This window comes from Rhinoderma darwinii, chromosome 1 (genome assembly GCF_050947455.1).
Source record: "Rhinoderma darwinii isolate aRhiDar2 chromosome 1, aRhiDar2.hap1, whole genome shotgun sequence".
Lineage (NCBI taxonomy): Eukaryota > Metazoa > Chordata > Amphibia > Anura > Rhinodermatidae > Rhinoderma > Rhinoderma darwinii.
Genome location: NC_134687.1, coordinates 244,247,549 through 244,319,637, shown reverse-complemented (window position 1 = coordinate 244,319,637; position 72,089 = coordinate 244,247,549). Strand labels below are relative to the sequence as shown.

Genomic DNA, 72,089 nt, shown 5'->3' with positions numbered 1-72,089 from the left:
TGTCTGTTTCCCTACCCCCATCATTACTTAATCACAAGCCGATATACCTAGTCTACCCTGGTCCCTGACACTACTATGGACCCCCTTAAGACCCTGGCCCAGCAAATGCAGGGTCTCTCCCTACAGGTCCAGGCCCTGGCTCAGAGGGTCAACCAGCCTGATGCTGCCATGGTAGTACCCCTCACCTCACCTCTTGAACCCCACCTCAAGTTGCCTGACCGGTTCTCAGGGGACCCGAGGACTTTTTTCTCCTTTCGGGAGAGTTGTAAGCTCTACTTTCGTTTAAAGCCCCACTCCTCAGGTTCTGAGAGCCAGCGGGTGGGTATAATTATGTCCCGGCTCCAGGAAGGGCCCCAAGAATGGGCCTTCTTCCTGGCTCCTGACGCCCCTGAACTTTCCTCCGTTGACCATTTCTTTTCTGCTCTCGGACTCATTTATGACGAGACTGACAGGACTGCCTTTGCCGAGAGTCAGCTGGTGACCTTACGTCAGGGTAAGAGACCTGTGGAGGAGTATTGCTCTGACTTTAGGAAGTGGTGCGTAGCTTCTCGGTGGAATGACCCTGCCTTAAGGTGCCAGTTTAGGTTGGGTCTGTCGAACGCCCTGAAAGACATGCTAGTTAGCTATCCCTGTTCTGACTCCTTAGACCAGGTTATGGCTTTAGTGGTACGACTTGACCGACGTCTCAGGGAACGACAACTTGAACGGTTTTGTGTTTTCCCCTCTGACTCCCCCATGATGCCTCCCGAGGTCCCTTTGCTTCACTCTTCCACGGAAGACTCGGAGGTAGCTATGCAACTCGGGGCCTCCGTGTCCCCCCGACAACGTAGAGAGTTCCGCAGGAAGAATGGTCTCTGCTTCTATTGTGGGGATGACAAACATCAAGTGAACACCTGTCCTAGGCGTAAGAATAAGCAGCCGGAAAACTTCCGCGCCTAAGTGATCACCGGGGAGGTCACTTGGGCGCACAGTTATTTCCCGTAAATATGAAGCGTAATAAAATCTTGCTTCCCTTTCAGGTCTCTTTTGGTGGTAGGTCTGCTACCGGCAGCGCCTTCGTGGATTCAGGGTCTTCTGCTAATATCATGTCTGTGGAATTTGCTATGTCTCTAGACATGCCTTTAATTGATTTGCCTAAACCTGTCCCGGTAGTGGGTATCGACTCCACTCCTCTTGCTAATGGTTATTTTACACAGCATACCCCTGTTTTTGAACTCCTTGTTGGCTCCATGCATTTGGAGCAGTGCTCTGTACTGTTGATGCAGGGATTATCGTCCGATTTGGTTTTAGGCCTTCCCTGGTTGCAGTTGCATAATCCCACGTTTGACTGGAATACTGGGGAGCTTACCAAATGGGGTAATGAATGCTTGACGTCATGTTTTTCTGTTAATTCTATTTCTCCCCCTGAGGAGGTGAACACGCTACCTGAGTTTGTTCGGGACTTCGCTGATGTTTTCTCTAAGGAGGCCTCCGAAGTGTTACCTCCTAATAGAGAATACGATTGCGCTATCGAATTGGTACCAGGAGCTAAGCTCCCTAAGGGTAGGATATTTAATCTTTCTTGTCCCGAACGTGAAGCCATGAGACAGTATACCCAGGAATGCCTGGCCAAGGGTTACATTCGCCCCTCTACTTCTCCGGTAGGTGCTGGCTTCTTCTTCGTAGGGAAGAAGGATGGTGGTCTTAGTCCATGCATTGACTACCGTAACTTGAATAAGGTCACTGTAAGGAACCAGTATCCCCTTCCTTTGATTCCTGATCTCTTTAATCAGGTTCAGGGGGCCCAATGGTTCTCTAAGTTTGATCTACGGGGGGCGTATAACCTTATCCGCATCAAAGAGGGGGATGAGTGGAAGACTGCGTTTAACACGCCCGAAGGTCACTTCGAATACCTCGTCATGCCCTTTGGGTTGTGTAATGCTCCTGCGGTCTTCCAGAATTTCATAAATGAGATTTTAAGAGATTACCTGGGGGTATTTCTTGTAGTGTACCTTGATGACATACTGGTGTTTTCCAAGGACTGGTCCTCCCACATTGAGCATGTCAGGAAGGTGCTCCAGGTCCTTCGGGAAAACAAACTGTTTGCTAAAACCGAAAAATGTGTGTTTGGGGTACAGGAGATACCATTTTTGGGTCAAATCCTCACTCCTCATGAATTCCGCATGGACCCCGCCAAGGTCCAGGCTGTGGCGGAATGGGTCCAACCTGCCTCCCTGAAGGCGTTACAGTGTTTCTTGGGGTTCGCTAATTATTACAGGAGATTTATTGCTAACTTCTCGGTCATCGCTAAGCCTCTTATGGACCTTACTCGCAAAGGTGCTGATCTCCTCCACTGGCCTCCTGAGGCTGTCCAGGCTTTTGAGGTCCTTAAGAAGTGTTTTATCTCGGCCCCGGTGCTGGTTCAGCCCAACCAAATGGAGCCATTTATCATGGAAGTTGATGCATCTGAGCTGGGAGTGGGGGCTGTCTTGTCCCAGGGTACCAGGACCCTCACCCATCTCCGCCCCTGTGCCTACTTCTCCAGGAAGTTTTCGCCCACTGAGAGTAACTATGATATTGGCAAACACGAACTCTTAGCCATTAAATGGGCATTTGAAGAGTGGCGCCACTTCCTGGAGGGGGCTAGGCACCAGGTAACGGTCCTTACCGACCACAAGGATCTGGTTTTCCTAGAATCTGCCCGGAGGCTAAACCCGAGACAAGATCGATGGGCGCTATTTTTTACCAGATTCAACTTTTTGGTTACCTATAGGGCTGGGTCTAAAAATATTAAGGCTGATGCACTGTCGCGTAGCTTCATGGCCAGCCCTCCTTTGGAGGAAGATCCTGCTTGTATTTTGCCTCCTGGTATAATAATTTCTTCTATTGATTCTGATTTAGTCTCTGAAATTGCGGCTGATCAAGGTTCAGCTCCCGGGAACCTTCCTGAGAACAAGTTGTTTGTTCCCCTGCAATTCCGGCTAAGGGTACTTAGTGCGGAGTCATGACTTTCCCTATCTGGTCATCCAGGCGTCCTGGGTACCAAACACCTCATTGCCAGAAACTATTGGTGGCCTGGGTTGCCTAAAGACGTTAAGGCCTACGTCGCTGCTTTTGAGGTTTGTGCTAGGTCCAGGACTCCCAGGTCCCGACCAGCGGGCTTACTACGTTCTTTGCCCATTCCCCAGAGACCTTGGACCCATATCTCCATGGATTTTATCACTGGTTTGCCTCCATCTCAAGGCAAGTCGGTGGTGTGGGTTGTAGTAGACCGCTTCAGTAAGATGTGCCACTTTGTGCCCCTCAAGAAACTACCCAATGCCAAGACGTTAGCTACCTTGTTCATCAAACACATCCTGCGTCTCCATGGGGTCCCTGTCAATATTGTTTCGGACAGAGGGGTACAATTTGTTTCATTGTTTTGGAGAGCCTTCTGTAAAAAGTTGGAGATTGATCTGTCCTTCTCCTCTGCCTTCCATCCTGAAACTAATGGCCAAACGGAGGGGACTAATCAATCTCTAGAACAATATTGAAGGTGTTTTATCTCTGACTGTCAATATGATTGGGTCTCATTCATTCCCCTCGCCGAATTTTCCCTTAATAACCGGGTCAGTAATTCGTCAGGGGTCTCCCCCTTTTTCTGTAATTTTGGGTTTAATCCACGGTTCTCCTCCACTTCACCTGGTAGTTCCAACAATCCCGAGGTAGAGGTCGTTCATCGGGAACTGTGCACAGACTGGGCCCAGGTTCAGAAGGACCTAGAGGTGTCCCAGAGCGTACAAAAAACTCAGGCTGATAGAAGACGTTCTGCTAATCCCTTGTTTATGGTCGGGGATCTGGTGTGGTTATCGTCTAGGAACTTGCGCCTTAAGGTCCCGTCCAAGAAGTTTGCTCCCCGGTTTATTGGGCCGTATAAGGTCATTGAAGTCCTCAATCCTGTCTCCTTCCGACTGGAGTTGCCCCCATCTTTTCGAATACACGACGTGTTTCATGCCTCCCTCCTTAAACGCTGCTCCCCGTCCTTGGCTCCCTCGAGGAAACCTCCTGTTCCCGTTCTCACCCCTGAGGGGGTGGAATTCGAGGTGGCCAAGATTGTGGACAGCAAGATGGTCCAAGGCTCCCTCCAGTACATGGTCCATTGGAGAGGATACGGGCCTGAGGAGAGGACTTGGGTACCCGCCCGGGATGTTCACGCTGGGGTATTGGTCAGGAGGTTCCACCTTCATTTCCCCAATAAACCAGGTCCACTTAGAAAGGGTCCGGTGGCCCCTGATAAAAGGGGGGGTACTGTAAAGGATCTGCCAGGCACAACTTCTGTGTATACGCCCATAGGTAATCAGTCTGCACCTGAGTCTATGTCTCTGAGACTGACTCCATCTTCCACCACTCAGGATGGCAGGCATAGGAGTGGGAGAGCCTATCGCAGCCTTGCCAGACGGAGCTAGCTCCTGCCCTCTGTCTATTTATACCTGCCTTTCCTGTTCCTCCTTTGCTTGTGATTCTTCTCGTGTGGTTTCCTGGCCCAGCTACAGCTTCTAACTATTTGATCCTGCTCCATACTGACCCTGGCTTACTGACTACTCTCCTGCCCTGCGTTTGGTACCTCGTTCTCTCCTGGTTTGACTCGGCTCGTTCACCACTGTTGTTGCTCACGGTGTTGCCGTGGGCAACTGCCCCTTTTCCCTTAGCTTTGTGTACCCTTGTCTGTTTGTCTCATGCACTTACTGAGCGTAGGGACCGCCGCCCAGTTGTACCCCGTCGCCTAGGGCGGGTCGTTGCAAGTAGGCAGGGACAGAGTGGTGGGTAGATTAGGGCTCACTTGTCCGTTTCCCTACTCCCATCATTACTCTAAGAAAACTAATCTCATTACAAAGGATCCACATTGTGGTATTATTATTATTATTATTATTATTTATTTATTTATTTTAAAGCATTATTAATTTCAGGGCGCTGTACATAGTACATCTGATCAGCTATTTTGATGAAGGAGACTCCAGGCAAAATTGATACTCTGTGTTATCCCTAGTACAGGGCCTTAGGGGGTGGTGCATGACACAGGGATTCTCCGTTTGGTCATTGAACCTGTATCAGGTTTTATTCAGGGTATTGAAACGATCGAACATTTAGCATTAAAAGTGAGTTAATATACAGACTTAAAGCTCTTTTAATATTACGTTCAGGAGATCTGGTCTCCCATATGTCTTTTTAGATCAAAAGGAGGAACATGGCTCAAAGGAGTAACAGTCCCCAAAATTTTGCTCAGAGCATGCTTCATCTCTCCATTGTGCCGTGATCTGATCCTTCCTTTGATCCAAAAAGAAGTATGGGAAAGAAAGTTATGCATCTGGGTACCAACAATCTGCATGCATCATATGTCCTAGGGAGAGCTATACTGGGGGAGTCACTTGTTAAGAAGGATCTGGGTGTACTTGTAGATCATAAACTAAATAACAGCATGCAATGTCAATAGGCTGCTTCAGAGGCCAGCAAGATATTGTCGTGTATTAAAAGAGGTATGGACTCGCGGGACAGGGATATAATATTACCACTTTACAAAGCATTAGTGAGGCCTCATCTAGAATATGCAGTCCAGTTCTGGGCTCCAGTTCATAGAAAGGATGCCCTGGAGTTGGAAAAAATACAAAGAAGAGCAACAAAGCTAATAAGGGGCATGGAGAATCTAAGTTATGAGGAAAGATTAAAATAATTAAACCTATTTAGCCTTGAAAAAAGATGACTAAGGGGGGGACACGATTAACTTATATAAATATATGAATGGCACATACAAAAAATATGGTGAAATCCTGTTCCATGTAAAACCCCCTCAAAAAACAATGGGGCACTCCCTCCGTCTGGAGAAAAAAAGGTTCAACCTGCAGAGGCGACAAGAACTGTGAATCTATGGAATAGTCTACCGCAGGAACTGATCACAGCAGGGACAATAGATGGCTTTAAAAAAGGCTTAGATAATTTCCTAGAACAAAAAAATATTAGCTCCTATGTGTAGAAATTGTTCCCTTCCCTTTCCCATCCCTTGGTTGAACTTGATGGACATGTGTCTTTTTTCAACAGTACTAACTATGTAAAATGATATAAAGGGGCCTTAAAGGGATTTTCCTACAATAAAATAGGACATTTCTAAATGTTAAATCATGTAAAACATACCAATTCTTCAATTTAAAGGGAAATGGGGAGTATGTATTGCAAATAAAAATGCTAGAGATTGCGGTAGGAGGTGGGCTATCGGCAAGTTCATGCTTAACTTCAGGGACCGACAGTCGGGGGTCACATTCTGAAACCTCTGTCGTGGGCACCAAGAGAGCTTGTCCAGCCCATGATTATTGTAATCATAATACACATTCAGATAAATCAGATTTTAGGGTGTTTTCCTACAAGAAGTTGCCATGTTACATAATGTGACCAGCTGTGTGTGTCTGTGAATCATATAGACAAACAGCAATGCAAAGAACTCCCTCCAGTTTTTCAATTCTATCCGTAAAAGGAATTTTCTCAAAGATATTCTATATTGTGTAATACCTTTTGTAATAGGTCGGCCACTACAGCAGTATCGTGAAGACAAGGGAAGGTCCTTTATAATATTCAGCACTAAAACCAGTACTGTCAGGTTCTGAGGAAATTCTCAGCTCTGAAATGCTTATTGATATGCTTGTCAGTTATGTATAGACTAGAAGGAGACCAGATATAAAGCAGAATGCAAGTATCGACCTCACAAAACCTTTTACTTGTCTTGGTTTCTATGCTCTTGGCAAATAACACACAACAGGCCAATAAATTTTAAGGAGAAGCATGAAAGACGACAAGAACAAGACACAAATGGTGATTACCTGGGGCTCTAGCAATGTTCCTTTCAAGTCTTTGTAGCTAATGAACGGGGAAATTAGGGACCTGGGCTCTGTTACTTATAAACCAGCCGATCCAAAATAGCAGCAAATAAATATTGCTGTATAATTAGCCATAATTAGCTAGGGTAGATAATGTGTTTCTGGTAATATCCCTGGGGTCTAGGGCAGAGAAGGAATTAATGTCTACATCCCCAGTGGTCTAGGATAGTGAAGGGGTTAATGTTGGCATCCCAGGTGAATACTCAAGCAGCGGGTAACAGAAAAAATGGGAGTGGCCTTCTCAAGGGGTGTGGCTTATTCAAAATATATTTAATATATTTAGACCCCATATATTATTATCAGTCCCCTGAACGAATCCCTAACATATATTCAGACTTTAGACCTGACCTCTAAATATATTCAGACGCCAGACCACCCTAATAAATTTAGAACTTAGACCCCCTTATATTAATTTCAAACACCAAACCAGACTTGTGTGCGCCGCCGTACATGACGTCCTGTCGCTGGATGGCAACAGGACTCAGTGCATCGGCACTCGGGGAATAGTATACAGGCCAATTCTTTCCTTTTTTACTGCACATGTACCGTAATTTTAGCCTCATTCCTTCAGTGATATAACGTTTTCACCTGCTTCCCAGGATGGCTAAAAATATGGCAAGGGCGTAGGGTGACTCCCTGTAAAACCAGGAAAGTTGACATGTGTGCAGATTGCTCCCTATGCCCCCCTATCTCATACTACCTTTCTGGCCGGTCATATGATCTCTAATATTGGTGTAAGTCGTAACGCAAATCTTTGCTAGCTTATAGCTGGTGTAGATTCGACTTTTTGGTGGACGGACAGCCTGAGATATGCCTAATTTATTGAAACGCCTGCGCCACTTAATAAATTGGCCGCATCTTAGGGCCTGTTCACATCTTGGAAGCTTTGTTAGGGGCCTCTGTCACAGATCCGACCAAATATACCAGAATTCTGCGCTATTGTCTCTGGTAAGACCACAGACACTGTGACGGAAACCTGATGGAACTTATTAAAGTCAATGGGTTCATCGTACGTAGATGGTGTCCGTCATACAATGGAACCGGCGCTTCCAGTAATTTCTGGGACCGTTTTCTGCAGGGGTCAATCCGGCCAAATATACTCAAGAAAATGGAAGCACCATTTCATGTTAATATTCGGCTGATTTTTCGGTGTGTTTTGGGTCGGTTACGCTGTGGATTTTTCCAACCCGTGTGAATAAGGCTAATTGCATCAGCATTTTTGTTAAAGTTTAGCGACCACACCTCAGTCAAGAAAAAACACCTCAAGACCTTAGGCTACAATCCTTGTTTCATGTGACTATACATTTGAAGAACGAATGTCAAATATTTTAGGGTCAAGTTTGTTCTATCGGTAATTAAAAACTAGGTGGTGAAAACTTTTTTTATTTATAGCAAAAACTCACGCATTTAAAAATTCGGCAATTAACAATTAACGTTTGTATGTGTGCACATTTATCTGTGTTTTGCACACATGCTGTCAAAATATGTTTGAAAGTCTTCACTTGTCTCCAACACCGCAACCAAAAGTATTTTATGAAATTTACCCAATTTGTAGAAGTTTTAAATATAAGTAAAAATGTATTTCTGAGGCCGGATTCACACGAGCGTGTGTGTTTTGCGCACGCAAAAAATGCGGCGTTTTGCGTGCGCAAAAGGCACTTAACAGCTCCGTGTGTCAGCCCCGTATGGTGCTTTTCGCGCAGCCGCCATCATTATGACACTCCGTTTGGATGTTTGTAAACAGAAAAGCACGTCATGCTTTTCTGTTTTCATTCATCCTTTTCACAGCTGTTGCTTCCGTGTGGTGCGCGTGATTTTCACTCACCCATTGACTTCAATGGGTGCGTGATGCGCGAAATACGACTAAAGAACGGACATGTCGTGACTTTTTCGCTGCGGACTCACGCTGCGTAAAAATCACGCAATTGTCTGCACTGCCCCATAGACGCGCGTTGCACGGACGTATATAACGTTCGTCTGAATAAGCCCTTAAGGTCTAACTCACATTATAAAATGAAGATGCGAGGTTGAGTGCAGTTAAACCCAATCTCCCACTTCTCCCTAAAAAATATGACCTAAAGACCGAGAAGTAAAATTCAAACCAAAGAAGGCTAAATTAATTTTAAAACGGTCCCACCAAGTATATAGAGGAATGCAATTGTATGCCTATACAGCTGCATATGTCTGCCATAAAAACCATTCCAAAATTTTAATACATTTGGGGATGCGGTATCCCGAAGTATCCCAGCAAAATGTACGTTTTGGTGAGATATGTTTGAATATTATACGTATGTGTTTTGGTATACGTTTGAATATTAAAGTCTATGGGCTCATTGGCATATATGTAAATTAATTATCCTGGAATATACAATGCCAGAACACACCAGAAGTGCTGTGAATTTTGCTTAAAGGGGTTATGTGGGGAGCGAAAAGTATTAGCAGTGTACTCACTGCAGTATGTGATTACTCTCACTAATATATTTTCTGTTCCTCCGTCGCGCTGATTATGAGATTTTAATAGATTTGTATAGCGCTAGTTGCACAGTCTTCCTTCATGACGACATGACTCTTCGTCATGTGACCAGCCCCCTTGTATTCTATGTACAAGCAGTAGCAGTAGTTACAAGTAGTTAGCAGTAGTTACTGCTTGTACATAGATTACAGGGTACAGCTATGCTCCGTTACTAAAGTTTAACTGCATTGTCTAATGGGAGTTGGAGGTAGGGTTGCACGATGCATCGAAACTTCGATACTGTTTAGATGCCGTGCACCCTCAAATGGTTCAATACCGTTATTTCATGTATTTCGATACTAAGCTGTGCGGCCGCACAGCTTTGCATTGTAACACATGAATGTAGTTAGAGCGGGGCTGCGGCTGTGTGATACATGTGAAATACAGCCAATGCCCCGCTCCTGCTTCCTGACAAGTGCGCGACTAATGACTTCCGGCACTGAAGAAAGAACATGGCGGGCGCACTGCAAAACACCCCCATGTTCTGTCTTTAGTGCCTGCGCCGCCGGTCGTTAGTGCTGAGCTGGCCAAATCACCTCATGCTGACTGCGCGCGCACACTTATTGTCAGGCGCGGGGGAATGGCTGTATTACACAGCCGCACTCTAACGTCGGAGATTAGAGAAATCTCTCATCTCCGCCGCTATCCTCCTGAATGCTGCGATCAAAGCTGACCGCAGCATTCAAGGGATAAATGAAAAGGGGGATGCCCTTTGGATCGCGTCACAGGGAACCCCTTTGACGCGATCGAGGGACATAGCATATATGGGAAGACAGCCCAGGATCCATTGAAGGACCCCAGATCTGTCTAATCATATTTCCAGTTGTTAGGGCATACTGAGGTATGTCCTAACAACTGCCTGTGTACAATCAGTAAACAGGAATATAGATATATGCCAGTACATTAAAGTTTAAAAAAAAAAAGTAAAAAAAATGTTAAAAAAAAAGTAATGTTAAAAAAAATAACATTTTTTTTTGCAATAAACATTAAAATTTGTCTCAATACATAAAATCTACACATATTTGGTATCGTTGCGACCGTAATATATTTATAGCATCACTTAAGATGTTTACGCTGAAATAAAATAAAAACTGCTTTCTTTTTTTTTAAATAATTATTGCTGGCAAAAGTATCGTTTTGGCATCGAGTATCGCAATACTACACAAAGTATCAGTATCGAAGTCCAAATTCTAGTATCGTGACAACCCTAGTTAGAGGTAGAATAAAATTTACCTCTGATATCATGAGTTGTTTTTTAAAGGGATTATCCAAACTTATGAAGACTATATAAAAGTACCTATATGTGCCTGAATGCTCATCAGATGGTGCCGCCATATTTTAGAAGTAGTTATTTTTCATTTATATTATATTGCTTTTCATAGGATTGTCCCACAAATAGGCCACAAGGTAGACAGGCTTATGTAAATTTGCATAAATGGGGGCGTTCCTGGGGTGTTTTTTGGGCGTTCCCAACAGATTGGGAGCGGGGGTTTAAAAGTGTCCCACGAATGGGAATTCAAATGTTACATGCTCCTCTAGGTGTAAGGTATGCTTCTCTATTACAAGGTGTAGGGTATTGCTGTAATTACTCACTGTCTGCTACCAAGACATAGCTCTGCACTATCTGCTGCCCAGCATGTGAAACACGATCCCCATAAAGACAGGGAGGGAGGGGAAGAACCATCAAGCAGTGGAAATAAGGGGGGATTCACACGAGCGTGTATTCGGTCCGTGCGGGCCGCGTGGTTTTCACGCGGCACGCATGGACCAATACAAGTCTATGGGGCAGTACAGACAGTCCGTGCTTTTTGCGCAGCGTTTGTCTGCTGCGCAAAAAGCGCGACAGGTTCAATAACTCTGCGTATTTCGCGCATCACGCACCCATTGAAGTCAATGGGTGCGTGAAAATCACGCGCACCACACGGAAGCACTTCCGAGGGACGAGCGTGATTCGCGCAACAGCAGTGAAAAGGATGAATGAAAACCGAAAAGCACCACGTGCTTTTCTGTTTCCGAACATCCAAACGGAGTGTCTTTGCGATTAGCGAAGCCGGACAAGCGTACCGAACTTCACCGGGTTCGGCCAAAGTCGTTTTGGCCGATCCCGGCAAAAAAATTATCGGTACGCGACGTCAGGAGATAGTCACTGTCCATGGTGCTGAAAGAGTTAAACTGTTTCAGCACCATGGACAGTGACTTGCGATCCCAAAATACATTAACCTGTAAAAAAAAACGAAGTTCTAACTTACCGATTACTCCTGTCTCCTTCCTGCAGTCCGACCTCCCGGGATGACACTTCAGTTCAAGTGACAGCTCCAGCCAATCACACAGCTCCAGCCAATCACAGGCCAAGCACAGGCTGCAGCCAATCACAGGCTGCAGCGGTCACTTGGACTGCTGCGTCATCCAGGGAGGTGGGGCCCGATGTCAAGAGAGGCGCGTCACCAAGGACGCGTCACCAAGGACGCGTCACCAAGGCAACGGCCGGGAAGTTCTCGGTAAGTAGGAACTTTATCTTTTTTTTTTACAGGTTTTTCGCTGTTGTGTTCGGCATTCACTGTCGAGGGTGCTGAAAGATTTAGCTCTTTCAGCACCTTGGACAGTGACGGGCGTTGACAAGCCTCATCTCTATGATGCCGGCTGCGCGAAAATCACGCAGCCGCGCATCAGACACGCATGACACACGCAGCTGTCAAATGGTTTTTGCGCTCGCAAAACGCTGCGTTGTTTGCGCGCGCAAAAACGCAACGTTCGTGTGAATCTCCCCTAAGAGGTATTTGATAAGTCACATGCCATATTACAGTGAGGGTGAGAGGGTAGAACACCACGTGTTCAATGTACAAGATGTCACACAAGAAAGAGGTACACACCAAGAACATGATCACATGACTGCATGTGAGACTGGTTTATAGAGGCATTTCAGCTATAACAGTACATTAGTAAGTGACTAATCTTACTGAAGTTAAACCATTTTCACACAAATTTTAACCCCATAGTGACCAGCCTATTTTAGGCCTTAATGACAAAGCAATTTTTTTTCGTTTTTCTATAGTCGCATTCAAAGAGCTATAACTTTTTTATTTTTCCGTCAACATAGCTGTATGTACTTGTTTTTTATGGGATTAGTTGTACTTTTTAATGGCACCATTTTGGGGTACATATCATTTTTTGATGAACTTTTATAAAAAAAAAAATTGGGGGAATAGGACAAAAACCCTGAATTTCCGACATTGTTCTATGCGTTTTAAATTCACGCAGTTCACTGTGCAGCGTAAAAACACATTACCTTTACTCTATGGGTCGGTACGATTACGACGATACCATATACGTATAGGTTTTTTATGTTTTACAACTTTTGCACAATAAAAACTCTTTTGAACTAAAATTATTTGTTTCCAAGAGTCGTAAATTTGATTGGTACTGTTTTGGGGTACATGGGACTTATTTTTCACTGAGTGGATACCAATGAGAATTTATTAATTACAACGTAACCTTCAATATAAGATTCGTTTCACTCTACATGGGACTTATTGATTAACTTTTATTATGACTTTTTTAGGGGCAATGAAAAAAAATAGCAATTTCACCATTGTTTCTTGTGGTTTTTTTACGGTGTTCACCTTGCGGTTTAAATTACATATTAACTTTATTGTTTGGGTCATTACGGTCGCGGCGATACCATATATGTGCACTTTTATTTATTTTATACACTTTTACTAAATAAAACCACTCTTTTTATGGGTAAAAAATCGTTTTATTTATTTTTTTACTGTCATTTTTATTAATAATTTTTATTTCACATTACTTACTTATTTTTTTAGTCCTACTAAGGGAATTTACTATGCGATCTTTAGATCACTGCTATAATGCTTTGGTATACTTAGTATACCAAAGCATTGTTGCCTGTCAGTGTAAATCTGACAGGCAATCTATTAGGACATGCCTCTGGCGCGTCCTAATAGGCATATTCCCCGGGCAGACCTGGGGGCTTTTATCAGGCCCCCGGCTGCCATGAAACCCCATCGGAGGCCCGCGATTGCATTTGCGAGCCACCGATGGGTGACAGAGGGAGCTCCCTCCCTTTGTAACCAAGTTAAATGCCGCGGTCACTATTGACCGCGGCATTTAATGGTTTAAATGGCCACGATCTAAGTAAACTTAGATCGCGGCCATTGGAGCAGGAGCCCGGCTGTCTGATGACTCGCCTCAGTCTGCACTGGACACTTGTGCAAGACTAAGACTGGGCCACCGTGAAAAGGCGACGGCCTAGCCTAAGGCCCCTTAGTAACCGCATATTTGTGGTCACTAAGGGATTAAAGATCGAATAACCCCTTTAAAAACAAGCATGTGCAAAGTGAGCTAATGACCCAATTGCCACAATTTTTGGGGGAAAGAAAGAGGACAGGTATCTGTAGATTTAAGGCTATGTTTACACTCTGTCAGAGTCTTAAGACAGAGGTACATGCCGGGAGTATTCCCCGACATATACCCCAACTGGAAGGCTCCGACATATTCCACTCCCCATATGCCACTCCCCATACTCCGACATATGCCACTAACAGAAAAGAGTATTTTTTACAGTCATTATTTACATTATTATTTTTATTATTATTTATTATTATTATTCATATGTGAGGACGTAAGTTGTGGGTATGTTATGGGAAGGAGGCATACTCTGGACTAAGCAGTTTCTACTAATCTTTCAATATTTGAGATACAAAATGTAAATTGACACCATCCTGGGCAGATACACCCAGTCATATATTCTGTATAGCAGTCATTTTTGCATCACTACATGATAAAATACTGACCTGTTCTCAATGCTTGCTTTGATTATCATTAATAAATGTATGGTATATCACTCCTAGGGCACGTTCAGACGTGGCAGAATTGCTGTGAAATTCCAGTGCGGACAGTCCGCAGTGGAAATCCGCAGCAGACAGTTTGTCCATTGGTTTCCACACCTTTTAAGTTATCTTCGTGCAGATGTTGCAGAAAACTCCGCTGCGGACCATAGGCTGCGGTGCGGAATTTTCTGTTCTGTCTGCAGCAGACACTGATTGTTGCTGACTTGATGCGCACTTGTTGCGGAATTTCTCCATAGACTTCAATGGAGTTTCAAAATTACGCAATGAAATCCGCAGATCTAATGTGTGTTGCGTTGCGGATTGCTTTCAGGAACAGGATATTTCATCATTCTGGCTTGACCTATGTGTGTCTATACCCAGACTGGGATGGAATGTTTGAAAGAGAGCAGGGTGTAATCTGCACCTGAATCCGCAACGACAAATCCGTAGCATTTTACTTAACATTTTAGCCAAATCCGCAACGGAATCGGCAACGCGGATTATGTGTGGCATTGATGCGGACTGTGTCTGCAGAATTCCGCCACGTCTGAAGATGCCCTTATAGTTTTAAATAATGGGTTTCTTTCGTATGAAATTAGAAAAGGTAGAAATGAAGTACGTGGAAATGCCATGGGGGATGAAGGATGTATATAGTGGACATTAGCCCTTCGTGGAGTTGGTCAACATCTCTACACCTGTGCCATTTAATGTAATAAGGACCTGATGCTTCTTTACCACCTCCGATTTCTCCTATCCTTTGTAGAAGAGAAAAGTGGCCTGACCTTCTGGCTGACTTTAATTCTATTTAAATCCTGCAGTGACTGTAAAGAGGAAGAGGCCTGCAATGGTTTATGTAGCCATGAGGAATAAGTTGGGACCAACCTAATAAGTCCCCTATTTGGCTTTGGTAGAAACGATTTCTTTAGGTAACAGTAGCGTGCAGTTTAGCCTTAATTGTATACAGTAGTATAATATATACCAATTAACACACACTGTAAGATGCTTCTTTTTATTATAATAATAGATCAGAAATTCTGCAATACAACAGTTAAATCATATTTATCAAATACTATAGTTACACATTTCTTTATTGTAAATCCAACAAAACTTTTTTTAAATCACTTGGAATATGCTGAAATCATCATTGGTAAAAAAACAAAAAACAGCGCAGACAAAAAGTGGAGAAGTTGCTCATCGCTACCAGTCAGATTCCATTTAAAGAAGTGAACTGATTGGTTGCTATGTGCAACTACACAATATTTTGTCTGTACCAGCTCTTATACATAATATGCCTGGTATTTCAGGATGTGCTTAAGTCTGCTACCCATTACTTTTTCATGTAAACTTTTAGCATTAATAAATAAGGCATTTATCCCACTTCTAACCTACGTCTTATTTGGCATATAACATACAATACATAACATTATATTAATAAATACTTTTATAGTAATAAATAGTTGGGACACTAGTTGTGCAATTAATTCTAGAAACCACTGAAAAATAATCACCGAAGTCTGAACGGCCAGCGAACCTCTTAGATGCTTTACAGTGTAACATGTCGTGCTCTTTCAGGTCCTGAGCACACTGCAATAAAAGTGCTTGTTTCACCACCATATCCCATAAGAAAATAGTATTGGTGAGAGTAATGCATATATTATTATTACATTGGAATAAGGTGGAATAAGTGCAATACTCAGTATAATTTTCTCATATTCAGGTGCGGAAAATAGGTTCCATAAATGCTTTGTTGTACATCATAAGATTGTTTTCGTCTTCTCAAGCAAAGTAGAAGCTGTGAAAAGGGAAAGAAGATTTGTTTATTTTAATATTCATTTTCATATCAAATTTTCATATCAGACATTACTACTCCTGGTTATATGATGCACTTTTGTGGAATCAAGGATTGATTTACTAGCTGTATTGGGTTATGAAATAGCTCAGAGTCACTTCTTTTATACTATTACAACTTTCACAATAATTAGACATGTTGCTATAACAAGTATATACTACTTCAGCAAGAAATATTGCTTGTTGTTCCGGTTCTAAAACCTTTGGGTGGAGCAATAGAGACCAGTGGAATGCTACAGTGCTAGAAATCAAAGGTTGCAGGACTGTAACAATTTGACACTATGTCAATCATTTTTAAGGTGGAGTGGAAAACAATAACAAAGACAGAATAAAATCATCAAATTATTCTTGTAGTGGTATATTATGTCAAAACTCTTCCTCATAGTCTATATCATATAGACTCTGTTCATTTTACATATATATTAGCTAAATCGCATTAAGGTTTCTTCTAAGTATTTTACTATGCAAATAGTTATAAGACACTTAAAAAAAAAAAGAATCGAAATATGCAGTAAATACAAAACATCATGTGAGACAAATTTGATATTAGTGGTGCCTGTGGTGAAAAGGATACCATCTACATGAACGATAGCAGGGACACAGCAACAGACATTATAGTTAAAGAGGCTCTATAGTTTGTGATAAATAATGTTGAAGAAATGGCATGTCTAGTGTTCTGAACACAGTCCTTCAGCACTTTTGGGGACCACATCTGTATAAGAGGAATTATTAGTTTATATATATTGTCCATACGGCTGCTATATGGACAGTATCATTGGATGCATGTGAACCCTTATCCATGAGACGTATGTAAACAAACTGACCTAACAAAACCCAACTAACCCTATTCCCTTTCCCAAGCAGTAAAAGCCCCTGAGATAAGTTCTTATGAAGAAATGTTATTACATTTTATACTACAAATTATTAAGCCTCTGAGACACATAAAAGGGGTTAATGTACAAAGCCATATTATGGAGGTACCCTCCTCTAGAAGTAGTGCGGTACAGAGCAACATACAGCGGCATGTGAAGTACTTATGGCTACGTAGTAGGAATTCTGTGAGCCACCATACAGGCTCCGTGCACACAAAATGAATACAAGTAAAATTTATAAAAGCACAGTCATCAAGAAATGTAAAAATCGAAATAAAATATAACCAATCTCCAGGTTGTCAGTCACAAATCTAGACATACTAGGATAGAATGAAAAAGACATGGCGCCACATAGTGCAAATAAAAGCGAGGTAGAACAAGAGAGCAAACTGGATGGTAAAAGGATGCTCACCTTGAATTGTAGACACTGGTAGGTGTCACAAAAACAATGAAGCTGCTGCCAGGTCCATGCACAAAGCAAACAAAGTTTGTTGGCAAATTGAGACTTGATAGAGTAAAAAGAGGACCACCGGCGCTGCTATGATGAACAATGCACAATGTGGAGGCTTAGACAGGCATCAAGGAAAAGTATTTATTTGTCAGAGGCTACGCGTTTCAACACTGAACCGGCGTCTTCATCAGGCCTGATGAAGACGCCGGTTCGGTGTTGAAACGCGTAGCCTCTGACAAATAAATACTTTTCCTTGATGCCTGTCTAAGCCTCCACATTGTTCAAATCTAGACATATGAAAGGACAAAATTGTAAATATTAGAAGTTTATATCTTTCACTTACCAAAAAGATGATCAGGAATATCAATACTAGGGCAAAGAGGACAGCCAAACAAATAAGAATGATTACCCAAAATGGTAAATCAGAGGTTCGGGCTATTTCTGTTTCAGACAAAGAGTTAAAATTAGAAAAATAACACTGGTAAAAGCATTTTATATTTTTACTGTGCTTTATATTGACAGTATTCAGTTGATAAAAAGATTAACAGCACTCTACTGTTGTTTTATCATCCCTGTTTTATTGAGGTGAAGTAACACCTACTGTAAAATAAAGTTATTTGCAGCATATAGACTTCAGTCAAGATTTATCAAGTAAGTTATAATATTAGTAGTCTTGGCTCAAACTGACGTCCTTATTCAATAGGTTTGAACATGACAGATAACCGAAACATTTGCTAAAACATTAGGTATGTGCCTCACTTATCGCCATTAAAGCGGCACCACTGTTGCAAATGCACAGCTGCGTAGGATGCAAATACATTACATAGTATATTGATTGGGCAGTGTGATTTAAGAAACTGTTTGACTGCAATTTCCCTTGACCATTTACCTTCACTCATTCCCTGGTTGAACTTGATGGACATGTGTCTTTTTTTCAACAATAATCGCAATTATATTCATACACTGTACCATTGTATTATTTGGGCACTACATGGTACACTATAAGGTGGTCATCGATATGAGGTACTGCACAGGGCCCCATCCAACCTAAGGCCAGCACTGTTTAAAGTGTTTCTGGAAGACAGCGGCAAGGTAAACAGGGACGGACTGACTGTTAGGGGAATCGGTCACTGCCTGAAGGCTCAGAGCTTTGTGAGTGCCCACACCCAAACTGCACCATTTATCTTTAAGGGTATGTTCACACAACCTATTTTCAGCAGTTTTTCGGCCCGTAAACACCCCGAAAAACAGCTAAAAATACGGGGGCTGAACACCTCCAAACATCTGACCATTGATTTCAATGGGAAAAATGGTGTTCCGTTCCCATGGGGCGTTTTTTACATAAAAAATGCATCGTAAAAAGAAGTGCATGTCACTTCTTGAGCCGTTTTTGGAGCCGTAGAAAAACAGCTCCAAAATCGGCCGTAAAAAACGCTGCAAAAAAACGCAAGTTGCTTATAAAACGGCTGAAAATCAGGAGCTGTTTACCCTTGAAAACAGCTCCGTATTTTCAGCCGTTTTTTGTTAAGCGTGTGAGATTAGCCTAGAGTCTGCTTTCCTAAGGCCCCTTTCACATCACATTTGGGAGATCTGCTCTCCTGTATGTCTTTTTTAATCAAAAGAAAAATGTAATCTTAACACAAGGTATGGGGACTTTCTAGTGCCAAGAGAGGGGGAAAAGAGTCTTATACAATGCTCCGAAAACCCTGCTTCCCATTATAGAGTTAAATGATAAAATTCTGTCCGCTTGCAGCCACCACTATGGAAAGCATACTGCATACAGATTTATACAGCCCCATTAAATTCAATTTAAATTTGGCTCTATGAGTCATAATTTTATTTACTCTCAAAGAGAGGCATACGTTTTATTAGTGTCTTTACCTGTGACGGTAATGTCCCTCAGTGGATAAATTGATCCCAACACTTTTCCTGTTTCTGTCCCACTGTTAAATTCATTATTCACACTCCACGTATTTACAGCTGGGTCATCCTCAAAGTAGCAGTTACATGATGCTATAATAGACCCATTCCTGAAAGTTAAAAACAGAATAGTCATGAGTTGGGCTGATAATACTATAATATTATTATCAGATTAATTATCCTTCTCTCTTTCATAAACAATCGTTAGGAACTTATCGAAGTCTAACTTTTTGGAAAGTAGGCCTTAGTAGCAATGATAGGCAGAGTAAAATCTTAACTGAAATGGGCAGCAAGTAAAACATTGTAGCCGTGTCACTGTAGCCCTCTTTTGCTGTTTCACCAAGATGCAATAGACTATTTACATACAGCCAATGATGTGCTTAAAAGCGCATGTGAATGTCAGAAATCATTGATCAGTTGCACGCAAAAAACATTGTGTATCAGCAGTATTAGTAGTATAATTTGTACTCCTTGTTTTACTACCGATGCACCTGACTCTGCAACATATTTATGAAAATTTTGTAGGACACTTAAAAAATGTGTCAGCTCATGAACTCGAATAAAGTCTCTAGCTTGTTATACATGTATAATACTAATTTGTTGTAAAAGAAAACTTATCTACATATGATTCTTAGGTCGGCATACAGTGATTGCTAAGTCAACCTTCATTGGGACAGTGGATACATGAGCCTAAATTACCAGTAGCTGTGGGGCCTTTTTACACCAGCCAATTATCGGGCAAATGAGCGTTCACAGAATGCTCGTTCCCGATAACTGTCCTGTGTAAACAGGGCAATGATCAGCTAATGAACAAGCAAACGCTGATTTTAAATGCAGAAAATATTATCGTTGTCAGCAGCACATCGCCCTGTGTAAACAGAGAGACGTGTTGCCGACATGGTAGAAATGTATTGGGACGAGCGATCGTAGTAATGATCGCTCATACCCATACATAGCTCTTTGTGAATGGAGCAGACGAGCGCTAATCAACGAGTTGTCTCTTTGATCGGTGCTCGTTTAACAGTACCTTAAGTTATAATTAGAGTCGGTCCGCATGCCATTGATGTGATAGGTGAACGTCGGCTACGAAGGTGCATGGGGGGGCGAACGACGCGCTACCAGACGTGTGTCTAAAACAACCATTCAGAGAACCCTATTCCGTATGGGGCTCCAAAGCAGAAAGATGGTCACTGCTCCTTTGCTAACAAAGGTGCATCGGAAAAAAAGGCTTCAATTTGCATGGCAGTATCGGAATTGGACCACCGATGATTGGCAAAGGGTTGCCTTCTCGATGAGTCACGTTTTCTGCTTCATCGAACGGCTAGACATTGGCGTATCAGGCGAGAAACATCAAGATCAAACACCCGGCAACCATTGCTGGAAGAACACAAGCTGGTGGCGGCAGCGTTATAGTCTGGGGAATTTTTGCATGGCATTCTACTCATCCATGTGGAAGGCACTCTGAACCGATTTCGGTATGAATATATAGTGTTGCCGTTCACGTCCACCCATACATGCTGTTTGTCTTCCCTGGGGCAGATGGAACCTTTTAGCAAGACAACGCGACATGTCACACGGCTAGAAATGTCCGACAGTGGTTGGAAGAGCCTAACCAAGACTTCCAAGTACTTCTCTTGCCTCCCAATTCGCCAGATTGCAACCCAATTGAGTATCTGTGGGACCGGCTCGATCGTTTAGTTCGCTCTATGGATCCTCCCCCACGCACGCTCCAGCAAATGTGGGATGCACTGCAGTCAGCATGGCTCAAGATACCTGAGACAAACTACCATTCAGTCACTCCCAGCCCGTCTAGCTACTGTTCGTGCTGCACATGGCGGTTACTCTGGATATTAGCTGCTCGTCATAATAATGTGACTCAACTGTGTATATGTCACATAGCTCTACTCAACAAAAATACAGCCCAAAAATAAAAGTGGAAAAGAAATATAGTTACCTCATTGATGCAAGCAAGCAATATTTAAACTTTTTGCCCAGTGCACTATTTTTATATAATTCATTCATCTAAAAATAAGAGACAAATATAAAACAAGATGAAACAACTATATATATCCAAGCACACATTTATGTGTTTACATACAAATGCTGGGTTTTGTTACTTACAGCGGCATTTAGAGCATTTACTATTCATGATATTTACTGGATATTTTATACATAGATGCTTTTACTTATGAAATTATTGCATACATTACAATGTAAATTCACAATTCTCATGATTTCCAGATGCTGGAATGTTGTATTAATAGTTTGTCAACAGATATATGAGAATGCAGATTACTATTCTTATGACAGCTTTCTGTACAAATTACATATCTGTTAGTAAGTTTATTACACAAGATTTCATCATTTATTCACATAACTACATGACAATACAGTATACGTTTCAGTTGCAAATGCAGTCAATTTGTTACCTACTGCAAGTTATGTATCCAGTTCCAAATGCAAAGATATAAAAGCAAAATATATTCATGAGAAACCACTATAATAGTATATCTCAATTATGAATTATAATGGGCCATATACAAATGTATAATAAACGTGGTAATATAATCAAAGTGAAGCTTGTGTAATTATATACTGTGTTTTTTTTTTTAGCATTCAGTACAGTATTCATTTTCTGCTCCATAGTGTCTTCACTTAAGTAAAAAAAACATTACATTGCAGATTATAATCACCTTCTGAACTATGTCCTGCTCCAGAATTCTCCTCTGTTCAGGGTCGGCAGGCACATAATTATTAGTGATGGTGAAATTGATGGCATAGCCAAGGTATGCATTGGACGGGATAGCTTCTATGATGGCACTGGTTGTTGTTGTTATTTTTGTTGTTGTTGTTGTTGGTGTTGTTGTTGTTGTTGTTGTTGGTGGTGTTGTCATAATTGTACTACTAACAATTATTACATCTGCATCTGTTCTGTAAACTAAACAGGGAAACAATTTAATTGCATGGCAGAATAAAAACAGTTCATATTCAGTTCATTTATTTGACACATGTAATATAGCAGGTGCTTGAATGCCCATTCAAGTGAACGAGGCTGAGCGTTGATCTGCAACATAGACACACCTACTCTCATATGGACGTGACTGTGGCAGGTAATGCAGTAAAGGGGCCGTAGGGCTCCAGCAAGCTTCACTGACACTTCATTCTGCTTATTAGTGGAGATCAAGGGGTAGGACTCACCAATTATATATTGATGGCCTATCCTAATGACAGATTATCCATGTAATATACCTTAAATACCCCTTTAATACTAAAAGAATAATAAGGAGTACAGTTCTATCAAAACTACTGAGAAAATATTTCTTATCCTGAAACACTGTATGATTGGGTTGAAAAAAAATTAAAAACACTTACTGTTAACATGGATACTTGCACCTTTCAATGTAAAGTTGCCTAGAATTGTCCCATCTTGGGTAATGTTTAAGAAGGCTTGTTTGACATCCTCTTCTGTAAAGACTCTAGCCAAGAGGTCCACATTAAAGGTGCAGACAGATTCTGCAGTAGTGTCTGTGCTGTCTTTAGTTGATCTAGAAAAAGATAGATTTTCTATATTATATCTGTTAAAAAAATATTTAAAAAAAAAATCAGGCCTTTAGTAGGCTTTGATGAAGGGCAACACTGGGAAACATTCACTGGTCCCCCAAATCAATTCCATCGAAAATGTGTACGATTATTTGGAACAGGTGAAACAGAGCACCGGGCCTCACTGGTGGTCCATTTTTATAGGGAAACTAGATAAAACTGATAGGAAATATTCCATTATGGCAAGAGTCTTACATGACAGGTTTAGTGCTGCAAGGGAAGATGTACCAGAGTATGAGGTAGACTATGACAAAAGTGCCCATGGCGCTTATATAGTACGTGAATACCTACCTGAAACCAGTTATTGCACAGCTGTCAAAGTTGTCCTTTACATTTGAGTTATTTCTGAAACCATCATTCAGCTAAAGAAAGTATATACACAGACAAGTCTAGTTAGTGGATATTGCAGTAGTAGCATAAATCTTCATAATCCACATACACAATTCGATCAGATTGAGCTAAGTATATTTATCTATTAGTAAAGTACATGAACAAAATAAGAATAAAAGAATCTGTTTAACTACAAACTGACTCAGCTTCTGTCTCTTTATTAGTATATTCACATTTAGCTTTCAGGCATTTTGTGTGTTTATTATTTGTAGTTCAATCACCTCTTACCAATCTTTATATGTGCTCTTTTAATATAATAATATTATCTGTAACTGAATTGCCTGCAATTTCTATTGTCCAACTTTTGTGGATTAGACATTGTCATATATGACAGTAAGGGTATGTGCCCACGACAACGCCAAATACGTCTGAAATTACGGAGCCGTTTTCAGGAGAACACAGCTCCTTCATTTTGTTTACAAGTGCACGTGTTTTTCGCGGCGTCCATTACGGACGTAATTGGAGCTGTTTTTCAATGGAGTCAATGAAAAACGTCTCCAATTACGTCCCAAGAAGTGTCCTGCACTTCTTTGACGCGGGCGTAATTTTACGCGCCGTTTTTTGACAGCGACGCGTAAAATTACAGCTCGTCTGCACAGAACATCGTAAGACCCATTGCAAGCAATGGGCAGATGTTTGCCAACGTATTGGAGCCGTATTTTCAGGCGTAATTTGAGGCGTAAAATGCCCCATTACGTCTGAAAAGAGGTTGTGTGCACATACCCTAAGGGTATGCTCACACGCTTAACAAAAAACGTCTGAAAATACAGAGTTATTTTCAGAGAAAACAGCCTCTGATTTTCAGGCGTTTTTGAAGCTGAAAATGAAGCTTCTTTTAATTTGGAGCTTCTTTTCAGGCTTCTTTTGAGGCGGTTTTTTTAGGCATTTTTCATAGTGTTCAATGGAAAATCAGCTCCAAAAAATGCCTCAAGAAGTGACATGCTACTTCTTTTTACAGAGCGTCTTTTTCCGCTCTGTTTTTTAAAACAGCAGCGTAAAAAGACGCCCCATCTGAACCAAATGCTGTTTTTCCCATTGATTCCAATGGCAGATGTTTGTAGGCATTCAGCTTCCGTTTCTTCAGGCGTTTTTAGAGGTGTAAACGCCCTGAAATACGCATGAAAACACTGCGTGTGAACATACCCTAAGTCATATTGTTTACATTTCAATGCTGCTTTTCAGGTACTTCACATCAATAAATAGAAAACGAGTGGATGACTCTCATATTTCTTTCATTCCTGTCATATGCAGACGGTAACTGCACATTATGACCTTACTTACCAGTTTGTTAAGAAGAGTCTGTAGTTTAGTGTACTGATCAGAGTATTTGTTTGTTAAGTTGCTACTATACGGAAAGTTGGTTATGGTGAAATTAATGAAGAAACTTTTTGGCCCGAAAGTCTTTAGAGTTGTCAGGGTTGTCGGTGGTTGAGTAGCTAAGGAAAAGCATTGAAACAGTTGTAATTAAGCAATGTGAAAGTTCTGTGACAAGAAAAAAGTACTGTAAAATTGCACTCCATTAGTACAGTTTCTACCTAAACTATTACTGAAGTCCTTCTCATTGCTGTAAAATGTCTAAAAATCCATCGCAAACTGCCCATAAAGTGCTGCAATAAAGCTTATGTCAAGATGGAATAAATTAGTTCTATAAAGACTCAACCCACAATGCCATGGTTCAACTATTTAGAGCAGAACATTTTTTAATATGGTCCAACAATATTGACAAAAGTAATAACTTAAACAAATCAGGACATGTAGATTTGAAACAGGTCCTAATCTGTAAGGGAATGACAATATACTGCAATTTTGCCTCGAGAATAATATTCCAGAATGTGGGAAAAAGTGTAGAGACAAAACTGTAAAAATTATACTATACTGAGAAATGTTTTATTCCGCATCTCTAGCTTCCATGTTACACAGATATGGTCGAAGCAAATAAAACATAAAAGTAACTTACTTGCTACAGTGAAGACCTTGTTGTAACCTAAATAAATACAGAGAAGTTGCCTTAGTTTTACGTTTAATGTGCCCATTTGCTCTCCTCAATGTATATCTTATTTTCACACAGATAAAACATTGTATTTTATATCCTTTTTATAATTGCAGTGTGAACAATTACTGCCATTCTTCTACCCGTCTTTAGATTATGTGCTTATTTCTTTTCTGTAGAGTAATAGCAATAAAATACACTCCACCATGTTGTTCTGCAGAACCTTCTTCTGCATGATCTGAGGCCTCAACTGTTCATGACTTTCTGTATTAGTGACCACCGTGCTTATATATGCGATAGGCACAATATCTGTGGTCACCGGTAGTGACAGTTTGATAATGTTCTTTACAAATATTCTGGTAGCTCCTAACAGAAATGCTCAGTTATTTTATGTAGTGTGTTATTTCCTTGTAGAAAATAGCAGAGGATATCTAAAAGAAAGCCTTTCAAGTAAGTTAATATTTGGGGCAATATCATGTTATATATTATATACAAACTGGATGCACGATGCTGAAAATAATCTTAAAATGGGTTTTGCCCAGGACTTTCAATAAATATTTTTGGACAATACAGCCCTCCTTAAAATTCTTCTGATTTATTCTGATATTAGTTTACTTTAAAAGATACATGGAATTTGGCATTAATCTTACCATTGACATATAGGCTGTTCTTGTCCAACGTATACATTCCCAGTTTGGTAATATTTTCAGTCATGCTCATAACCTCATTGTAAAAATTCACTCTATCAAACTGAGCTCCAGTTATGTCTTTCTTGATTCTGCAGATGGAGTTTACTTTTGTGTTGTTTACATCAGAAAGCCTGAAAATAAAATGTAGCAATTGTATTTACGGTAACATCACACAAATTGTTTAAAGGGGTATTCTAAATTCAGACATTTATAGCATATCTACAGGATATGCCATAAATGTCTGATAGATGTGGGTCCCAGATCTGGAACCCACACCTACATTGAGGACGGGGGTCACCAGACCCCCATTTCTCCTGGTAAGGCGGCCTTTAGCCACTACATCCAGACAGAGAATGAATGGAGAGGTGGTCGTGCATGTGCACGGCTCTCTGCATTTACTTCTTTGGAAGGTACGGAAACTAACGATCAACAGCCATTTATAGAATCAAATAAAATGATCTGTATTTAGCATTTATTTGAGTATTATCACTTAATCTGAAATTAACATCTCAAAACATGGTAGACAAAATGCAAATATCTTCTCTGTCACCACCTGTCTCTCACTCAGGTCTCCCATTAAATACATAGATTATTATAGATCGCCACACAACAAGAGGCATACCTGATTTTGTTTGCAAAGTAAAAGTAAAATATGGAAAAAGCCAAACTTTACAAAAGTGGCCAAAATTTATAAAACAATATTAAGAGTGAATATACTAAATTTCTTGTTCACAGAAGTAATGTATGAACAAAACTCAAAAAATACAAATAGGAAAGAGCGAAGTGTGTTTGTGATTGTAAAACTAAATGTAAATGAACTATGTGTATACACCTAAAGGCCCTATTACATGGGTCAATGATTGGACAAACCGGCTTTCATATAAACGCTCGTTCTCAATCATTTCTCTGTGTAAACAGGGCAACTATCAGCTGATGAATGAGAAAACACTCGTTCATCGGCTGATCTGCTCATTTATGCAGCATAAAATATTTTTGTTTTCAGCAGCACATCTCTCTAAACAGGGAGACATGCTGCCGACATGATGAAAATGTATTGGGATGAGCGATGAGAGTGAAGAGCGCTCGTCTCCATGCATTACTGATCATAGCTCCTTGTAAAAGAAGCAAACGAGCGCCGATCAACGAGCTGTCTCGTTGATCGGCGCTCATTTTCACGGCCCATATCGGGCTGTGTAATAGGACCTTAAGCCTCCCATACTCACGCAAAGCCATCGATGCTACAGCCGATTAATTTGCTGCTGACTGTACTGTTCTTCATTAAATTTGTTATCTAAGAAAAGAGATAAGAGATAATACTCAGGGAAATTGTTCCATATATTTTACAGTAAACTATAAAGGACACACTTATATTGTTCTAATGTTTTGTAATTTTATAGGGAATTTCTTTTCATTAAATAGGTTTAAGTATGTAGAAGAGAAACAGTGTGTTTTCTCCTTTCAGAGGGTGGTGGAATATTTCTAAGTTATGCCATCACTTTCTGATCAGTGGGGTCTGACTGAGAATGAATTGGCCGCAGCTCTTGATTATTGCGGTGGCCCCTTCTCAGTTTTTATCGGCAGAGTACTGAAACAAAGCTCCATTCAAGTGGCCTCTTTATTCTCATTCTTGTATTGTCTGCATATATAGTAGCATGTGTGTTTTATAGTAACTGCCATAAATGAGATCTAATCATCGAAGAAATACCATAGACTATTAAGGTGCTTGATACTGGCCGTTAAATCTGGTGCAAATCGAAGATATAGCTCGTCGATCGGCGCTTGTTTGCTTCATTCACAAGGAGCAATGATCGTTATTGTATAGGGATGAGCGATGGTTAGCAGATTATGTCAGCAGAACATCTCCCTGTTTACACAGGGACAAGTGCTGCTGTCTCACTACCCTTTATTTGGCCACATAATAGATCCAATCATTGGATGAACGAGCATTTGCTCGTTCATCGGCTGATTGTTAGTAAGTCATTAGCCTTTAGATGATACATAGATTTATGTACAAATTTCTGTGCCCAGGAAACCCCTTTAATCTAATATAATATATCCTATAGCCCAGCAAAACTAATAATTCAACAACAAGCAAGCTTGATAATGAAGAATCTTAAAAATGCAAAAGGCTTAACAGAGATTCTTTCCGATAATCTGGAATGTTTGATAATCCATGGCCTGTTGGGTTGCTTTGATTTAGGGTTAAAGGAATGCTAATGCAACGATTATATATTATAACCATTATAGAAAGCAAAATTAATTCTAGAAAGTAATTGGTTGCCATCGGCAACACGATATATAGTTCTCATCTACATTCAGAAATATTATCCAGTTCTGTTGCCTTCTAAAATAAGAACATTGAGCACCGCTTACCAACTGAAGGACATTTACAGTTGTAACATTATACTTTGCTGTGTTTTGTATTCCAAGGTCAAACGTATAAATCAGGTTTGTTATTGTAAAGTTGAGAGTGAAGTCTTCATAAGCAGTACTTTCAACTGGAGTTTTGGTGATCATCTCTATAGGAGGCTCAACAGCTGATAAAATGAATAAAAATAAGTAAGAAAAGATGAAAATAATCTAGCAAGTATATGTATCATGTGTATATTATGTATGTTGATTTGTATTGTGGCAATCATTTTATAATCAAGACACCAACAAGAGATACAAAACAAAGTTCTGCATAACTGACTTGGCATAAAATAATAATCATTAAAGGCTGGTCTGCTTTGGACAATCTCTTCTTGTTAGAATGATAAATTGATCAAGAGACTGTCCAGTTGCTGGGACCCGTAGCGATCAGCTGAAATCTGTGGCAGAACACGGCAATAAGTGTTGAATTCCTCTGCAGCGCCACCACAGGCAAAATTATGTATTCCACCCTTTATAATGGGCTTTCCATGTAACGCATAGATGTACCAAACCCAAATTAGAAATGCTAGAAATTGTCTTTGTAAATCAGACAACCCCTTTAAATTCTGACTTCATGTAATTCTAAATTTTTAGCTAGGAATTTCTTCTAGTTGTGAAGAACACACACAAAAATAAATACATTACTCACTTGGTGCTTCATTATATCCTGAAAAAAAAGAGAAACAGTAAATTAGTAAATGCAAGCAGTACTGTATGTTAGTAGTTTTCTTGCTTTAATGAATTGTAAAGACAGGCGCTACTTTTTTATGCACCAATAGATGGATACTACAGGAAAAAAAAACGAATTGGTAATAATTGGAATTCTACGCTTATTATTTTTATTTTGTCTTCCCATCTTATTCACAATGCAGACCTGTCACCTAGCCAAACAACTGCATCTCTGTTAGATTGCAGGCGCCTCACAGATTCTCATTCTTTTTATTTTTTTGCCTTTCAATTTTTTGCCTTTGACTGTCAAGTGGCGGTTCCCCCTTATCAAGTGACAGGTGTTACCCGCCAACTTGACAGTCAAAGGCCTTATTTTCATATCGAGCACCAAAACCCACAGCACCGATATCTCAGCAACGGTGGGGGCTAGAGGAAAAAATTAAAAAGCGGCAGAATCTTTGAGGCGACTGCAATCTAACTGAGATGTCAGCTGAAGTTTTTTTCGCTAGATGACATGTTCTCTTTAAGATTTTCTGTTGTCCTATTTAAATATCAATTAATATAATATGCATCAATGAATTGTGCAATATTGTTGGCTGGAAGGATGGAAGAGGTTCACCTTCCAGCAGGACATTGAGCCTAAATACTTTCACAAGGCACTGTATATCAATTAACAGAGATCCACTGCAGTATTTAGGGAATCCCACATTCTGTATGATACCTTTACCATCCATGACTGGCCACATTTTATGTATGGAAATTCCTTTTAACATTATAATGTTATATAATTGTTGCCAAAGCAGTAAAATATTACACACAAATCCAAGGCTCTTATCTTACCATTAACATAAAGACTGCCTGGTTCTATGGAATAGATTCCAAGTTTGGTGGCACTATTCATTTTGCTGGCCAGCTCTTTAAAAAAGGCCACTCGGTCAAAACTATTAGATCCTGAGTCGTTCATATAGGTGCAAACAGCATTTACTTTAGTGTGAGTATCTGATGACCTAAAAAAAAAGAAAAGTAATGCATGGGTAAGTAACCCTATTTACTCCTATATTAGACATTTCTTGGAAAAATAATCCTAATATTTAATGATAGAATGAATACAATATTACCCAGTAAGAGAATGAGCATTTACACTTAAACCATATTTATACAGGTCTGCAATAAGCGGGCATGTCTTTCTTTTATTGCCCTCCTAAGTAGATTGTTCATGGTCACAAACTGTGGGACTCATGGTACACAAGAGCAGGATGAGAAATTCTGACATGTGAAGCTATATGAACTCCACTTTGCTTCACTGCCCTGTGACAAAAGATGATTAACAACTCAGTAGTTTACATTCTTTCTTAGAAACAGACTCACCTTGGTGTTGAGATCATGCAGTATACATTTCAATGTTTGATATTAGGGACACTTTAGAAAGGTTTTGGAAATAACATTACCGCTTTAGCCATGTACTTAGATTTAGACCCACTGACAATCAATGTAATCACTTAATCACTATCTCTTACCCAAATGAAACAATTTGGCATCCAGTGTAAGAAGTCCCAAGACTGGTGTTTTTCATAAGGTTGTTCAGCTATGGAAGGGGGCGTTAAAACAACAGAAATCACAAAATACAAAAGACAAAACAAAACAAAGAAAAAAACGTCATCTATATCACATTAATATTAGCAATAGAGATGAGCGAATGGATTCTACACGATTACAATTCGGCCAAATCTTCCAAAAGTTTCAAATTCTGGCAAAATGACGGACGTTGACGAGACTATAATATGGATGGCCTGTGTTTAGGATAGGCCAATAATATCAGATCGGTGGGGTCTCAACTCCAGGGATATAAGTTACACTTGTGTCTGGTATTGCAGTGCCTTTCACCAGCGAGCGCTGCGGACCCTTCAGTCAGCTGATTGGCAGGGATTGTCAGGAGCCGGATCCCCACTGATCTGAAATTGATGGCCTTTCTAAGGATAGGCCATTAATATTATAGTCCCCGAAAACCTCTTTAAGTCATAAGTACCTAGGACTTCAGGTTACTTGACTGTTTAGCTATTTATTTATTTTTTATCTACTTCTGCTGTATTGTCTTATGTTTAGGGAAACCTGAAATCAACTTACTATTTCATCAGAGGCTCAGTCTGCTGTCCTGCCCCCTTCCTATGTTTTGCGAGCAGCCTTGTTGTTAAAAGAGGACCTGTCAGCACCCAATCCTCATATGAAGATTGTGTTTTGGGGTTTTTCATTGACAGGGAGCTGATTCTTTTAGTTCCCTGCCACAGTACAGGGTTGGCCAGATTCTGCCAATGGCAGTGTGATTAGGGGCGTACAGCGTCATGAAACCAGCATGAAAATTAACAGGCTCCTGACACAGGGGCCATTTCATTAGCCCGTATATTTATGTGGCGTGGATGGGAAGAGGTTAAATATTATTTTGCTAAGGATGACTTAGAAGAATGTAAAAGAAATACAAAAAGATTTTTGAAATGGACAGTAAACTCACTTGGCTTGTTACAGTGACTACAGTGCTGTTAAAATCAGAGGAAAATGGGACACCAAGATCTGAAGTATAATTCAAGTTAGTTATTGTGAAGTTCAAGGTGAAATTGTTCATAACTGGAGGAGCTAAATAAATAAAAAGAAAATGAAATGAGTTAATCGATACTAAGAATCCCCTCTATTACGTTTTCCTTATGGCTATCACTATTTTCTCTGCTGTAAATACTTACACGTAGCTGGTACACTCGGCTGCTTTTCATTATATCCTGAGAAACAAGAAAAAAAAGGTCAACATTCGTAAAAAGTGAGATATAACTGAAAAAATTAGATGAAGGTACGGATACTGTTATTACCATTTACATAAAGGCTATTTGGATCCAAAGTGTAGATCCCAAGTGTAGTGACATTGTTTGTCTGGTTCTTCAACTCTTTGTAGAAAGCAATTGTATTGAATGGGATAGGTCCAGAGTAATTGGTGTACATACAGATTGCGTCCACCTTGGTGTCTTTGGAATTTGCCAACCTATAACACAAAGAAAAAAGAACAATGAAAAGATTTAATACTAATACTAATATTTAATTATACAATATACACTACTTTTATGTATGTGTTATTGCTCATATACTGTAAGCTCAGGAGGGCAGGGCTCACCCCACAAATATATCATTTTTAATTGTGTTTGCATTTGTCCAATCTTATGCGATTAAAGAACATTTTGTATAAATGACTAAAGAACTAAGAAATCTATCCTTTTAAATACTGTTTATTTCATTAGGGGGTTAGGAGGGGCTCAATGCTGGACATTAAATTGAGCTGCACTATATATATATTTACCTAATAAATGTGATCCCAGTATGTAATATTCTCTCTATTACTTCAACATGCCCCCATACCACATATACCAAAGGGGTTAATTTAAAGCCCAACAAAAATCCTTGCTAAATTGTTTATGGTTAAATGTAATGTGTTCTAACTTTATAGTATAGTTTGAACGCAGGTATGACAGTCATCATGAGTGTAGTGTTTTCTAATGTGTTTTTCTAGTGTTTCCAACAAGGTGCCCACCGCTGGACAATGCCTGGTTGTACTTATGCCATGTTTCTGTTCATAAAGTCGCAGAAAGTTGGATAAACAGTTTCAATCTGTGAAAAATGTCATTTGTGCTAGGAAAAGTCTCAAAAGACTTTGATAGAAAGGGCATTCAGATTAAAGCAGATCTTTCAAGTTGAACATGATGCCCTATATCTGGACAGCTGGGTATAAAGCAGAAGCTCAGCAGATTAATATATCGTTTTTAGAGAGGAAATTCAGGAAAATGTGGAATATATTTATTTAAAGACTATGGAAACGTTTGATGTTATTTTTTATTTAATGTATGTATTTTGTGATACTAAGCACTTTTCTGATACACTTTTATTAAAAATGTTGATATGTTTCTGTTCTACAGCTCCTATGTATCCACTTTACATAGAAGGTGCAGAACAACGTTGTCAGCCAAATCAGTCAGTGAGCTGGTCTCACGGCTTGGCTAAAAGCAGCTCTTGTCTGCCTGTGACACCACATCTAACCCTAATACTGATAAAATCAACTTAGATTTTATCAGAATTAGGGTATGTTCACACACAAAATAAAAAAACGTCTCAAAATACGGAGCTGTTTTCAAGGGAAGTCGTGTTTTTCGCTGCGTTTTTAACGGCTGTTTTTCTATAGAGTCTATGAAAAACGGCTCCAAAAACGGCTGAAGAAGTGACATGCACTTCTTTTTCGCGGCAGTTTTTTTATGCCGCCGTTTTGAAAAACAACCGTGTAAAAAACGCCCCATCAGAACAGAACGCCATTTTTCCCATTAAAATAATTGGGCAGATGTTTGGAGGTGTTCTGCTTCCGATTTTTCAGTCATTTTTCAGGACATTTACGGCCCGAAAAATGGCTGAAAACACTCCGTGTGAACATACCCTTAGGGTTAGATGAGGTGTCAGAGGCAGACAAGAGCTGCTATCAGCCGATCAGTCAGTCCATCCATCTCACTGACGGATTCGGCTGACAACGTTGGTTTGCAGCTTTTATGTACAGAGGATGCATGAGAGCTGCAGAAAAGTAAAAAAGCTAAATAACACAAGTGCTTAGTATCATAAAATACATAGATTATCTGTTTTGTTGGTAAAGAATAACCACAATAAAATAAAATCAAATTTGAAAGTGAAATAGAATATTTCTTACATGAATCTCTCAACTTTACACACAGGTGAGCTGTCCTTCATGCCAGTTTTATTTATCACAGAATTCAGCTACAAAAGAAAAGGGTCACAAGTTTTAAACAGAAATACACAGCAAAAATTCATCTTAAAAGTCAACAAAATATTTTTGGATTTTTCAGTTAAAGGGTATTTGTGCACAACGTGTTTGTGCTATTGATCTCTATGGATTTGCCAACACATACTGTACATCTATCTGATCAAGTTTGTCGACTGATAGAACATGTTACAAAGAATTAAACTGATAAGTAGCAAATGACAAGTGATGACTCAATGCAGGTACCACTCAGAATACCACAGATAAACGGTGTATCCAACCTAAATTTATTATCACGCTTACCAAGGTAATGATGGAAAGTTGAGTAGAGTTAAAAATTGAGGTATTTGTTGTCCCCATATCTGCAGTGTATGGTATATTAGTTACAGTGAAATTCAAGGTTAAAGTATTGAGAGTATTATCAGACACTGTTGGTTTTGTACCTAGAAGTAAAAGAAAAGAAAGGCTAAGAATCTATAAAGACTATTAAAACAAAGTACAATCAATGGCTGAATTGGAATATATTTAAATGTATTTATATTTGGAAATGCCAAATCTCAAATCTTCAATGTCCCTGGCACTATGCTAGGCTAGTTGCCTTTTTTTTAAAAATTGTTCTATGATACATACAAAGTTTTGTTCTATTTATTGATTCATATAACTTACTCTGAGAGGGAGTTGGACTTGGTAATGTTTGTTCATTGTATCCTAAAGACAAGAAGAAAAAAATGAACTTTTTAGTCTTTGTGATGCGTTATTCTTAGTTCTGTGTGTTTTAATTGTAACGTCTTCGGTCGCTGACCACGAACTCCTCCCATCCTGTCGACGCCCTTCTCTTCAGATATGTCAGCACATGCGGCCGTTCTGTTCCGCAGTGACCACTAGGCTGCGCTCGCGAGCTCAGCCCAGCCTTAAGGAGCCAGAGCGCACACATGTGTGAGATTGAGCTAATTGCTTCCAGATCACCCTGGACTAAAAGAAGGGCTCTGCCCCTCCCTGCATTGCCTGAGCATTGTTGTTATTACCTAAGTTTGTCTTTGCAAATGGTCCCCTAAGTGTCTCCAATTCCCAGTGTTCCCCGTTCCTGCTACCTGTAAACTGTATCCCGTGTTATCCTGGTCCAAGTGCCATATCCAGTTGGAGTCGTGCTGCGCTGAGTACCTCACCTGTTCTGCTTCACCACGCCTGGTGCCTGCCTGCTGCCTAGTCCCATCCGAGCCTGCCTTGCTACTGTCTGAAGCTACCACAGGTACACCTATATTAACTATAGACTTTGACCTGTGTCCTGACCAGCTGCCATACCGTTAAGGCGGTATGGCCCAATGGGTCCACGCAACCTTCGTGACAGTAATAAACTTGGATAGACATTCACTTACATGCTGTCACGGCCGTGGTCGCGGACCTCCGCCGTTCCTTACCTTGTGACGGCCGCGGCCACAGACCGCTGGCATCCTGCCAGTATCTCCCTCCTAGGAGACGCCGGGCACTCGCTGTTGTCCGGCCCTCCTTTCAGTGTTAGGGTGCGCGCGCGTGCACTCCTTGCCTGAGCGTTGTAGTTTTCCCATGTTCATATTGCAAATGGTCCCTTAGTGTTATCCTGCTCCCAGTGTTCCCATGCCCTGCCACTTGTATCCTGTATCCTGTGTTTTGTTCCTGAGCTTGTTTAGTTTTGAGGTCGTGTTGTGCTGCCTGCTGGTATACACCACGTCTGGTGTTATCTGTCATCCCTGGTATCATCCCCCACATCTGGAGCAACCTGCCATGCCTGCTGGGCCACGTCTTGTGTCATCTGCCACTCCTGGTACCATCCGCCATGTCTACATATAGCCCCATCCGTGCCAGAGCCCCTGCCCCCGTCTGGACTATCTCAGGAACCCTTGTGCTACGAACTTGTATGGACTTTGCATAGACTGTGACTTGGCCAGCTGCCTCTCAGCTACGGCGGTGCGGCCTAGTGGTTCCACATACCCTCAGATCGTGACACAGGCATATGAGATGATAGATAGATAGATAGATAGATAGATAGATAGATAGAAATATTGTGTAGATAGTGTAATACCATTGACATAAAGGCTGTTTGAATCCAGTGTGTAGACTCCCAACTTTGTGACATTATAGGTCTCATTTTTCAGTTCCTGGTAGAAATTAACGGAATCAAATGGAGTTTCAGACTTGTTGGTATAGCTGCAGATGGCATCTACTTTGGTGTTATTTTCACTGTTTGTCAAACTGCAGCAGAAGAGAAAAAAAGGTATTTACTATTTATATGTACTTGGATATAAATAATTTGTAAGTTGTAAAACTGATATAAAATTACATTTCTAATATATTAGTTATGCATTTACCTAGTGTATGTGCTTTACTACCTAGTGCAATATAATCCTATATAAATTAAAGAAACTAAAACAATTTGAAATTCCCGTGGTTAGAAATGACCAGGGTGCATGTATACAGGGTGGGCCATTTATATGGATACACCTAAATAAAATGGGAATGTTGGTGATATTAACTTCCTGTTTGTGGCACATTAGTAAATGGGAGGGGGGAAACTTTTCAAGCTGGGTGTTGACCATGGCGGCCATTTTGAAGTTGGCCATTTTGTATCCAACTTTAGTTTTTTCAATGGGAAGAGGGTCATGTGACACATCAAACTTATCGAGAATTTCACAAAAAAAACAATGGTGTGCTTGGTTTTAACGTTACTTTATTCTTTCATGAGTTATTTACAAGTTTCTGACCACTTATAAAATGTGTTAGATTGTCAATGCAACCCTCTTCTCCCACTCTTCACACACTGATAGCAACACCGCAGAAGAAATGCTAGCACAGGCTTCCAGTATCCGTAGTTTCAGTTGCTGCACATCTCGTATCTTCACAGCATAGACAATTGCCTTCAGATGACACCAAAGATAAAAGTCTAAGGGGGTCAGATCGGGAGGCATTTCTTCTGCGGTGTTGCTATCAGTGTGTGAAGAGTGGGAGAAGAGGGTTGCATTGACAATCCAACACAATGGGCAGCACTTTGAACACATTTTATAAGTGGTCAGAAACTTGTAAATAACTCCTGAAAGAATAAAGTAACGTTAAAACCAAGCACACCATTGTTTTTCTTGTGAAATTCTCGATAAGTTTGATGTGTCACATGACCCTCTTCCCATTGAAAAAACGAAAGTTGGATACAAAATGGCCAACTTCAAAATGGCCGCCATGGTCAACACCCAGCTTGAAAAGTTTCCCCCCTCCCATATACTAATGTGCCACAAACAGGAAGTTAATATCACCAACCATTCCCATTTTATTTAGGTTTATCCATATAAATGGCCCACCCTGTATATATATATATATATATATATATATATATATATATATACAGGGTGGGCCATTTATATGGATAAACCTAAATAAAATGGGAATGGTTGGTGATATTAACTATATATATATATATCAGTTGTATCAAGCCACTTCATTTTTGCTTGAGCTGGGCACAATTTAGAGAACAGTTGTGCACCGGTCGGCATTCATGGTATGCAATGTTTCTCTCTTTGCCTCAGAAATACACTGATCTTTATGTGAATCATCCCTAACTGATAGAATATCAAAAGGTCATTCTAACCATTAGTTGCATTATTAAAGAGTATTAACAATATGTAGTATCCCTTACTTTATTATCTGGCATGATGAGAAAGACGTTTTCAAACTCGTGTTCTTCATTACAGCATCCAACTGAAAAGAAAGTAAAATGGCTTGGAATGTGGTACAACTTGAATGACATTCACTAATGAGAAACAGAAATTACACTTTAGAACAGGCATAACTATTGATGTGTGTATATATATATATATATATATATATATATATATATACACACCACTAGAATATACTTTAACAATGACTTCAAATCTTCAGTAATACTCACTTGGTTAGTTATAGAAAGACTTATCATAATAAAGTTGCCAGAGTTGGGGTTCCCAAAGTCTTCTTGATATTTCAGATTGGTCAGGGTGAAATTCACGGTGAGAACAGAGTTTTGTAGAGAGGTAGTACTAGGGTAACGTGTGAATGCCATGGTAGCTGCAATAAGAAATACACAGATTTGTAACATTGTGACTAATATTACCATAGTAGTTCTCAGTGTATCCCCGTTCTATAATCTTTAATCTGTGTTTACTTACTCATTGATATTGTTGGCTCATTATAACCTGAAATAAAGAGTAATATTGGTTATTAGTTTGTTATTTTATTGCCATATATATGTGTGTACATACATATTAAAGTTTTAAAATTAAAGAATGATCACCATCAATATATAGACTCCCACTATCTAATGGGTATTTGGCCAGCCTCTTGATGCCACTTGTAAGGTTACTGAATTCCTTATAAACAACTGTCCTGTCAAATATTTGGCCGTCTGTGTTGTTCATGTATGAGCAAATGCAGTTGATGCTGAAAGAGTTGGGCACATTTCCAATCCTGAAAGCACAGACATATCAAAGACGTTTCAAAGAAATGATCATGTTAAATATTTAGAGTAAAAGATATACAGTTTTTATAGAGAAATATAATACACTGTTTCCAATTTCTTGCATATGAATGGATCAGTAAAACATCCATGCTCTAATCCAGTAATGGTCTCACTTTTTCCATAAAGGTTAGACTTTTTATAGATCCTGAGTAAGTCTAAGGCCCAATGCACACGACCGTAAAAATTGCAATTACGGACCCATTCACTTTTATTGTCCACAGACACCTTCCCATTTATTTATGGAAGGTGTCCAGAAGAGTACAGCAAAAGATAGGACATGTCCTATTTTTTGCTTTTTATGGGCCGTGCGCCCATACTTTGTATGGGAGCACGGGCCGAAAATTCGGGCGGTTGTCCACAGCCGTCAGCGGCTGGCTGTGCCCGCAATCGCGGCCCGTGATTATGTGCACGGCCACGTGCTTGGGGCCTAACAGGGGACTAGGGACAGAAACCTGTGACACACACACGATAATGCTGCAGTTCTTTTGCATGCTCCTTTTTGTTGATGCATAGCAGATGTGATAGCATAGCAGCCACAATAGTTACTTGCTCCGCAACCATATCTTCTTTATACATGAATGTGCTGCCCCCCCCCCTCTGCACTGCTGTGTACTACAGTCTACATTATGGTATGACCCACAGCAGCGAATAGCACTGGTCCAGACCCTCAACTTCCATAATAGTCCCACTCAATGCTAGTTCCATCCAGATGAAGTATGAATCATTGAAGAATAAACCTGGATTTGTATGTAAACAGTACAAGAGTCCCATTATTTATGTGTCCAAGAATAGTGTTCTGATTTTGGTTCTGGTATGCTGGTTTTGTTCACGCCATATTTGTTGTTTGGTTCACATCTCAATATACTATAATTTACTGAACATCCAAATATTTGAATTTAGACCGTACCTGAATGTAAGATTCCTGCAGCCTGCATACGCAGCACCTATACTGGTATTTTGGAACACTGGGTTAACCTGTTAAAGACATTACAATATGTTTTTGTCATGTACCAATATTCAAATGATTTGGCCATATTCTTCATGTACTATTTCACATATCTTACCAGGGATATTAAGATAGCTGACATGATGCGGTAGATTTCAGTAGATGGATTTTCAAACTGTGGGTTGTAACTCACATCCAGCAAAGTCAGGTTAAATGTGAAATCCACTAGTTCTGGAGATCCTGTTGACAGTGCTGCCGCTAAGACAACAATTGTTTTTAGAAATATATTAACATTGGCTACATAGACAAATGTAAAATCTAGTATGTTTGCAATTTAAAAACTGTGAGTAGTTATTAGGATGTTAATGAAGAAATATGGTTCACATTTTACTAACATCAGGGTATAATTTTACAGTAAAAGTGCTAGATAGAGACACATTATAAGAATAACAGAACTGTTGTCATCTGCATGCTGATGGTTTCCAGGTTTGTTCTCTTTTAAGAACAAAATGTACCATGAAATCTGAATTGCCTTAAAATTAGTATACCTGTGGTAAATGTAGTTAAAGTGGCAGCAGCGGCAGACACTGTAGAGGTTGGCACATTGGTAGTGGTTGATGATTGACTTGTCTGGGCCGGTCCAGTACTACTGACTGTTGAACTCAATTCTACTGGTAAAATAAAGCACAACATGTTGCCAATTACCATGTATTGAGAAACCATTGAAATAGATGAGTAAATACAGTTGAGTTGGAAAACTTACCTGTAGTTAGTGCTATTGTTGAGTTAGGTGCATTGGGCTGCTGCACGGGTGCATTAGTAACAGGAACAATAAGCTCCTCAGCTAGGACAAGAAGATATGGATTAAACAAAGAAATCTTGACAATAGAGGAGAGAGTAAATTGTCACAGAATAAAGTCACTGGAGTTAAATACATATGCAGACAGCCGAATATTGAGAGTCCTAACCCTGCATAGCCACTACATTGCCAGGTTACTAGTGGGTGCCATTTTTCTTTCCATGTAAAGCAAGGTTTTGGTCATCTTCCTAGATCATTATTCCCCTCCACCACTGTGTTTGGGAAGTGTCACGCTTCCAAAATGCAGTGGTCATCTTATACATACAGAAAACTCCCCTGTATGAAAACGTACTGGTTATTGCAGATAACATTTCTATACATTAGACACAGGGGTTGCGAGAAGCAAACTCACTTATTAACAAAAAAAAAACTAATGATGAACTCTAAGCCACTGCACTATTATAAAAGGAGTTTGCATTGTAACAAGTAGGACTGAAGGGTGTTTTACACTGGGTGATTATCGGGCAGACGAGCGTTGCCGATAATTGCCCTGTGTAAACAGGGGAACGGTCAGCAGATGAACGAGCAGACGCTCGATCATCTGCTGATCGTATCGTTTTAAAAAAGTAAAATATTATCATTGTCGGCAGCCCATCTCGCGTTGCTGACATGATAATAATGTATAGGGATGAGTGATCAGAGTAACGGCCGCTTGTCCCCATCAATAGCTCTGTGTGACTGGAGCAAACAAGCGCCGATCAACAATGTCAGGCCAGTGTAAAAGGGCCTTTAGATGCTTAGTCCTCATTGTTGAAATCATCAGTAATCGTGGGAAATAATTGAAGCTTTCATAACCTGCTTGGTTACTATGAGGGAAATGTTTGGAACGTGTCACCTCAGAGAAAAAATATCTTTAAGCTCAAAATGTTACTTAGTAATTTAAGAAATGCTGTCAGCCAACTTGCCAAGCCCAGCCTGCTGAGTAAAATGATTAGCCATCATGCACCTGTCTGTTACCGGTTCTATCACTGACTGTCACTCTTGCCATCATGTAATTTAAAAGGTAAAAAATTGCGAAAATGACTATATAGAATAGCGCTATGTGAATAAAATGATTTATCCAAACCTTACCCCAACATTTTTTTTCATTAGCTTGAAATGTTTGGTTCTGCACAGCTTTTCAAGTGTAGCCTTTTGAAGGGGGGTGGGGTATATGGTTTGAAAAATCCCCTCCATTGTGGCAAGTCTCCAATAATTTGCAGCACAGTAGACAGCTTTTGTACAGCAGAAGTCTTGTCAGTGCAGCGAAGAGGAATATACATGTGAGTGGTCTGAATGTCTGCTCTTATATATATATTTTTTTACAGTTGGGGCATTGGGCCGCGCAGCGTGGACTTTGTGGCTGTAGCAGTATGTCTGGCACTATAGAGGGACTGTAGGTCACAATAAATGAGGGTTTTGTGGCTGCCAATGAGAGGTCTGAGGTTCACATAAACTAAGAGCAAATATGTGTCGTTTTTTTGTATCCCTCAGTACATACTACTTAAAACACAATTTTTAAGGCTTGTATAATTTTGCAGTAAGACGAACATATACAGAACATTGCACAGACTTATTACATGCTACAATTTTAGTCATGTGGGTTACTGTAAAAACTGTGACTTACTTGTGGAACTCTTTGTTGTCTGCGTTGTGGTTACATTTACCGGTGTCTGGTTTATTGGACTGTCAGTAGCTGTTTGGACTTGTGGTTCGGTTACTGTAAGAAATTTTTATAACATTACTGGTATGGGTATGTATTGGTTACTGCCTCTTGCAGAAATAAAAAAAGATCTAATTTTACATGTATCAGTAGTAATGACCACAATAACAGAGTTGTGCAGTCCAATGATCTATGGAGATGGCTGGTCGTATGCCGGTACTACGGGATCATACAAATCCATCAATAAGTAATATGCGCTTGTAAACTATATGGCCTAAAGTATGTGGACACTTCTCCTAATTATTGAGTTCAGGTTTTTCAGCCGTTCACAGTCATGCAATCCCCATAGACAAATATTGGTTGTATTATGGGCCGTACTGCAGAGCTCAGTGACTTTAAAAGTGGCACTGTCTCCTTTGCCACAAGTCACTTTGTGAAATTTCTAATCTTCTAGATCTGCCCCAGTCAACTGTAATTGCTATTATTGTGAAGTGGAAGCGTCTATGAGTAACAACAGCCCAGCCGCAAAGTGGCGAAGAGCGGCGACCCCAAGTGCTGAAGTGTGCAGAGCGTAAAAATCGCCTATTCTCTGTTGCATCACTCAATACAGAGTTCCAAGCTGTCGGCTTGAGGTGACATCAGCACCAGAACCGTGAGTCAGAATCTTTGTGAAATGAGTTTCCATGGTCGAGCAGTTGTACACAAGTCTAAGATCACTATGTGCAATACCAAGTGTTGGCAGGAATGCTGTAAAGCACGCCACCACTGGAATGGACAAATTGGCTGAATGGACACAAATTACCATAGATGCTCCAATTTCTTGTATAAAGCCTTCTCAGAAGAGTAGAGGCTGTTATAGCAGCAAAAGTGGGCCTATAACTAATTTTGGTTGCCATAACATTATATGTGCGGCTTTCATTAGTTGTGGTTGGTGCTGTTGTGAACAATTAGATAAGGTTCAAATGCAGGAGTCAATGATATTGTACTTGATGTCACTGCAGTTGCTTTTGTCTTTCCCAGCTGTTGTTTATGGTTGAACTGACTTTGGAATAGTTGTTATCTGTGCAGATGTATGTAATGGAACTTTGGTTTCTTGTAGATTTGTGTCTTTTGGAGGTATAGTTAAATCTGTTGTAAAATATGGTTCAAACAGCTCTAAAAATAGTTCAAGAAGTGACATGCTCCTTCTTTTAACACGGCGTCTTTTTACGAGATCTAAAAAAACCTCCCCGTCTCAACTAAACAACGTTTTTCCCTTTGATTTCAATGGGAAGCTGTTTGCGTTTAACTGACGTATTTAAAGGCATATTTTGAGCCGTTTACACCCCGAAATGCGCCTGAAAACACTGCGTGTGAACATACCCTGACAGTTGTATTGAGTGCAGCTACTGAATAAGTGCCTGTGTTTGAAGATGGCGTTGAACTATTTTGATACATGAAGTTAAATTTTAAAATGTGATTATTTTTTATTTGCATATCATATAGCTTTTATGGCTGTAATATACATATTTGCTGTCAAATTTGTAATATCTTAAAAAATCTTGTAAAATCATAAAAATAAATTTGTGGTTCATATGTTGATGTACTTTCCATTTGGCTGTGGTACAATAGTTGCTTATGTAACAGTTAGAAGAAATGCATTTACATTTCCAAATGATTTCATGAATAATTTATTTCAATCAGACCCAGTAATGCACAAACAATATTTACAAGATTTATCTGCCTCAATCTTTAGAATATAAATGTGACTTACATGTGGAACTTTGTGTAGTCTTTAATGCAGTCGGAATTGTAAACTGGTTTATTCATAAAAAACTAAGGGTATGTGCACACACACTATTTACGTCCGTAATTGACGGACGTATTTCGGCCGCAAGTCCCGGACCGAACACACTGCAGGGAGCCGGGCTCCAAGCATCATACTTATGGACGACGCTAGGAGTCCCTGCCTCGCTGCAGGACAACTCTCCCGTACTGAAAACATGATTACAGTACGGGACAGTTGTCCGGCAGCGAGGCAGGGACTCCTAGCATCGTACATAAGTATGATGCTAGGAGCCCGGCTCCCTGCAGTGTGTTCGGTCCGGGACTTGCGGCCGAAATACGTCCGTCAATTACGGACGTAAATAGTGTGTGTGCACATACCCTTATTGTAAATACAATACTTCAGACCATTAAATAAACCTGTGAGTTGGATATTGGTGCACGGTCTGAAGAAGATAGTAAACCGTTTTGGGCCCACTGCTTAGGGGACGGTCCGTGCAGAATTTCCACAGCGCTTACCCAAAATAAATTGACATGCTGCAGATTGAGAATCCACAACGCAGGTCAATTTCCGCACTTTTTTTCTGCAGATTTTTCCGCAGCACGTGGATTTGATTTGCTCAAATGTCTTCCACTTTGTTGCTACTGTAATACACTGTGAAATTTCCGCACAGAAATTTAAGAAGGAGATTCCACATCATTTTCGTCCCATGTGCAGGGGGTATCAAAGTTTTCAGTTTTAGTGCTACACAATGGATGATATCTGCTGTTTGCAAAATAACAGTCATCAAAAAGTTCTCCCTCAGGTAGTGTCTTTAAACATTCTTTACACAATTCTAATTCAAATGGACAGCAATTGTTTCTCCATGAGAATACATACGATAACTAAGACTTACCTGTGGAGCTCTGTGTGGTCTGTAATGTGGTCATGTTTTCCGGAGCCTGGTTTGCTGGGTTTACGGTAACTTTTTGGATTGGAGGTTCTGATTTTGTAAAAGAAGATCATTAGACAATACTAGAAAAACAAGTCATATTCAGCTATATCATAAAAAATGGATTCAAAACCTGCAATTAAATACAACATATGCTACAAAAATGTCAACTCATAGAGACAGCCTGTTAGTTCTGCCCTCTCCCCTAGTGATTGATGTTTTTTATTACTTTGGTTGACTTAGTTGCGCTGGTTTTGAGGCGGCTTGGAAAAAACATGGAAGAAGTTGTCATACGCTGAGTTGTACTGCTTCCAGTTGTTGCTATAGGTATTGTTATCCTCGTACTTTATTAGGTGTTGAGGAAACAGGTTGTGTTTGTTGCAGTTAGCTCTCTCTGCGTACTTATTGATACAAGAAAAGCTGTCCTCTACCTCGTCTGGGCATGCGAAGCAGGACTCACAGGCTTTCTCTGAGTCCTGGCAGCATTTCTACAGCTTTTTACTTCAAAACACTGAATTAAATCAGAAAACTGTATATTCCCGAGCTCAGCATCTCTCCCTCTATACTATGCTCAGATAGGGTAGCATAGGAGACCTGGCAAACTCCTTTAGGCCAAATGCACACGATGCATATTACATGGAGATTTGGCGTGCATTTTCCGATAGCAAATTCACATCGTAATACAGTACCAGCAAAGTTAATCAGAATGCAGGTATCTCACCTACGTTGCAGAATTTTTCCACAGGTAAATTAGGACCTGCAGTGCGTATTTTAAAATCCTCAGCATGTCAATTTATCTTGCGTTTCAGACTCAGAATTATAGCTGACAAGTTTATGAAAAAGTACCAAATCTGCAGAATAAAACCGCACCTATTTCCACATCCAAATGTAAAAACCACACCTAAAAACACATTTAAAAAGTTTTGCTGCATTTTTATGCGTTTTTCGTGCCATTTTTCATGCCGTTCTTATTTACGTTTTTGTGGCGCCTTTTTTTGTGAAGCCAGATGTTACATTATAGTCTAATGTAAAATATAAAAAGCAATATATACACTGCGTTTTTGTCTGCAGCGTTTATGTGACAATTTTGTGGTCCGTGGCATTTTTTTTACCCAAACGCAGCATGCTCTGGATTTGGCCTTTTTTTTTTTGGCTTTTGTTCTATAGGACTTAGAAAATGCCAGAAAAAAAAGCATGTACAAAATGACACTACAAAAACGTCCGGAAAAAAGCCAGATAAAACGCTGTTGTGTATTTTATTACATCTGCCGTTTTAAGATGTGTTTCTTCATGCATTTAAAAACGCCAGAAAATATCTCTGTGTGAAGGAATAAAGCATCAAGCACAAGCACACTGCCATACACACAATGCAAAACACACAATGCCATACACACACAATGCCATACACACATAATGCCATACACACAATGCCATACACACACATTGCCATACACACACATTGCCATACATACACAATGCCATACACACAATGCCATACACACACATTGCCATACATACACAATGCCATACACACACTGCCATACATACACAATGCCATACACACAATGCAATACACACAATGCCATACACACACAATGTCGCTTACAACACGCGTACTTTTACACACTAGGCATGCTTTTACACAAATTTTTGTTTGTAAGACCGAAAAAAGACATATGTCTATCTAGTTCAGCCTATTATTCTGCAATGTTAATCCAGAGGAAGGCAAATTCCCACTAGGCAAAAGTTAATTTTTCTAATCCTAGGGAAAAATTCCTTCCTGACTACAATATGTCATACAGAATAAATCTCTGCATCAATGACCCATCTACAGTAATCTGTGTGCTTTTAGATACACTTCTATACACACGCTTTTGCACATACAGCCAAACTATTGTAAGCGCATACATACGAAGGCGTGCTTACACACACAAGAAAACTTTTACACACCCATACAGGCACAATGTTATACACCAAAATACTGTGGTTTGTGCAGTCCTCAGCTATTTCTAGTTGGCAGCTTCTGTGTACTGAGACATCCTCCCATTTTTGTCAGGAGCTTACTACAATGAATACCTAAGGATTTATTCACATTTGTAATTTTTGCTAGTGCTATGCATTTTTGTTAAAATTGTTGCAAAAAAAATGCAGTATGTGTATGTACCCTTAAAGGGGTTCTCCGGTCATTCTATATTTATGTTCTTTCCTTAGAATAGGCCATCAATATCAGATGGGTAGGGGTCTGACTCGCAACACCCACGACGATCAGCTGACTGAAGGGGCTGCAGCGTTCATCGCCGCGGACTCTTCATTGTTAACCAGGCACAGCGTCGTACACATCCATAGCGGCTGTGCCTGGGATTGCAGCTCAGTCCCATTAATTTGAATGGGACCTGAACTGCAATCCCAAGTACAGCCACTACAAATCTGTATGGCACTGTGCCTGAAAACTGTGAATAGGCAGCGGCAACAAAAGCCACAGCCCCATCGATCAGCTAATTGGCAGGGGTGCTGACAGTCAGACCCCCAATGATCTGATATTGATGACCTATCCTGAGGATAGGCCATCAATATAGAATGCCGGGAGAACCCTATTAATGACCAGATCCACAGATTGGAAGAACGGCCTATCTTATAAAAATATTGACAGGCCCTCTTCCAATCAGTTCTCCTATTCAGTAAGTAGTACGGACTATACCCGCTGCTCAGAGATGTTGCAACAGTTGCCACCTCCCTCTCTTCTTAAAGAACAATTTGCCTTCTGCAACTGAATGGTCCCCAGAGGATGCCCACACAACTTTATTTTGAGGACAATCTCTTTCTCATTATAATTTGCCCCTGGCGCAGGTTTCTGGCATTGGCCGTGACCTGTGCCTAACTGGCCCATGGGCTGAGTCTTACCAGGAATGTGTACCTTAGACTTTGAGAAGACCTGGTTAGAATTAGTGTTTATAAACAGGCTGATCTTAACATTTAAAGACAGTCAAGGCTATTCCAATTAATAACATTAACTGCATATCTAAAAGTTATCTGATTGATGGTCAGAAAGCTAGGATCCCCACCGATCATAAGAATGTGAGTCCCATGCCTCAATTGATAGATAAAAGATGAGCATCATTTGGCTGTTTCCTTAAGACCCCATATACTATAATAAACAGTGCCATGTACAGGCATGGCAGACTCTCCATACTTCTTCTACCCTTTCTAAAGAATAACAAGGGACACTTGACCCCTAATCTGGTTTGGGTATCAGCGGATTAACCACCACTGGTAAAACTTCTCTGGCATATCCTCTGCATATGCCATAGATGCCATTCCTCAGAATACCCCTTTAGCTTAACATGATTGTTAAAAATATATTGACCACATAATGTTCTTCTACTACTGTATGTACTACAGATTACTACTATGGTTTCTTCTGTTATCACTTTTGCATCAAATCTTGTTAATCTATTCTTTCAAAATAGAAATAAATCAACTTGGTCCAATTCACAGATTTTCATCTGGAATTCATTTCTTTCAGCATATTGGGTTATAAAAAGTGTAGCAATTCATTACATGCTAGAGTTCCACTATTTGCAATACTTGTAATTGAATATTTTTCTACAACATCATCACTTTTACATACCTGTTAATTCTGGGAATGTTTTTACAGTCACTGCTTCAGTTGTTAAGTCAGTAACCATGTCTGCTAAATGTGTCGTTGTTTCTACAGTTTTTCTTGATAAAATGTTTGTGACGTTTACAGATACAGGTGTTGAGGAATTCATTATTTCTGTTGTTTTTGAGCTTGTACTCATTTCTTTTCCTGTTGTGATAGTTTCACCAGTTCTGGTTGTTGAATCAGTAGTAGAAGATTGAGATGTAGCTGTGTCTTGTGATAAAGTGGTTTCTAAAATTGATGTCATTAGATCTCCTGTTGTTAATCGAGAAGTTTCTGAAGTATTTAATAAATCTTCTGTTATTGAACTTTTAGTTGTTCTAACTGCCGTAGAAGAAGGAGATATAGAAATAGTTTGGCTTAATCTTGACATTGTTGATGTTTCCGCTAAAGATGTGGTCGTTTCTCCAGTAGTTGATAAAAGTGTTGTAGTAGTTTCTGTTTCAGCTGTTGGAGTAACTGTTATTTGTTGAATTGTTTCTGTTGGTGTTGTTTCAGTGGTTGTCATTAGTGTTGTTTCTATTGAAGTGGATTGTACACTTTCTGAAGTAGTTGATGGCACTACTGTAGTTGCTAAGCCTGTACTTGTTTCTGCTCCTGCTGTAGTCATTTCTGCAGTCGTGGTTATTAAATCAGTAGTAGGAGATTGTGAGGAAACAGTTGTTTCGATTATTGTTGATGATATAGTTGTGTCTTGTGATAAAGTGGTTTCTGAGCTTGTTGTCAATAATACTTCTGTTGTTGGTGAAGTTTCACCTAAAGTCGTTGATAACGATTCCGTTGTTGAGCTTTCAGTTGTCGTCACTGCAGTAGACGAAAGAGGCAACAAAGTTGTTTGGCCTAATGTTGGGGATGTTGATGTTTCTGCTAAATATGTGGTGGTTTCTCCAGTAGTTGATAAAAGTGTTGTAGTAGTTCCTGTTTCAGCTGTTGGAGTAACTGTTATTTGTTGAATTGTTTCTGTTGGTGTTGTTTTAGTGTTTGTCATTAGTGTTGTTTCTATTGTAGTTGATTGTACACTTTCTGAAGTAGTTGATGGCGCTGCTGAGCTTGTACTTGTTTCTGCTCCTGCTGTAGTCGTTTCTGCACTTGTGGTTATTAAATCAGTAGTAGGAGATTGTGAGGAAACAGTTGTTTGTATTATTGTTGATGATATAGTTGTGTCTTGTGATAAAGTGGTTTCTGAGCTTGTTGTCAATAATACTTCTGTTGTTGGTGAAGTTTCAACTGAAGTCGTTGATAACGATTCCGTTGTTGAGCTTTCAGTTGTCGTCACTGCAGTAGACGAAAGAGGCAACAAAGTTGTTTGGCCTAATGTTGGGGTTGTTGATGTTTCTGCTAAAGATGTTGTGGTTTTTCCAGTAGTTGATAAAAGTGTTGTAGTAATTTCTGTTTCAGCTGTTGGAGTAACTGTTGTTTGTGGAATTATTTCTGTTGGTGTTGTTTCAGTGGTTGTCATTAGTGTTGTTTCTATTGTAGTGGATTGTATACTTTCTGAAGTAGTTGATGGCACTACTGTAGTTGCTAAGCCTGTACTTGTTTCTGCTCCTGCTGTAGTCGTTTCTGCACTTGTGGTTATTAAATCAGTAGAAAGAGATTGTGAGGAAACAGTTGTTTCGATTATTGTTGATGATATTGCTGTGTCTGGTGATAAAGTGGTTTCTGAGGTTGTTGTCAATAATACTTGCGTTGTTGGTGAAGTTTCACCTGAAGTCGTTGATAACTCTTCCGTTGTTGAACTTTCAGTTGTCATTACTATAGTAGTAGAAAGAGATGGCATAGTTGTTTGGCCTAATGTTGGGGTTGTTGGTGTTTCCGTTAAAGATGTGTTGGTTTCTTCAGTAGTTGATACAAGAGTTGAAAAAGTTTCTGTTTCAGCTGTTGGAGTAACTGTTATTTGTTGAGTTGTTTCTATTGGTGTTGTTTCAGTGGTTGTCATTAGTGTTGTTTCTATTGTAGTTGATTGTACACTTTCTGAAGTAGTTGATGGCACTACTGTAGTTGCTGAGCTTGTATGTGTTTCTGCACCTGCTGTAGTCGTTTCTGCAGTTGTGGTTATTAAATCAGTAGTAAGAGAATGTGAGGAAACAGTTGTTTGGATTATTGTTGATGATAAAGTTGTGTCTTGTGATAAAGTGGTTTCTGAGGTTGTTGTCAATAATGCTTCTGTTGTTGGTGAAGTTTCACCTGAAGTCGTTGATAACGCTTCCGTTGTTGAACTTTCAGTTGTCATTATTATAGTAGTAGAAAGATATGGTAAAGTTGTGTAATCTAATGTTGGGGTTGTTGATGTTTCCGCTAAAGATGTGGTGGTTTCTCCAGTAGTTGATAAAAGTGTTGTAGTAGTTTCTGTTTCAGCTGTTGGAGTAACTGTTGTTTGTGGAATTGTTTCTGTTGGTGTTGTTTCAGTGGTTGTCATTAGTGTTGTTTCTATTGTAGTTGATTGTACACTTTCTGAAGTAGTTGATGGCGCTACTGTAGTTGCTAAGCCTGTACTTGTTTCTGCTCCGGCTGTAGTCGTTTCTGCGGTCGTGGTTATTAAATCAGTAGTAGGAGATTGTGAGGAAACAGTTGTTTGGATTATTGTTGATGATATAGCTGTGTCTTGTGATAAAGTGGTTTCTGAGGTTGCTGTCAATAATACTTCTGTTGTTGGTGAAGTTTCACCTAAAGTCGTTGATAACACTTCCGTTGTTGAGCTTTCAGTTGTCGTCACTACAGTAGACGAAAGAGGCAATAAAGTTGTTTGGCCTAATGGTGGGGTTGTTGATGTTTCTGCTAAAGATGTGGTGGTTTCTTCAGTAGTTGATAAAAGTGTTGTAGTAGTTTCTGTTTCAGCTGTTGGAGTAACTGTTGTTTGTTGAATTGTTTCTGTTTGTTTTGGTTCAGTGGTTGTCATTAGTTTTGTTTCTATTGTAGTGGATTGTACACTTTCTGAAGTAGTTGATGGCACTACTGTAGTTGCTGAGCTTGTATGTGTTTCTGCTCCTGCTGTAGTCGTTTCTGCAGTTGTGGTTATTAAATCAGTAGTAGGAGAATGTGAGGAAACAGTTGTTTGGATTATTGTTGATGATAAAGTTGTGTCTTGTGATAAAGTGGTTTCTGAGGTTGTTGTCAATAATGCTTCTGTTGTTGGTGAAGTTTCACCTGAAGTCGTTGATAATGCTTCCATTGTTGAACTTTCAGTTGTCATTATTATAGTAGTAGAAAGAGATGGTAAAGTTGTGTAATCTAATGTTGGGGTTGTTGATGTTTCCGCTAAAGATGTGGTGGTTTCTCCAGTAGTTGATAAAAGTGTTGTAGTAGTTTCTGTTTCAGCTGTTGGAGTAACTGTTGTTTGTGGAATTGTTTCTGTTGGTGTTGTTTCAGTGGTTGTCATTAGTGTTGTTTCTATTGTAGTTGATTGTACACTTTCTGAAGTAGTTGATGGCGCTACTGTAGTTGCTAAGCCTGTACTTGTTTCTGCTCCGGCTGTAGTCGTTTCTGCGGTCGTGGTTATTAAATCAGTAGTAGGAGATTGAGAGGAAACAGTTTGGATTATTGTTTGTGATATAGTTGTGTCTTTTGATAAAGTGGTTTCTGAGGTTGTCTTCAATAATACTTCTGTTGTTGGTGAAGTTTCACCTGAAGTCGTTGATAATGCTTCTGGTGTTGAACTTTCAGTTGTCATTATTATAGTAGTAGAAAGAGATGGTAAAGTTGTTTGGTCTAATATTGGGGTTGTTGATTTTTCCGCTAAAGATGTGGTGGTTCCTTCAGTAGTTGATAAAAGAGTTGAAATAGTTTCTGTTTCAGTTGTTGGAGTAACCGTTTGTTTAATTGTTTCTGATGGTGTTGTTTCAGTGGTTGTCATTAGTGTTGTTTCTATTGTAGCTGATTGTATACTTTCTGAAGTAGTTGATGGCACTACTGTAGTTGCTGAGCTTGTACTTGTTTCCGCTCCTGCTGTAGTAGTTTCTGCAGTTGTGGTTATGAAATCAGTAGTAGGAGATTGTGACGAAACAGTTGTTTGTAATATTGTTGATGATATAGTTGTGTCTTTTGATAAAGTGGTTTCTGAGGTTGTCCTCAATAATACTTCTGTTGTTGGTGAAGTTTCACCTGAAGTCGTTGATAACGCTTCCGGTGTTGAACTTTCAGTTGTCATTATTATAGTAGTAGAAAGAGATGGTAAAGTTGTTTGGCCTAATGTTGGGGTTGTTGATGTTTTGGCTAAAGATGTGGTGATTTCTTCAGTAGAAAATAAAAGAGTTGTAGTAGTTTCTGTTTCAACTGTTGGAGTAACTGTTGTTTGTTGAGTTGTTTCTGTTGGTGTTGTTTCAGTGGTTGTCATTAGTGTTGTTTCTATTGTAGTTGATTGTACACTTTCTGAAGTAGTTGATGGCACTACAGTAGTTGCTGAGCTTGTGCTTGTTTCTGCTCCTTTTGTGGTAGTTTCTGCAGTTGTGGTTATTAAATCAGTTGTAGGAGATTGAGAGGAAACAGTTGTTTGGCTTATTGTTGATGATATAGTTGTGTCTTGTGATAAAGTGGTTCCTGAAGTCGTTGTCAATAATACTTCTGTTGTTGGTGAAGTCTCATCTAAAGTCGTTGATAACGCTTTTATTGTTGAACTTTCAGTTGTCATCACTGTAATAGAGGAAAGAAAGGGCAAAACTGTTGGGCTTAATATCGGATTTGTTGATATTTCTGTTAAAGATGTGGTGGTTTCTTCAGCAGTTAATAAAAGAGTTGAAGTTGTTTCTGTCCCAGATGTTGGAGTAACTCTTGTTTGTTGAATTGTTTCTGATGGTGTTGTTTCAGTGTAGGCTTTTGAAAGAGGGGGAACGGTATACTGATTAAAATAGACCCTCCATTGTGGCAAGTCTCCAATAGTTTGCAGCACAGTAGACAGCTTTTGTACAGCAGAAGTATTTTCAGTGCAGCGAAGAGGAATATACATGTGAGTGGTCTGAATGTCTGCTCTTATATATATATTTTTTTACAGTTGGGGCATTGGGCCTCACAGTGTGGACTTTGTGGCTGTAGCAGTATGTCTGGCACTACAGAGGGACTGTAGGTCACAATAAATGACGGTTTTGTGGCTGCCAATAAGAGGTCTGAGGTTCACATAAACTAAGAGCAAATATGTGTCGCTTTTTTGTATCCCTCAGTACATACTACTTAAAACACAATTTTTAAGGCTTGTATAATTTTGCAGTGAGACGAACATATACAGAACATTGCACAGACTTATTACATGCTACAATTTTAGTCATGTGGGTTACTGTAAAAACTGTGACTTACTTGTGGAACTCTTTGTTGTCTGTGTTGTGGCTACATTTACCGGTGTCTGGTTTATTGGACTGTCAGTAGCTGTTTGGACTTGTGATTCGGTTACTGTAACAAATTTTTATAACATTACTGGTATGGGTATGTATTGGTTACTGCCTCTTGCAGAAATAAAAAAAAAATCTAATTTTACATGTATCAGTAGTAATGACCACAATAACAGAGTTGTTCAGTCCAATGATCTATTCAGCCATCAACAGTCATGCAATCTCCATACACAAATATTGGTTATATTATGGGCCATACTGAAGAGCTCAGTGACTGTAAACGTAGCACTTTCTTAGGATACCACCTTTGCCACAATCTGTTTGTAAAATTTCTGATCTTGGAGATCTGCACCAGTCAACTGTAAGTGCTGTTATTGTGATGTGCGAATGCAAGAAAAAAAAAAAAACTGAAAAAGACCAAAGGAGCGCTCCTAGTTGACAAATATTTTCAACATTTTGTGTTGTGCTAACGGTATAACACAATATTTTAGTAATCTCAACTTGTGTGAATCCTTTATTGTCATCAAACAATAACGCGTTTCAGGGTGCATTCACCCCTTCTTCAGATCTGAAGAAGGGGTGAGTGCACCCTGATTTGCATTATCATTTGATGACAATAAATCCTTCACACAAGTTGAGATTACTGAAATATCATGTTGTACCGTTAGTACAACACAAAACGGTGAGAATATTTGCCAAGTAGGTTACATTAAGCCTTTCTTTATATGCCAGTAATGCACTAGGAACGCTCCTTTGGTCTTTTTCTGTTTTCTTTTTTTGCATTTGGTGACCATACATCTGGAATGGATAATCCAAGTGAGCTGTCTCGGTGTGGAGCATTCTGGCATACATTCTGGCATAGCATTGTCTCAACACAAGTTTGTGTCTGTCTTACACAACTTGAAAAGGAGAGCTTTCATCTATTTGACCCTTGATCTACTTTTATACTAGACGGATGCTCGTCCCATTAAGCGACTCTGTTTGTCTTTTTTCCTTTTATAACAAATTATCGTGAAATTGAAGGATCTATAAGTAACAACATAAAAATCACCTATCCCCAGTTGCATCACTCACTAGAGAGCTCCAAACTGCCTCTGGAATTGACATCAGCACAGGAAATGTGTGTCAGGAACTTTATGAAAGCGCTACTTTTAATTTTTTAGTGCTGTTGTAGACAAAGGGGTAACTCTTGCAGATAAAAATGGTTTAATTGATGTTGCTGAAGTCAATGATGTTGCAGATTTACTTAAAGGAACATAGGTTTCATGCAGATTTGTGTCTCTTGGAGGTGTCATTAAATGTATGTACGATATGGTTAAGTTATCACATTTGATGTTACTATTTTCATTGATCTAGATGGATCTGTATATGATGTTGAATTTGGAGTGGACATTGAAGAAGACTAAGTAGAGCTTATTTCAGATGTCAAAAGATTAGATGTCCTTCTTATATATGTTGTAGTTGGGGTTGTTGTAGACAATGAGCAGATGGACAAGATTGCTGGAATCCATAATGTTGCGCTTGATGTCACTATAGTTTCGGCTGAATCTGGAATACTTGCCAGTGGGGTTGTTGTCTGTTTATATGTACTTATGTTAACTTTGGTTTCTTGTAGATTTGTATCTTTTGGAGGTATAGTTAAATCTGTTGTGGTAAATGGCCTGATTAGAACGATTAAAAGTTAAATTTATTGATAGAGTATTAAAAATTGGCTCATATAGTCCAAATAGACATATGTACAGGCTCAGACAAGCGGTCAGGGATAGGAGACGGTCTATTGAAAACTCTGTTTACAGACCGATATCTCCTCTTATATTATACAGTCCTGAAAACCACTTGCTGAAAAAGATTGTTCCAGCCCAGCAGGCTCAAGTATGTGGTCGAAGGGGTTGGAATTAATTGTTCAGCAAGTGGTTTTAGAGCTGGATTATATTAAAGGAGATATCGGTCTGCAAACAGGACTGTTGATAGACCCTTTCTCTTTGACCACATGCTTGAGCCTGCTGGGCTGGAACAATTGTTCTAATCAAGCAGTAAACCTACCAACTAACTGAACGAAAATATTATATCAATACAATCAGTATTTAACTGTTGTAGTAAATGGTTCAATTATCTTTTCTGATGTTAATATTTCTGCTGATCCATATGAAACTGTAAATGATGTTTCACTTGGAGTGAACATTGAAAAAGACTCAATGAAAATAGTTGTTTGTGGTTGATGCAATGTCGAAGCTGAACCTGTGATTAATGAAAATGGAACCAATGAAGAAGATGAAGCAGAAGTTATTTCGCTTGGTATGAGCTGAGGAATACTGCTTTCAGCTTTTGTTCAACGTATTGTCGATATTGTAGTTGATGTGATAACAGTTGGAGATTAAAAAAAACATCCACTGGTATCAATAATCCTGCTGGGTGTGATAGTGTTTAATTTTACTTATGAATTTGCGCATTCACCAATAGTTGTGCGTGCCTGATGTGATACAGGAACCATTGTAATTTTAGTTGGTATCTGTATAAATGTCCTCAGTGGAACTTTCAGAGTTGTATTCATCGCAGTTCTTTGTAAGGCTGTTGAAGAATATGCTGTTCTGTCTCTTGTGGTGTTTTTAATATTTCTGTTAACCTAGATGGAGCTGGTTATAATTGGAGCAAACAATAAAGAAGATGCAGTGAACCATATTCTAGTTGTTATGACTTTGGGTGTACTGCTTTAATTTTTTTTAGTGGACATGAATAAAAGTCGGCATAAATAAATTGTGAACCCATAGTGGTTACTGGTTCAGATGAAGTCAATAAAGTTGTACTTAATTTTACTTTGGTTATGTTAGAACTCATGCCTTCTGCAATGGGTGCGAATGACTGAAGAAATTGTCCCTTGGATTCTTGCAAAGCGATTACAATTGTTCTTAAAGAGGCTCTGTCACCAGATTTTGCAACCCCTATCTGCTATTGCAGCAGATCGGCGCTGCAATGTAGATAACAGTAACGTTTTTATTTTTAAAAAACGAGCATTTTTGGCCAAGTTATGACCATTTTTGTATTTATGCAAATGAGGCTTGCAAAAGTCCAAGTGGGCGTCCTTACAGTAAAAGTCCAACTGGGTGTATATTGTGTGCGTACATCGGGGCGTTTTTACTACTTTTACTAGCTGGGCGTTCTGACGAGAAGTATCATCCACTTCTCTTCAGACCGCCCAGCTTCTGGCAGTGAGTTAGATCGACTTACCTGCAAACGCTGATGCTGCTGCAGAATCAACTGTAGCCTCTGGTGCCGATGTGGCCGTCACGATGCAGGACCTGTGAGTGACGTCACAGATCTGCACTGTCAGAAGCTGGGCGTTCTGAAGAGAAGAGGATGTTACTTCTCTTCAGAGCGCCCAGCTAGTGAAAGTATTAAAAACGCCCCGATGTACGCACATAATACACGCCCACTTGGACTTTTACTTTTAAACACACCCACTTGGACTTATGCAAGCCTCATTTGCATAACTACAAAAATGGTCATAACTTGGCCAAAAATGCTCGTTTTTTAAAAATAAAAATGTTACTGTAATCTACATTGCAGGCGCCTATCTGCTGCAATAGCAGATAGGGGTTGCAAAATCTGGTGACAGAGCCTCTTTAAGTCTTGTTTGCCAAAGGGATCAAATACTTATTTCTCTGTGCACAATGCAAATAAATATATATAATTTTGACAATGTGATTTTCTTTTTTTTTTTTTTTTTATATATATATAATCTATCTCTCACTGGTAAAATTAACCTAGCCTAAAAATTCTAGACTGTTCATGTCTTTGACAGTGGGCAAACTTACAAAATCAGCAAAGGGATCAAATACTTATTTCCTTCACTGTACTGTAGGTGCATTAAAGTTTACTTTTTGCTGAACTTGTTTAGCTGGCCAATTGTATTGTAGCAGAACCCAATCCATTTGTTATAAACACCTGTGTTTAGTGGTTATGGCAGGCTCTTATGTCCTTAGGGCAGGTTCACACCTGTGGTACAATAGTTGCATATCTAACAGTTAGAAGAAATGCATTTACATTTCCAAATGATTTCATGATCCCAGTCCATATACAAACAATATTTACAAGATTTGTCTGCCTCAATCTATAGTCACCTTTGTACAGAATATAAATGTGACTTACATGTGGAACTTTGTGTAGTCTTTAATGTAGTCGAAATTGTACACTGGTTTATTCATAAAAAAATTATTGTAAATACAATATTTCAGACCATTAATAAATCTGTGAGTTGGATATTGGTACACGATCTGAGGAAGATAGTAAACAGTTTCGGGCCCACTGCTTATGGGACGGTCCGTGCAGAATTTCCACAGCGCTTACGCAAAATAAATTGACATGCTGCAGATTGAGAATATGCAAAGCAGATCAATTTCTGCACTTTTTTTCTGCAGAAATTTCAGCACAGAAATTCGAAACGGAGATTCCACATAATTTCTGTCCCATGTGCAGGGAGTATATAAGTTTTCGGTTTTAGTGCTACACAATGAAGTGAAAAAAGGATGATATCTGCTGTTTGCAAAATAACAGTCATCACAAAGTTCTCCCACATGTAGTGTCTTTAAACATTCTTTACACAATTCTAATTCAAATGGACAGCAGTTGTTTCTCCATGAGAATACATACGATAACTAAGACTTACCTGTGGAGCTTTGTGTGGTCTGTAATGTGGTCATGTTTTCCGGAGCCTGGTTTGCTGGGTTTACGGTAACTTTTTGGATTGGAGGTTCTGATTTTGTAAAAGAAAATCATTAGACACAACTACAAAAACAAGTAATATTTAGCTATATCATAAAAAACGGATTAAAAACCTGTAAGTAAATACAACATATGCTACAAAAAAAATGCTAAGTGTCGTCACCTCACTTGTAACTCGACACCTTCACTCTCTGAAAACCACTCAATCCTATATGAACAGCTCATTGTACATGTAATGAGACAGAAATGTCATATCTAAACGCATGTTTTGCTACAAAGAAGACAACTCTTTGGGGGAACAGATGTGACAACAATTTCTGTACCAAAATATTCTTCTTACCAATCAGACTTCAATCACGCCATTAATGTTTATAGTGTAAAATCCCTTTAAAGCGGATCTGTTAGGTTTCCTATGCTAGCCTATATGATGGCAACATAGAGATAGGAGATGCTGAACTCGGGGATATGTAGTTTTCTATCATTTGATTCAGTGTTTGCTTTAGGGTGGATTCACAAGCAGCAGACTTGAAATTTCTGCGACTGAAAATCATTTCAATTCATCCGCATGCAACTTGCAGAAATCCATACATCTGCTTTAGAAACAAACCCATTCAGATGAAGCATCTGAAGAAATTTCTGCAACAAAAGACTGGTTTCACACACAGTGTTTTGCTGCATTTTTATTTGTTTTCACGTATTTGTGGCACCGTTTTTTGTGAAGCCAGATGTTACATTATAGTCTAACGTAAGATATAAAGTGACCAAGTGACGTTGGTAGCAATGCTGGAGTCCCCAGGCAGAGCATCAGCTGATGCTCTGCTCGGGAACTCCAGCTATAGGAAACCCCTGAAGTCACTGACCAAATGTCGGGAGCAGTGCTGGAGTACCGAGCAAAACGCCAGCTGATGCTCTGCTCGGGGACTCCAGAAATAGGCAATGTGACAGCCCCTTGCGGTCATTCCATTGATAACACGCCGACACGAACAGCACAAGAAGCAAGCCGCCATCAATATTAGAAAAGCTCCAGAACTTCCGGGAACAGTTCACCGGGTTTGAACGGAACCATTTAGTAGAGAATTTTTTATTAAAATATATTAGTAAGTGACTTCTTTTTACATAAAAATATGAATGCAAAGCAATTTTTGGTCCCCGGATAACCCCTTTAATGATGTGTGAAAAAGCCTTAATGACCAGCTACATTTTTCAGTTTTTACCTCTCTGCCTTTTAGCAGCCAAAACGTTTTTATTTTTTCATTGACGTGGCTGTATGAGGCCTTGTTTTATGTGGGAGAAATTGTATTTTTTTTGTGCGGTTTAGGGGTAGAAAAAGTTAACTAAATATAGGAAAAAGTGATCCTCTGCATGTTTTTTTATTTTTAATTCTTATCCCATTCATGTTTCACGCTAAATAACCTGTCAAATAAATTCTTCTGGTTAATACGGTCGTGTAGATACCTAATATGTGTAGGTTTTTTGTTTTTATGTATTGTAGGGGCAATAAAATATATTTTATGCAAAATAATGAGCTTTTTGAGGGACTTTTTTTTATTTATTTATTTTTTTGTCTTTTTTTTTTCACCACTAAAGGAAATCTTTATTTACAACATTATTTTTTGCTTATAATGTATTATCATACTGCTGTATGATACAGGCTTCTGTTAGGGTAGCACATAGTGTGCCCTAACATCAGGCAAATTGAACAGACCTTTCTAGGTCACCAGGGCTGACTGTACGGGGATTCCCTGGACTTCGATCGTGTCACCATGTTTCCAGAGACGTGATCAAAGAGGGAAGTTCCCCTTGATCTTACTGCAATGATCAAAGGGTTAAACAAAGGGTTAAACAGCTGCAGTCTGAATGTAATCCGATCACAGCTGTATTCAGCAGGATGCTCTAAGTTCAGGAGCTGTAAGTTACAGCTCCTGCTTAAAGGATGAGTGTTCACCAGCCTCTTCTACAGCAACACCAAAAGATATCGCTGTAGACAAAGCACCTGCACCACCTATCGTCAAAAGACAGTGAGTGGTCGTTAAGGAGTTAAAAACAGCTAAGGCTAGTCCAATGAATACCATTTATGGCATATCTATAAGTTATCTGATTGATGGTCAGAAAGCTAGGATCCCCACCGATCATAAGAATCTGAGTCCCATGCCTCAATTGATAGATAAAAGATGAGCATCATTTGGCTGTTTCCTTAAGTCCCCCTATACTATAATAAACAGTGCCATGTACAGGCATGGCAGACTCTCCCTACTTCTCCTCCCATTATCCATCAGTTTCTAAAGAATAACAAGGGACACTTGACCCCTATTCTGGTTTGGGTATCAGCGGATTAACCACCACTGGTAAAACTTCTATGGCATATCCTCTGCATATGCCATAAATGCCATTCCTCAGAATACAACTTTAACTTAACATGATTGTTAAAAATATATTGACCACATAATGTTCTTCTACTACTGTATGTACTACAGATTACTACTATGGTTTCTTTTGTTATCACTTTTGCATCAAATCTTGTTAATCTATTCTTTCAAAATAGAAATAAATCAACTTGGTCTAATTCACAGATTTTCATCTGGAATTCATTTCTTTCAGCATATTGGGTTATAAAAAGTGTAGCAATTCATTACATGCTAGAGTTCCACTAGGTGCAATACTTGTAATTGAATATTTTTCTACAACATCATCGCTTTTACATACCTGTTAATTCTGGGAATGTTTTTACAGTCACTGCTTCAGTTGTTAAGTCAGTAACCATGTCTGCTAAATGTGTCGTTGTTTCTACAGTTTTTCTTGATAAAATGTTTGTGACGTTTACAGATACAGGTGTTGAGGAATTCATTATTTCTGTTGTTTTTGAGTTTGTACTCATTTCTTTTCCTGTTGTGATAGTTTCACCAGTTCTGGTTGTTGAATCAGTAGTAGAAGATTGAGATGTAGCTGTGTCTTGTAATAAAGTGGTTTCTAAAATTGATGTAACTAGATCTCCTGTTGTTATTCGAGAAGTTTCTGAAGTACTTAATAAATCTTCTGTTATTGAACTTTTAGTAGTTTTAACTGCAGTAGAAGAAGGAGATATAGAAATAGTTTGGCTTAATCTTGACGTTGTTGATGTTTCTGCTAAAGATGTGGTGGTTTCTTCAGTAGTTGATAAAACAGTTGTAGTAGTTTCTGATTCAGCTGTTGGAGTAACTGTTGTTTGTTGAATTGTTTCTGATGGTGTTGTTTCAGTGGTTGTCATTAGTGTTGTTTCTATTGTTGTTGATTGTACGCTTTCTGAAGTAGTTGATGGCACTACTGTAGTTGCTAAGCCTGTACTTGTTTCTGCACTTGCTGTAGTCGTTTCTGCAGTCGTGGTTAATAAATCAGTAGTAGGAGATTGTGAGGAAACAGTTGTTTGTATTATTGTTGATGATATAGTTGTGTCTTGTGATAAAGTGGTTTCTGAGCTTGTTGTCAATAATACTTCTGTTGTTGGTGAAGTTTCACCTGAAGTCGTTGATAATGCTTCCATTGTTGAACTTTCAGTTGTCATTACTATAGTAGTAGAAAGAGATGGCAAAGTTGTTTGGCCTAATGTTGGGGTTGTTGATGTTTCTGCTAAAGATGTGGTGGTTTCTCCAGTAGTTGATAAAAGTGTTGTAGTAGTTTCTGTTTCAGCTGTTGGAGTAACTGTTATTTGTTGAGTTGTTTCTGTTGGTGTTGTTTCAGTGGTTGTCATTAGTGTTGTTTCTATTGTAGTTGATTGTACACTTTCTGAAGTAGTTGATGGCGCTGCTGAGCTTGTACTTGTTTCTGCTCCTGCTGTAGTCGTTTCTGCAGTTGTTGTTATTAAATCAGTAGTAGGAGATTGTGAGGAAACAGTTGTTTGTATTATTGTTGATGATATAGTTGTGTTTTGTGATAAAGTGGTTTCTGAGCTTGTTGTCAATAATACTTCTGTTGTTGGTGAAGTTTCACCTGAAGTCGTTGATAATGCTTCCGTTGTTGAACTTTCACTTGTCATTAATATAGAAGTAGAAAGAGATGGCAAAGTTGTTTGGCCTAATGTTGGGGTTGTTGATGTTTCTGCTAAAGATGTGGTGGTATCTCCAGTAGTTGATAAAAGTGTTGTAGTTGTTTCTGTTTCAGCTGTTGGAGTAACTGTTATTTGTTGAGTTGTTTCTATTGGTGTTGTTTCAGTGGTTGTCATTAGTGTTGTTTCTATTGTAGTTGATTGTACACTTTCTGAAGTAGTTGATGGCGCTGCTGAGCTTGTACTTGTTTCTGCTCCTGCGGTAGTCGTTTCTGCAGTTGTGGTTATTAAATCAGTAGTAGGAGTTTGTGAAGAAACAGTTGTTTGTAATATTGTTGATGATATAGTTGTGTCTTGTGATAAAGTGGTTTCTGAGGTTGTTGTCAATAATACTTCTGTTGTTGGTGAAGTTTCACCTGAAGTCGTTGATAATGCTTCCGTTGTTGAACTTTCAGTTGTCATTACTATAGTAGTAGAAAGAGATGGCAAAGTTGTTTGGCCTAATGTTGGGGTTGTTGATGTTTCTGCTAAAGATGTGGTCGTTTCTCCAGTAGTTGATAAAAGTGTTGTAGTAGTTTCTGTTTCAGCTGTTGGAGTAACTGTTATTTGTTGAGTTGTTTCTGTTGGTGTTGTTTCAGTGGTTGTCATTAGTGTTGTTTCTATTGTAGTTGATTGTACACTTTCTGAAGTAGTTGATGGCACTACTGTAGTTGCTAAGACTGTACTTGTTTCTGCTCTTGCTGTAGTCATTTCTGCGGTCGTGGTTATTAAATCAGTAGTAGGAGATTGTGAGGAAACAGTTGTTTGTATTATTGTTGATGATATAGTTGTGTCTTGTGATAAAGTGGTTTCTGAGCTTGTTGTCAATAATACTTCTGTTGTTGGTGAAGTTTCACCTGAAGTTGTTGATAATGCTTCCGTTGTTGAACTTTCAGTTGTCATTACTATAGTAGTAGAAAGAGATGGCAAAGTTGTTTGACCTAATGTTGGGGTTGTTGATGTTTCTGCTAAAGATGTGGTGGTTTCTCCAGTAGTTGATAAATGTGTTGTAGTAGTTTCTGTTTCAGCTGTTGGAGTAACTGTTATTTGTTGAGTTGTTTCTGTTGGTGTTGTTTCAGTGGTAGTCATTAGTGTTGTTTCTATTGTAGTTGATTGTATACTTTCTGAAGTAGTTGATGGCGCTGCTGAGCTTGTACTTGTTTCTGCTCCTACTGTAGTCGTTTCTGCAGTTGTGGTTATTAAATCAGCAGTAGGAGATTGTGAGGAAACAGTTGTTTGTATTATTGTTGACGATATAGTTGTGTCTTGTGATAAAGTGGTTTCTGAGCTTGTTGTCAATAATACTTCTGTTGTTGGTGAAGTTTCACCTGAAGTCGTTGATAACGCTTCCATTGTTGAACTTTCAGTTGTCATTACTATAGTAGTAGAAAGAGATGGCAAAGTTGTTTGGCCTAATGTTGGGGTTGTTGATGTTTCTGCTAAAGATGTGGTGGTTTCTCCAGTAGTTGATAAAAGTGTTGTAGTAGTTTCTGTTTCAGCTGTTGGAGTAACTGTTATTTGTTGAGTTGTTTCTGTTGGTGTTGTTTCAGTGGTTGTCATTAGTGTTGTTTCTATTGTAGTTGATCGTACACTTTCTGAAGTAGTTGATGGCGCTGCTGAGCTTGTACTTGTTTCTGCTCCTGCTGTAGTCGTTTCTGCAGTTGTTGTTATTAAATCAGTAGTAGGAGATTGTGAGGAAACAGTTGTTTGTATTATTATTGATGATATAGTTGTGTCTTGTGATAAAGTGGTTTCTGAGCTTGTTGTCAATAATACTTCTGTTGTTGGTGAAGTTTCACCTGAAGTCGTTGATAATGCTTCCGTTGTTGAACTTTCACTTGTCATTAATATAGAAGTAGAAAGAGATGGCAAAGTTGTTTGGCCTAATGTTGGGGTTGTTGATGTTTCTGCTAAAGATGTGGTGGTTTCTCCAGTAGTTGATAAAAGTGTTGTAGTTGTTTCTGTTTCAGCTGTTGGAGTAACTGTTATTTGTTGAGTTGTTTCTATTGGTGTTGTTTCAGTGGTTGTCATTAGTGTTGTTTCTATTGTAGTTGATTGTACACTTTCTGAAGTAGTTGATGGCGCTGCTGAGCTTGTACTTGTTTCTGCTCCTGCTGTAGTCGTTTCTGCAGTTGTGGTTATTAAATCAGTAGTAGGAGTTTGTGAAGAAACAGTTGTTTGTAATATTGTTGATGATATAGTTGTGTCTTGTGATAAAGTGGTTTCTGAGCTTGTTGTCAATAATACTTCTGTTGTTGGTGAAGTTTCACCTGAAGTCGTTGATAATGCTTCCGTTGTTGAACTTTCAGTTGTCATTACTATAGTAGTAGAAAGAGATGGCAAAGTTGTTTGGCCTAATGTTGGGGTTGTTGATGTTTCTGCTAAAGATGTGGTGGTTTCTCTAGTAGTTAATAAAAGTGTTGTAGTAGTTTCTGTTTCAGCTGTTGGAGTAACTGTTATTTGTTGAGTTGTTTCTGTTGGTGTTGTTTCAGTGGTTGTCATTAGTGTTGTTTCTATTGTAGTTGATTGTACACTTTCTGAAGTAGTTGATGGCACTACTGTAGTTGCTAAGACTGTACTTGTTTCTGCTCCTGCTGTAGTCATTTCTGCGGTCGTGGTTATTAAATCTGTAGTAGTAGATTGTGAGGAAACAGTTGTTTGTATTATTGTTGATGATATAGTTGTGTCTTGTGATAAAGTGGTTTCTGAGCTTGTTGTCAATAATACTTCTGTTGTTGGTGAAGTTTCACCTGAAGTCGTTGATAATGCTTCCGTTGTTGAACTTTCAGTTGTCATTACTATAGTAGTAGAAAGAGATGGCAAAGTTGTTTGGCCTAATGTTGGGGTTGTTGATGTTTCTGCTAAAGATGTGGTGGTTTCTCCAGTAGTTGATAAAAGTGTTGTAGTAGTTTCTGTTTCAGCTGTTGGAGTAACTGTTATTTGTTGAGTTGTTTCTGTTGGTGTTGTTTCAGTGGTTGTCATTAGTGTTGTTTCTATTGTAGTTGATTGTACACTTTCTGAAGTAGTTGATGGCACTACTGTAGTTGCTAAGACTGTACTTGTTTCTGCTCCTGCTGTAGTCATTTCTGCGGTCGTGGTTATTAAATCAGTAGTAGGAGATTGTGAGATAACAGTTGTTTGTATTATTGTTGATGATATAGTTGTGTCTTGTGATAAAGTGGTTTCTGAGCTTGTTGTCAATAATACTTCTGTTGTTGGTGAAGTTTCACCTGAAGTCGTTGATAATGCTTCCGTTGTTGAACTTTCAGTTGTCATTACTATAGTAGTAGAAAGAGATGGCAAAGTTGTTTGGCCTAATGTTGGGGTTGTTGATGTTTCTGCTAAAGATGTGGTGGTTTCTCCAGTAGTTGATAAAAGTGTTGTAGTAGTTTCTGTTTCAGCTGTTGGAGTAACTGTTATTTGTTGAGTTGTTTCTGTTGGTGTTGTTTCAGTGGTTGTCATTAGTGTTGTTTCTATTGTAGTTGATTGCATACTTTCTGAAGTAGTTGATGGCACTACTGTAGTTGCTGAGCTTGTACTTGTTTCTGCTCCTGCTGTAGTCGTTTCTGCAGTTGTGGTTATTAAATCAGTAGTAGGAGATTGTGAGGAAACAGTTGTTTGTATTATTGTTGATGATATAGATGTGTCTTGTGATAAAGTGGTTTCTGAGGTTGTTGTCAATAATACTTCTGTTGTTGGTGAAGTTTCACCTGAAGTCGTTGATAATGCTTCCGTTGTTGAACTTTCAGTTGTCATTACTATAGTAGTAGAAAGAGATGGCAAAGTTGTTTGGCCTAATGTTGGGGTTGTTGATGTTTCTGCTAAAGATGTGGTGGTTTCTCCAGTAGTTGATAAAAGTGTTGTAGTAGTTTCTGTTTCAGCTGTTGGAGTAACTGTTATTTGTTGAGTTGTTTCTGTTGGTGTTGTTTCAGTGGTTGTCATTAGTGTTGTTTCTATTGTAGTTGATTGCATACTTTCTGAAGTAGTTGATGGCGCTGCTGAGCTTGTACTTGTTTCTGCTCCTGCTGTAGTCGTTTCTGCAGTTGTGGTTATTAAATCAGTAGTAGGAGATTGTGAGGAAACAGTTGTTTGTCTTATTGTTGATGATATAGATGTGTCTTGTGATAAAGTGGTTTCTGAGGTTGTTGTCAATAATACTTCTGTTGTTGGTGAAGTTTCACCTGAAGTCGTTGATAATGCTTCCGTTGTTGAACTTTCAGTTGTCATTACTATAGTAGTAGAAAGAGATGGCAAAGTTGTTTGGCCTAATGTTGGGGTTGTTGATGTTTCTGCTAAAGATGTGGTGGTTTCTCCAGTAGTTGATAAAAGTGTTGTAGTAGTTTCTGTTTCAGCTGTTGGAGTAACTGTTATTTGTTGAGTTGTTTCTGTTGGTGTTGTTTCAGTGGTTGTCATTAGTGTTGTTTCTATTGTAGTTGATTGCATACTTTCTGAAGTAGTTGATGGCGCTGCTGAGCTTGTACTTGTTTCTGCTCCTGCTGTAGTCGTTTCTGCAGTTGTGGTTATTAAATCAGTAGTAGGAGATTGTGAGGAAACAGTTGTTTGTATTATTGTTGATGATATAGATGTGTCTTGTGATAAAGTGGTTTCTGAGGTTGTTGTCAATAATACTTCTGTTGTTGGTGAAGTTTCACCTGAAGTCGTTGATAATGCTTCCGTTGTTGAACTTTCAGTTGTCATTACTATAGTAGTAGAAAGAGATGGCAAAGTTGTTTGGCCTAATGTTGGGGTTGTTGATGTTTCTGCTAAAGATGTGGTGGTTTCTCCAGTAGTTGATAAAAGTGTTGTAGTAGTTTCTGTTTCAGCTGTTGGAGTAACTGTTATTTGTTGAGTTGTTTCTGTTGGTGTTGTTTCAGTGGTTGTCATTAGTGTTGTTTCTATTGTAGTTGATTGCATACTTTCTGAAGTAGTTGATGGCGCTGCTGAGCTTGTACTTGTTTCTGCTCCTGCTGTAGTCGTTTCTGCAGTTGTGGTTATTAAATCAGTAGTAGGAGATTGTGAGGAAACAGTTGTTTGTCTTATTGTTGATGATATAGATGTGTCTTGTGATAAAGTGGTTTCTGAGGTTGTTGTCAATAATACTTCTGTTGTTGGTGAAGTTTCACCTGAAGTCGTTGATAATGCTTCCGTTGTTGAACTTTCAGTTGTCATTACTATAGTAGTAGAAAGAGATGGCAAAGTTGTTTGGCCTAATGTTGGGGTTGTTGATGTTTCTGCTAAAGATGTGGTGGTTTCTCCAGTAGTTGATAAAAGTGTTGTAGTAGTTTCTGTTTCAGCTGTTGGAGTAACTGTTATTTGTTGAGTTGTTTCTGTTGGTGTTGTTTCAGTGGTTGTCATTAGTGTTGTTTCTATTGTAGTTGATTGCATACTTTCTGAAGTAGTTGATGGCGCTGCTGAGCTTGTACTTGTTTCTGCTCCTGCTGTAGTCGTTTCTGCAGTTGTGGTTATTAAATCAGTAGTAGGAGATTGTGAGGAAACAGTTGTTTGTATTATTGTTGATGATATAGATGTGTCTTGTGATAAAGTGGTTTCTGAGGTTGTTGTCAATAATACTTCTGTTGTTGGTGAAGTTTCACCTGAAGTCGTTGATAATGCTTCCGTTGTTGAACTTTCAGTTGTCATTACTATAGTAGTAGAAAGAGATGGCAAAGTTGTTTGGCCTAATGTTGGGGTTGTTGATGTTTCTGCTAAAGATGTGGTGGTTTCTCCAGTAGTTGATAAAAGTGTTGTAGTAGTTTCTGTTTCAGCTGTTGGAGTAACTGTTATTTGTTGAGTTGTTTCTGTTGGTGTTGTTTCAGTGGTTGTCATTAGTGTTGTTTCTATTGTAGTTGATTGCATACTTTCTGAAGTAGTTGATGGCGCTGCTGAGCTTGTACTTGTTTCTGCTCCTGCTGTAGTCGTTTCTGCAGTTGTGGTTATTAAATCAGTAGTAGGAGATTGTGAGGAAACAGTTGTTTGTATTATTTTTGATGATATAGATGTGTCTTGTGATAAAGTGGTTTCTGAGGTTGTTGTCAATAATACTTCTGTTGTTGGTGAAGTTTCACCTGAAGTCGTTGATAATGCTTCCGTTGTTGAACTTTCAGTTGTCATTACTATAGTAGTAGAAAGAGATGGCAAAGTTGTTTGGCCTAATGTTGGGGTTGTTGATGTTTCTGCTAAAGATGTGGTGGTTTCTCCAGTAGTTGATAAAAGTGTTGTAGTAGTTTCTGTTTCAGCTGTTGGAGTAACTGTTATTTGTTGAGTTGTTTCTGTTGGTGTTGTTTCAGTGGTTGTCATTAGTGTTGTTTCTATTGTAGTTGATTGCATACTTTCTGAAGTAGTTGATGGCGCTGCTGAGCTTGTACTTGTTTCTGCTCCTGCTGTAGTCGTTTCTGCAGTTGTGGTTATTAAATCAGTAGTAGGAGTTTGTGAGGAAACAGTTGTTTGTATTATTGTTGATGATATAGTTGTGTCTTGTGATAAAGTGGTTTCTGAGCCTGTTGTCAATAATACTTCTGTTGTTGGTGAAGTTTCACCTGAAGTCGTTGATAATGCTTCCGTTGTTGAACTTTCAGTTGTCATTACTATAGTAGTAGAAAGAGATGACAAAGTTGTTTGGCCTAATGTTGGGGTTGTTGATGTTTCTGCTAAAGATGTGGTGATTTCTCTAGTAGTTAATAAAAGTGTTGTAGTAGTTTCTGTTTCAGCTGTTGGAGTAACTGTTATTTGTTGAGTTGTTTCTGTTGGTGTTGTTTCAGTGGTTGTCATTAGTGTTGTTTCTATTGTAGTTGATTGTACACTTTCTGAAGTAGTTGATGGCACTACTGTAGTTGCTAAGACTGTACTTGTTTCTGCTCCTGCTGTAGTCATTTCTGCGGTCGTGGTTATTAAATCAGTAGTAGGAGATTGTAAGGAAACAGTTGTTTGTATTATTGTTGATGATATAGTTGTGTCTTGTGATAAAGTGGTTTCTGAGCTTGTTGTCAATAATACTTCTGTTGTTGGTGAAGTTTCACCTGAAGTCGTTGATAACGCTTCCATTGTTGAACTTTCAGTTGTCATTACTATAGTAGTAGAAAGAGATGGCAAAGTTGTTTGGCCTAATGTTGGGGTTGTTGATGTTTCTGCTAAAGATGTGGTGGTTTCTCCAGTAGTTGATAAAAGTGTTGTAGTAGTTTCTGTTTCAGCTGTTGGAGTAACTGTTATTTGTTGAGTTGTTTCTGTTGGTGTTGTTTCAGTGGTTGTCATTAGTGTTGTTTCTATTGTAGTTGATTGCATACTTTCTGAAGTAGTTGATGGCGCTGCTGAGCTTGTACTTGTTTCTGCTCCTGCTGTAGTCGTTTCTGCAGTTGTGGTTATTAAATCAGTAGTAGGAGATTGTGAGGAAACAGTTGTTTGTATTATTTTTGATGATATAGATGTGTCTTGTGATAAAGTGGTTTCTGAGGTTGTTGTCAATAATACTTCTGTTGTTGGTGAAGTTTCACCTGAAGTCGTTGATAATGCTTCCGTTGTTGAACTTTCAGTTGTCATTACTATAGTAGTAGAAAGAGATGGCAAAGTTGTTTGGCCTAATGTTGGGGTTGTTGATGTTTCTGCTAAAGATGTGGTGGTTTCTCCAGTAGTTGATAAAAGTGTTGTAGTAGTTTCTGTTTCAGCTGTTGGAGTAACTGTTATTTGTTGAGTTGTTTCTGTTGGTGTTGTTTCAGTGGTTGTCATTAGTGTTGTTTCTATTGTAGTTGATTGCATACTTTCTGAAGTAGTTGATGGCGCTGCTGAGCTTGTACTTGTTTCTGCTCCTGCTGTAGTCGTTTCTGCAGTTGTGGTTATTAAATCAGTAGTAGGAGTTTGTGAGGAAACAGTTGTTTGTAATATTGTTGATGATATAGTTGTGTCTTGTGATAAAGTGGTTTCTGAGCCTGTTGTCAATAATACTTCTGTTGTTGGTGAAGTTTCACCTGAAGTCGTTGATAATGCTTCCGTTGTTGAACTTTCAGTTGTCATTACTATAGTAGTAGAAAGAGATGACAAAGTTGTTTGGCCTAATGTTGGGGTTGTTGATGTTTCTGCTAAAGATGTGGTGATTTCTCTAGTAGTTAATAAAAGTGTTGTAGTAGTTTCTGTTTCAGCTGTTGGAGTAACTGTTATTTGTTGAGTTGTTTCTGTTGGTGTTGTTTCAGTGGTTGTCATTAGTGTTGTTTCTATTGTAGTTGATTGTACACTTTCTGAAGTAGTTGATGGCACTACTGTAGTTGCTAAGACTGTACTTGTTTCTGCTCCTGCTGTAGTCATTTCTGCGGTCGTGGTTATTAAATCAGTAGTAGGAGATTGTAAGGAAACAGTTGTTTGTATTATTGTTGATGATATAGTTGTGTCTTGTGATAAAGTGGTTTCTGAGCTTGTTGTCAATAATACTTCTGTTGTTGGTGAAGTTTCACCTGAAGTCGTTGATAATGCTTCCGTTGTTGAACTTTCAGTTGTCATTACTATAGTAGTAGAAAGAGATGGCAAAGTTGTTTGGCCTAATGTTGGGGTTGTTGATGTTTCTGCTAAAGATGTGGTGGTTTCTCCAGTAGTTGATAAAAGTGTTGTAGTAGTTTCTGTTTCAGCTGTTGGAGTAACTGTTATTTGTTGAGTTGTTTCTGTTGGTGTTGTTTCAGTGGTTGTCATTAGTGTTGTTTCTATTGTAGTTGATTGCATACTTTCTGAAGTAGTTGATGGCACTACTGTAGTTGCTGAGCTTGTACTTGTTTCTGCTCCTGCTGTAGTCGTTTCTGCAGTTGTGGTTATTAAATCAGTAGTAGGAGATTGTGAGGAAACAGTTGTTTGTATTATTGTTGATGATATAGATGTGTCTTGTGATAAAGTGGTTTCTGAGGTTGTTGTCAATAATACTTCTGTTGTTGGTGAAGTTTCACCTGAAGTCGTTGATAATGCTTCCGTTGTTGAACTTTCAGTTGTCATTACTATAGTAGTAGAAAGAGATGGCAAAGTTGTTTGGCCTAATGTTGGGGTTGTTGATGTTTCTGCTAAAGATGTGGTGGTTTCTCCAGTAGTTGATAAAAGTGTTGTAGTAGTTTCTGTTTCAGCTGTTGGAGTAACTGTTATTTGTTGAGTTGTTTCTGTTGGTGTTGTTTCAGTGGTTGTCATTAGTGTTGTTTCTATTGTAGTTGATTGCATACTTTCTGAAGTAGTTGATGGCGCTGCTGAGCTTGTACTTGTTTCTGCTCCTGCTGTAGTCGTTTCTGCAGTTGTGGTTATTAAATCAGTAGTAGGAGATTGTGAGGAAACAGTTGTTTGTATTATTTTTGATGATATAGATGTGTCTTGTGATAAAGTGGTTTCTGAGGTTGTTGTCAATAATACTTCTGTTGTTGGTGAAGTTTCACCTGAAGTCGTTGATAATGCTTCCGTTGTTGAACTTTCAGTTGTCATTACTATAGTAGTAGAAAGAGATGGCAAAGTTGTTTGGCCTAATGTTGGGGTTGTTGATGTTTCTGCTAAAGATGTGGTGGTTTCTCCAGTAGTTGATAAAAGTGTTGTAGTAGTTTCTGTTTCAGCTGTTGGAGTAACTGTTATTTGTTGAGTTGTTTCTGTTGGTGTTGTTTCAGTGGTTGTCATTAGTGTTGTTTCTATTGTAGTTGATTGCATACTTTCTGAAGTAGTTGATGGCGCTGCTGAGCTTGTACTTGTTTCTGCTCCTGCTGTAGTCGTTTCTGCAGTTGTGGTTATTAAATCAGTAGTAGGAGTTTGTGAGGAAACAGTTGTTTGTAATATTGTTGATGATATAGTT

The 72,089-nt window shown here is 39.2% G+C and overlaps 1 protein-coding gene across 1 annotated transcript; it reads right to left on the bottom strand.

Moving 5' to 3' along the window:
• Window positions 1–15,301: 15,301 nt before the first annotated feature.
• LOC142740658 (mucin-16-like) lies at window positions 15,302–48,819 on the bottom strand. Its single transcript, XM_075850073.1, has 33 exons — window positions 48,170–48,819; window positions 44,506–44,592; window positions 41,810–41,902; window positions 40,108–40,188; window positions 39,893–40,015; window positions 39,463–39,602; window positions 39,306–39,373; window positions 38,174–38,346; window positions 38,049–38,075; window positions 37,793–37,947; window positions 37,538–37,599; window positions 35,936–36,105; window positions 34,543–34,584; window positions 34,180–34,319; window positions 33,805–33,872; window positions 31,937–32,106; window positions 31,814–31,849; window positions 31,588–31,709; window positions 30,599–30,666; window positions 29,922–30,088; window positions 29,062–29,079; window positions 28,374–28,537; window positions 27,224–27,291; window positions 25,962–26,131; window positions 25,279–25,305; window positions 24,603–24,757; window positions 23,223–23,293; window positions 22,704–22,876; window positions 22,025–22,269; window positions 21,286–21,353; window positions 19,293–19,441; window positions 17,755–17,852; window positions 15,302–16,032 (listed from the first exon to the last, which is right to left on the bottom strand). Exons 1-33 carry the CDS (start codon window positions 48,810–48,812, stop codon window positions 15,934–15,936), a joined length of 4,140 nt encoding a protein of 1,379 aa, XP_075706188.1. The 5' UTR covers window positions 48,813–48,819; the 3' UTR covers window positions 15,302–15,933.
• Window positions 48,820–72,089: the final 23,270 nt, after the last annotated feature.

Coding starts and splice junctions, on each gene's coding strand:
- LOC142740658 (XM_075850073.1), bottom strand. CDS start 48,812: ATGACTACAGCAGGAGCAGAAACAAGTACAGGCTTAGCAACTACAGTA. Junction 40,189..41,809: donor GACAACAAAGAGTTCCACAA/GTAAGTCACAGT, acceptor TTCTTGTCCTAG/CTGAGGAGCTTATTGTTCCT. Junction 34,320..34,542: donor AAGTCCAACTCCCTCTCAGA/GTAAGTTATATG, acceptor TTTTACTTCTAG/GTACAAAACCAACAGTGTCT.